We start from the raw sequence: 72,089 nt of genomic DNA, 5'->3' as shown, positions 1-72,089 counted from the left end.
GAGGTAAAAAATGCCATGAGAAGCTTTTTGAAGACAAGGGTAGCTTAGGCTATTCATTATGCCAGAAAGTGATGATGTAAATAGATTAAAAAAAAAAATTTTTTTTTTTTTTTTTTTTTTTAGGAAGGATCATATCTGTGGTAAACTGTGAAAGAGGATTTTCAAGTTTTGCAGATCACTGATCAAAACAAGACCCAGAAACTAACATTTATTGAGCATTTGATGGTGGTTAGGCCCTTGGATACGTGCTTTTGATAGTTTTTCATGTACTTTATTGAGGCTCCAATGCTCATTGTGCATACATTCAGGATATACATCAGAGAAAGGACTGCAAGTCCCTTGTTTTGTGATTCTAGAGTACACTTTGCTCCAGTCTCACTACTATTTTATGAAATTCTTCAATCGTATGGTACTTGGGTGAAATTGGATTTTCCAGAGCACCTTGGTCTCAGGAATTCTTCTTTTTTTTTTTCTTGTATATTTGGTTTTGCCTGCAGTAAGCAAAAAAGAGAAAAGAAGATCCTGGATGTATGGGGGGGGGGGGAGGAGGATAGACAGCTGGGAATGAAAGAACCACTGCTGATTTTTTCTTGTTGTGGTTCACCACGAATCTACCAAGAGAAACAAGAGGCGCTAATAGAAGAAACAATTTATATCATGTTTCTAATTTTTTTCAGCACAAAATATAAGCCAGACATTTTGAATTTATCTTTAATTTGATCTTATTTTCTCAAATGTGCTTGTAGCATGCAGTTTTTCGTGACTATAAGGGACTTTTTTTCTTACCAAGACTTGAGGAGCTATTTGAAACAATGAAGGTAAAAAAAAATTTTTTTTAATTTAATCTCAACATAAAGACTTACGGTAAGGTTCCAAAGCTATTGCTCTGTAAATGTATTTACATCAAATGAATGTTAGGTCATTTCATCTATGTACTCAATTGGTAGTTTCAGTATATGCCCATCCTATAGAGAAGCAAACTGAAGCTAAAGAGGTTTGGTTAACTTAGTTGACTCAGGTCAGACATCTAAGATCTCAGGTACAGAATTTAAATCCAGAACTTCCATATCTCAGTCATACTCTCTTTCAAATAAAATATACTTTCTGTGGTATGTTTACGTCTTTATATAAGAAATTTACTTTCAGTCCTAATGATTCAATTTGTCCTCCAGGAAAAATTACATCAACCTTATTGCAGATATTTTTCTCACGTAGCAATATTTTCCAGCAATAATGCTTCTTTATGCAGGTCATTCTACGTTACTATGTTGTTGTTGTTAGGTGCTGCCAAGTCAGCTCTGACTCATAGCTACCCTAAGTACCACAGAACGAAACACCACCCGGTCCTGCGCCTTCCTTACAACCGTTGTTATGCTTGAGCCCATGGTTGCAGCCACTGTGTTAATCCATATTGTTGAGGGTCTTTCTCTTTTCTGCTGACCCTCTACTTTACCAAGCATGATATGCTTCTCCAGGGACTGATACCTCTTGACAACATGTCCAAAGTATGTAAAATGCAGTCTCGCCATCCTTGCTTCTAAGGAGCATTCCGGTTGTACTTCTTCCAAGACAGATTTGTTTATTCTTTTGGCAGTCCATGGTATATTCAATATTCTTTGCCAACACCACAATTCAAAGGCATCAATTTTTCTTCGGTCTTCCTTATTCGCTGTCCAGTTTTCACGTACATATGATGTGATTGAAAATACCATGGGTTGGATCAGGCGCCCTTTAGTCTTCAAGGTGACTCCTTTGCTTTTCAACACTTTAAAGAGATTATTTGCAGCAAATTTACCCAAAGCAATGTGTCTTTTGATTTCCTGACAGCTGCTTCCATGGGTGTTGATTGTGAATCCAAGTAAAATGAAATCTTTGACAACTTCAAACTTTTCTTCTTCTACTTAAAGGAAGTGTGCAAATTTTATCCTAAAATGAATAAGATAAATCATATTTGGATCTTCTGTTTGTGGATACTTTGGTTTAATCAGTGAGAATATTAGTCATTATCTAATTGAGGGAAGTGAGCTAACCATTGCTGAAGGCCAATTATGAGGCGTACAATTTGTTAGGTTCTTTATATACTAAAACTCTCTTAATTCTAGTCACAAGTATTGTCAGAATGATTGTGAGGATGGCACAGGGTGAGGCAGTGTTTTGTTCTGCTGTACATAGGGTTGCTATGAGTCAGAACTAACTTGACAGCACCTAGCAATAACACATTAGTAGGCCTTTGCCCCATTTTCTAAAAGAAGAAAACAAGTCTCAATGAGGTTAAGCAACACTGTCAAATTTTTAGGCTATGTCTCCTTTATTCTTTTCACTTCACACAATGCCTCCTGGCATGATGCAAAAATATCAAAACACAGACCTGTTCCTTATAAAGTTTGTCCTTGAGGCTTTCATTCATTGTTTTTGAGGGAGCCACTTTCTTCCCTTCATCTGTTTCTTGACTTCAGCTTCCCAGGTTACTCACACTCTCTTGATTCCTGTGTTGGAGAAAATGATCTCATTCCCATAAATGTATTACCCTTCAAGAGAGTATGTGTACTTAAACAGTGGGATTCAATGGACTCAAGGAATGAATAAATAATTGAATTTAAAAGAAAGTGACCCATAAGTAAGAGAGAAGTTTGGAGGAAAAATAAGCAACTCAACCGTGCAGGTGAATTGATACTCTGCTTGGGCATGAAGGTAGAATCTTGAAGAGGTAAATATTGTTTAAGGGTTTTTCCCAGTGTTATTGCATACTGTGTTATATGCAATATATTACTTGAAAACTGGCTGTGCGGCCAATTAAGTTTAGGAAATTTTGGCTTATTTTTTTATCCAAAAAATATTGTTCAGTGCTTACAGTGTGCCAGACAGTTCCAAAGACTGGGCATATAGTGTAGAACACTATAGACAAGGGTCATGTTTGTGTGGAACTTAAATTCCAGTGAGGATTAGATGAGTAATAAACAAGTAAACAAATAAATGAACAATGTAAGTTGGTTAGAAATAAGTGTAATGAAGAAAATAGCTTTATTAAGGAGTGATGCAAAAGATAATAACTGGATGTAGATTTGTGTAGTTGTTTGAAGCATGTGTGTGCATATATAGCACAGAGATACATGAAGTACACAAATAGGTATACAGTATATCTGTGTGTGATAAGGAAAAGCAAGTCTCATTGTTGTTTGTTGCCACTGAGTTGATTCTGACTCATGATGACCCATGTGTATAAGAGTAGAACTGCCTCATAGGGTTTTCAAGGTTGTGACCTCTCAAAAGCAGAGCACCAGACCTGTTTTCCAAAGAACCTTTGGGTGGGTTCAAATGGCCAACTTTTCTGCTCATAGTTGAATGCTTAACCATCTGCACCACTCAGGGACCTTAAGAGGCTTCATTTATAAACCGTTAGATGAGAAGGTAGAGTAATTGTAGTAGATTAGCAAAGACGATCCAAATGCAGAGGTTGTCCATCATCTGGGAGGATAATATTTTGTAAAATTTCCTCTCAGGAGACTTGCAAAGTGTAAGGTCAAATATGTCAATGAACCAGTTGCAAATTCCCAAGTGCAAGGTCAAATATATGAATTACCCAGTTGTAAACTCCAATGAACAAGTTGCAAAAGTAGGATATTAGTATCTTTTTTTATTAATGAAGGCAGAAAAGAATAAAAGCTATAACCTCAAATATATCTAAATTGGAAACAAGTTATTTGAGAATACAATTTCTTATGAAGTAAGAGAGAGTTAATCCTTATTTTTCCTGGATGAGATACTTTTTTCAGTCCTTAATAGTGGAAACTATTTTTTTGTCTTTAACCAACTTTTTGTTGTCGTTGTTTGCTGTGGAGCTAGTTCCTATGGATGGCAACCTTACGCATAGCAGAATGAAATACCCAGTCTTGCACCACCTTTTTTATTTGCCCTTAAAATAATTGTTCACATTGTTTCTAGAGTAGGGGATGAATATATGACTCAATGAGTCTTACAATAAACATTCAAATATAAAACGAATAATCCAAGAACATCTTTCTTCAATCCAGCAGTGTACTGTCATTGAAGATTAGAAAGTTGTTGTATGAGATAATTATATATTCTGCCATAATTTTTTATGCAACTGAAGCATTATGTTAAAAATATCAAGGAAAAATTCTATCAAATGCTAAGTGATTATAGAAATGTGCCAGTAACCCAAGGCACAGAGGATCTTTTTTGACTTTGGAATTCACAAAATCAGATGTGATTTTAATGATAGTGTTACAAGATGAAAAGATCATCAGGCTAGGTGATGGAAAAATTCAGTCCTGGTCCTTGCTAGATGGCCAAGAATAAGTTGTATGCTTTTTTTATTTTTGGATCTGTATTATTAAGCAGAAAGATCGTTGTGGTCATTCTGTTCTGGAGTAAACAATTGAATGGTTAATACTAGGATCTGTATTTGTGCTTGTGAATCATCATCTTGGTCTGGTTCCAGTGATGCTCAGCCCCTGAGGGCTAGACGGGAATTCACTGCACGGTGATCAGCTCCTTAGTCAGTAGAGACCCAGCCTCAAAGAGATGCAATTGCAATGATGCAAGTTGGTGCATTTCCAGTTTTTGAAAATAGCTCTCTGTCCTCTGTTAGTACAGGTCCATCACCCAAAGGAAGGTATCTGATTAATGATGCTTCTTCTAAGATGTGGATTGGAAACTCCTTTCAAATTAAGCTCAAAGTACAGCCAGATGGCAGGCACAGTCCCTTGAATGATTTTGTAAATAGCTTTCCTGGCTGTCTTTTGGCAATCTTTCCTATTTAGAGAAAATTTAAATTACTCTGCCAACCACAAAGGTTGTTTCCTATATAAGTCCTTGTCACTTAGAGCACCAGTTTTAAATTTCTTTTGAAAATCATTAGACACTCTACCTGTTGCCATTGAGTTCTATCAAAATAATTCCCCATTAAGTAACAGGACTATTTGTTGGCTGTACAGGTCCTGAAAATTTTTTTTTTTTTTTTTACATTTGGAGCAACCAAGCTGAAACTTTCACATGTCTTAATTTCTTGCTGTTCTATAAAAGAAGCTTCATGTGAGTAAATCCTGGATGAAGTCAGACCTTTGGTTACTCTGACGTGATCCAAGAATATTTATCTCAACGGCCTTCTAACCTCTACCTGCCGAGATCATTGGGTAACTGGCTGGGTTCTCAGAAGCCAGAGATGACACCAGACTAAGCTTTGGAGATGATGGCCCTAAAAGCTTAAGTATTAAACATGTTCCTATTAATTTAAGTTGCTATTTTGAAATTGTTGAAATAATTGAATCATCTAAAAACACGCACAATTATACCTAAAATGTGTTAATAATTCACCTGTTTGTTTGATCTGTTTACACAAATTGTGATCTCAGGGTAAGAGCCTTGAGCTATCAACAATTTTTAGCTTCATTTACCTTAATAACTTTTGGCACATTATCAAAACAGAAATGTCATAATTTAATATTTGGGCCTTTATCCAGATATGGATATTAGCAAATAAAAGAGTGCGTATACATGCTTCAAAGATGTGCTTGTAGAAAGGAATGGGAACACTTGGTGTGATGAGGATAGTTTAAAATTTTTTTTTCTGTTTTCCTTCTATTCTCTCTCATATGTTTAGATATACTTACTACATTAAAATACATATATATATATTTATATATACATATAGCCCTGGTGGTGCAGTGGTTAAGCATTTGGCTGCTAACCAAAATGTTGGCAGTTCGACTCCATCAGCCGTTCCTTGGAAACCCTGTGGGGCAGTTCTACCCTGTCTTATAGGGTCACTATGTGTCGGAATCAAATCAACAGCAACGGTGTATATATGTACATAGTGATTGCCGTTGAGTCAATTTTGACTCATAGCAACCCTATAGGACAGAGTAGAACTGCCCTATGGGGTTTTCAAGGCTGCGATCTTTACAGAAGCAGACTGCAATATCTTTCTCTCACAGAGTGGTTGGTGGGTTTGAACTCCTGATCTTTTGGTTAGCACTTGAGCGCTTTAACCACTACACCACCAGGGTGCTCTCTCTCTCTATATATATATATCTATATATCTTGTTTCCTTTTGTACCAATTTCTCTAACCTTAATTTTTCTAGTAATAGCCTCTGAGAAAAAACTTACATGGTGTTTTTATTTTTTTCTCTTTTACTTAGTAAAACGATACTTCAGATCTCTGGTTTTCATTATCAATGTCATGGTGAGTTGAAATCTTTAAAATGTATCTCTCAATCAATATAAAAACTTACACACCTATTTGTGAGCACCTCTGTTGAAGAGGGTGGTGGTAATGTTGTGTTGGGAGTGATGCTGGTGATTTGCTTAGGAAGAGGGTGGAGAAGTTAAGAAAGAATAACCCTCCCTTTCTGCAGAAGAATTCCAAGTAAACATTAATTTTTGTATCTACAGTCATATAGTAACTTCCGTCCTACACAAAAGCACAACTGGAGATTATTCCGTCTTCGCTAACAAGTCCTCGACTCTCAAGAAAAGCAAGGTGTATTCAATAGTCTTTTTAAAGTCCTTATTGATGATGTATATGCTTGGGGCACATACCTTCCCAAGAAAGCAGGGCTGCTGATTGCTCATTAAAAATGATGACCCAGATGCACACACTGAGCACATTGTTAACCTGTTCTTGCTATCCAGGATTTCATGGGAGAAATTATCTCTGTGAGAAATTCAGGCAGAAGAAACATACATCGGCTATAAAGTTCATACAATGCAGCAATGAACATCACTTTACAAATGTCTTTGTTTACTAGTTTGAATATTTTTATTGGAGAAATTCCTAGAAACATCATCACTGAGACCAGAGGCGTATCTACAGAAAATACTGCCTAAGGCGATTAGTTTTAAGTAGCTGAATGATGTCTCACGACTAGAGATGTAAAGTGCAATGGTGAATAGATTCAAATCCAGACTTTGTCAATTAATAACTGTATGACCTTGAGCAGTTTGTTTGTTTTGCTTTTCCTCAGTCATAAAGTGTGCCTCATCATTGCCAGATGTGAGAATTAAATAAGATAATTATATCAAAAACTAGCCAAGTACAAAAATGCAGGTGCTTAACAATTTATTATTATTATTAGTTTGATATGGATAGTTGTATATAGACAGTATATCTCTATAAATTTGTTACATTGTATTTCACCCAGCTTTTTCTAGGTACCAATTTGTTACCTATGTCATCAATGAAATTCTTTGAATGAATGATTGAATGAATGCAAATTAAATGAGATATTATTTTTCACCCTATAATTTGTTGAATATAAGCAAGATTGATAATATCTAATGCTTTTTTTTAATGTTAGCAAGAATGCAGGGAAATGACTCTTTAATACACTACTGATGGGAATAAAACAGAATTTTGAGAGAGTAATGCTATAGAAAGGAACCCTTGTGGCACAGCGGTTAAGCACTCAGCTGCTAACCGAAAGGTTCATGGCTCAAACCCACCAGATGCTCTGAAGGAGAAAGATGTAACAGTCCACTTTTGTAATGATTACAGCCTTGAAAACCCTATGGGGCAGTTCCACTCTGCCCTGCAGGGTCACTACGTGTCTAAATTAACTCCAAGGCAAAGGGTTTTAATGGTACAGAATCCATCAGAGTTAAAAATGTGCATATTTTTAGAAGCACATCTAGGATAGAAGCATAACTAGGGTATGGCAGGTATGAGACAGGCCCTGGACACCACTTGAGGGGAGGAAAGGAAGGGCACCAAAGAGCAGTGTCTATTCACCATCACAGTTTACATCTCAAGTTGTGAGACATCATTCAGCAACTTAAAACTAATTGCCTTAGGCACTATTTTCCATAGATATGCCTCTGGTCTCAGTGATGATGTTTCTAGAACTTCTCTAATAAAAGTATTCAAACTAGTAAACAAAGACATTTGTAAAATGATGTTCATTGCTGCGTTGTATGAAAGGCAGACTATTAGAAACACCATAAATGTCAAGCAAAATGTTCATGAAGACACTGGTGAGTGGGGTATTAGGAGTGAGGCATGAAGGAGGGATGGTGATGGATTGGATGCCAGCCGAGGGCATGGGCAGAGGAAGCAGGAAGTAGTAACTTATATGAATGGAAAATAATCATGAATATTTGAACAGTGCACTCCAAAGAATCTCATGCTCTTTACTTCCTTTGACCTTCACTACAGTATTGTGAGGCAGGATATAAAATTCTTGGAAGGGTTGTAGAGCTGGTAGCCTGTGCTGTGAAGTCAATCAAGTACCTGCCAAAAGGCTTTAAGCAAGTTTCACAACTTCCTAAGCCTCATTCATTGCATCGGAAAGTCGGGTTGGAATTTCAAAAAATGATAAAAAATAGTTCGTATCTCATACAGTTTTCGTGGGAATTAAAAGACAAAATCATGTGCCCTCAAGTGGTAAGTACTTGACACATGTTGAATTTACTTATTATTGCATTCTTTTATTTTTTGCAGGATTTGAAGGTTAGGAAAGTTAATACTATGAAGTGAGTAAGCAGCCTGATGGAGTCCCTGGGTGGTGTAAACAGTTAACACTCTTAGTTGCTACCTGAAAAATTGGAGGTTCAAGTCCACCCAGAAGTGTCTTGGAAAAAGGCCTGGTGATCTACTTCCAAAAAATTAGCCACCAAAAACCCTATGGAGCACGGTTCTACACTGACACACATGGGGTCCCTTTGAGTTGGAATTGACTCAAGGGCAGCTGTTTTTTCCAGTGCCTGATTGGAATGGAAAACTAAGTCTGCTCACTGTGAATCCATGGCCTTTCCCAGGGTACAAAATAATTGGCTGAGGTGCGTGTTCTTGTAGCAGGAGATGGGTCTGACTGCAGTGGGAGGGAGAAGAACAAAAATAGCAGGTTGACTAGTGGGGGAGAGTGATAAATGTCAGGCTCTGTTTAGATGTGCACTAGTAGTCAAAGTCGAATAGTGATAAATTAATAGATTTCAACAGAGGAGCATTTTAATCTATTCCAGTGTGTGTTGTTTTAAAATATTTCAAGTGCTAAATTGGCTCAAAGGAAATTTTACTTGGAAGAGTAAACATTTAGTGAAGATGAGCTGAGCTGCTCTGTTTGAAAGGGATAGAGTCCTGAGAAGTATCCCTCGAACTCCTAGGATTCCACCATCTGCCAAAATCAAGTCACACTCCAGAGGAGGAAACTGAGGCCCAATGTGGTAAGCACCCTAACAAGGTATCCTAAGGCAGTAGAGAGACAGTGTGGAATAAAACTCAGCTATCCCGATTTCCAAGAATGTGTTCTTTCTATTTCATTAGAGCTATTCAAGAACTTTTGAATTATTTGAGCTCAAGGTGAAAGAAATTCGCGTTGGTCCATAGTGTAGATTTGAAAAGAGTCTTCTGGAAGTTGCTTACTTTGTTGAGTAAGAGGTAAGGGTGATGTTAAGAATGGGACTCTTAGTATTTAGAGGATATGTAGTTTATATCACCATTTAAAGCAACGCCCTTTGTACATTCCTGCCAAGGAAAAAACAGCCTGTTCTCGAGTACCCTTAGTAAAAGGGAGTTTGCTGCCTACTGAAACTGTGCTTTTACCATATCATTTGTTCTTTGCTACAGAAAAAAATTGCATCTAGCTATTAGAGGCTGCTGATCACTTCTTCAGTGGTAGAGTGTAACGGTGAAGCACTTGTGCTTTGAAATAAGATACTTGGATCCATAACCCACACTCATCATAGATGAGATAATGATTTTCAGCTTCAGTTTCCTTATCCTCAAGATGGGATTCATGATAGCACCCATTTCATGTGATATGGAAAAAAAAAAAAAAGAGATAATGCATAAAGCAGACCAAGCACATTGCTAGCATGTAATAAATTTAAAAAAATAAATAAATGAGTTGATTTATTGATACTTTGGTTCATCTTTAGATCCCTTTGTTCTATCTTAGAGTCCCCCTTCACAAAGGAAGAATGGAAGGAATGATATACACTATGCTTATGTGCAGAGATGGTGTCTATCACGTTGTGAACCTGGGTCTTCCTGGAACACAGAAAGAGAACTAAGTTTTAGTTTCTGTAAGCAGCACATCTGGGAAATTACTAGAAACAATTGGACAGTCAGTCAGTCATTGTAATTTATAGGTTCAGGACTAGATACTTAATGTATATAAGCAGAACATGTTCTTTACTGTAGACTTGTTGAATTTTCTGGTGAGTACGGGAAGAATATATCTATTTCACTGGATTATTAGGAAAGTGAAATTATATCATGAAACAGTGGTTCACACATGTTGTGCACTTGATACTAGAGTAAGAAAAAAAAAGAGTAAGAGATACCATATAATTTGTTAATGGAAATGATTTTAGAAGGAGAAGAATCTGGCTTCTGTGATTACTATTTATATGATGACCTTGATGTCATTTTTTCACCCCAAGAGCTATAGATGCTAACCAAAAGTTCAGCAGTTCAAATCCACCAGGCTCCTTGGAAACCCTATGGGGCAGTTCCACTGTGTCCTATAGAGTTGTAATGAGTTGGAATCAATTTGATAGCAATGAGTTGTTTTTTTTTTTTAAAGCTTCAGTATCTTAAGTCTAAAATGACAGAAATATCTCATAGGATACTCTACTGCCTGAGACATAGTAAAGACTCATTGAATATTATAAATACATAATGATATTAATAACAATGACAACACTAAGCCAATTTGAAAAGGAAGAAATGTAGACAGGAGGAGCAGAGGATAGGCCTTAATAAGTAGAGATTCCTTGGGATATGGCCTCTCTGTCTTGTAGGCTTTCCAAAAAGCACATTCTAGAGGCTCAATAAATATGTGAAATAAATGAATGAAAATTCACATGAAAATTCCCAAGTTCTTGGATGTCTAGTGATTAAAGGTCAGCATCCTAGCTTGTGCCCCAAGAAGAGGCTGAGAGAAGAGCTTGTATGTAGGTGGTTTATTCTGGGAAACAGGGTGGAGGAACTGGGAAGAGTGAAACAGGGAAGGAAAACAAGTTAACTCAAGGTTAAGTTAAGCTGGTTACCATTTATCTTCTGGCTCCTATATCCAAACGATCAAGAGTTTCCCTCTGGAATGTGAAATCCCTCATATTTGTAAGTGTGTGTTTGTGTGAGAATGATGTATCAGGGTCTCCAAAATATCTCAAGCAAGTGCATGAACAGAAAGCAACAGATGTGACTGTGAGAGGAGGTAGTGTTGGATCAATTTGAAGAATCAAACCACTGTTAGGCTATAATTGTGAATAGCTGGTTGCGAGAGCAATGGTTGGAAAGATAGGTCAAGAGGCTGTGAGATGGGGCACAAAAAATGCCTAACACCTGGTGATTATCAATTAAAAATAATATTTCTGTCATATTGTGAGGTTTGCAAATGTGTATAAATTTTTGAACGAGAAATTGACTTGAGATGTAAACTTTCACCTAAAGCAAAATAAAAAGAAATAATAATATTGCTTTTGCAAAGGACAAATGCTGTATGTCCTTTGACTAATATGAAACACCCAGAATAGGCAAATGCATAGAGATCAGAGTTTAACAGTAGCTACCAGGGGCAGGAGAGAGGATGAAAGGGGGAATCATTACTTAGGAAGCACTGAGTTTCTGTTAATGGAATGGAAAATTTGGCAACGAATATTGGTAATGGTTGCACAACACGATTGACGTAATTGCTATCAGTGAATTGTACATGTGAAAAATATTGAATTGACAAATGTTGCGTTTGTATTATTACATTTTTACAATAATTAAAAAAAATGCTCTTGCAGATTTTCCAGCTCATAGTTGTGTACTTCCATCAGCTGACAGTAAATGGAAAATCAAAATCAAAACAATGTAACTGAATTCATTCTTTTGGGTCTTACAAAGAACCCAGAGCTACAGAAAATATTCTCTGCTGTGTTTCTAATCATGTATGTGGCCACCGTGCTGGGAAACTTACTCATTATGGTAACTATGACTGCAAGTCAGAGTCTGAGGTCACCTATGTATTTTTTCCTTCCTTATTTTTCACTCATGGATGCCACCTATTCTTCTGTCATAGCTCCCAAGATGATTGTGGATTCCTTCTCTGAAAGTGCTACCATCTCCCTGGAAGGCTGCATGATCCAGCTCCTTGCAGAACATTTCTTTGGTGGGGTGTCAATCATCCTTCTCATCGTGATGGCCTATGATTGCTACGTGGCCATCTGTAAGCCCCTGCACTACATAACCATCATGAATTTTCGGGTGTGCTGCCTGCTGCTGGAGGGGCCTGGGTAGGCGGGTCCATGCATGCAACCATACAGCTTCTCTTCATGTACCAAATATCCTTCTGTGGTCCCAATGTCATTGATCACTTTATGTGTGATTTATTTCCATTGCTGACACTGGCCTGCATGGATACGTGCATGCTGGGCCTCTTGGTCATCCTCAACAGTGGGGTGATGTGTGTGACCATCTTCCTTATCCTCGTTGCCTCCTACGTGGTCATCCTCTGCTCCCTGAAGTCTTGCAGCTCTGAAGGGCGGCACAAAGCCCTCTCCCCCTGTGGCTTCCATCTCACAGTGATTGTCTTGTTCTTTGTGCCATGCATTTTCTTGTATGTAAGACCTGTGGCCACTTATCCCATAGACAAAGCAATAGCTGTGTCCTGGAAAAAAAAATCCTGGATTGTCACTAGCTTCCATGCCAAGAGCATATTTTTCCCTTAGGTACAGTGAGGTCTCATGCTCCTCATTCAATCAAATCTCTTGCATGTATAACACTAAGTGGCATCTTTTAAGCATACAAATCTGCTCAAGACACTGCAGTACTCTGCCTAATCACATTGCTGCCTACCTCTCTGGTACCTTTCTGCTTCATTATTTTCACAAGGCTCTAGCCCCCTTTGTCTTTCTTTTCTTCTTTTTTTTTTAACTGATTTTTGGAGAATCCGAGCTTTTCTCAGTTCATGGCTTTTGTTCTCACACTTCTGTCTGATGGCATCTCCTTCTCCAGATGCTTCATTTGGCTAAATCCTATATATATATATATATAATTTCATTTTCAGACGACCACCCACCTCCTCAAGAAGTCTTGTCTGTAGTAATTTCTTTCAGTTATTCTCTCTCTTTCCATCCCATTTACATCCTTACGATAAATAAGCAGAAACTGTACTTACTTTATAAGTAAGTGTGTTTTTATTTTCTCTGTGTTCTCCACAAAATTGTAATTGTTAGGGTAGGGGTGGTGTTTATTCATTCACGTTGTAAACCTAGTGGTGCATACACTTCCAGTTAGCTAACTAGTTGCCATGGAGTTGATTCTGACTCATGACAGCCCTATGTGTGTCGGAGTAGAACTGAAATCTGTAGGGTTTTCAACGGCTGATTTTTTTCTGAAGTTGATTGCCAGGACTTTTTTTTTCTGAGGCATCTCTGGGTGGACTCAAAATGTCAAACTTTTGGTTAGCAGCAGAGAGCATTAACCGTTTGTACCAATAAGGGACTCCTCTAGTCAACTAGCAGATGCGTAATAAATATTATCCAATAAATATCAGTCTAAAAGAGACTTAGTTGTTGATTTTTAATCTTTTTAAATCCTATGGTTGGGAAAAATTGAGAAAGATAAATACATATAAATGCCTAAGGAGTTAGAATTCTCCTTGTTTTTGTACTCCAAAGTGTCCTTTTTGAAGGCAAGCATAATCTCAGTTTAATGGTGTGCTATTTAATATGGAGGCCACTCCAAAAAAAAAAAAAAAAAACTGATTGTTGTCGAGTTTATTCCAACTCATAGCAACCCGACAGGAGAGAGTAGAGCTGCCCCATATGGTTAATTCTCCATTGCCTTTTGTTATCATTTACGGAAACAGACTAAGAGCCACTCATGCAGGAGTCAAGAAATTCTAGAATCTAGTGTCTTTGTCCGCTGCTATTCATAAGGTTTTCACCGGCTAATTCTTTTCAGAAGTAGACTGCCAGTCCTTCTTCCTAATCTGTCTTAGTCTGGAAGATCAACTGAAACCTGTCCTCCATGGGTGACCCTGCTGGTATCTGAGTACTGGTGGCATAGCTTCCAGCATCACAGCAACATGCAAGCGCCCACAGTACGATAAACTGACAGACACGTGGTAACTCTGCTGCAAAGGACCTCTTTAAAGTGTTGAAGAGCAAAGATGTCACCTTGAAGACTAAGGTGCGCCTGACCCAAGTCATGGTATTTTCAATCACATCATATGCATGTGAAAGCTGGACAATGAATAAGGAAGACCAAAGAAGAGATGACACCTTTGAATAGTGGTGTTGGCGAAGAATATTGACTATACCGTGGACTGCCAAAAGAACGAACAAATCTGTCTTAGAAGAAGTACAGCCAGAATGTTCCTTAGAAGCAAGGATGGCGAGACTGCATCTTACATACTTTGGAGATGTTGTCAGGAGGGATCAGTCCCTGGAGAAGGACATCATGCTTGGCAGAGTACAAGGTCAGTGGAAAAGAGGAAGACCCTCAACGAGGTAGATTGACACAGTGGCTGCGACGATGAGCTCAAGCATAACAACGATTGTGAGGATGGCTCAGGACCAGTTGGTGTTTCTTTCTGTTGTGCATAGGGTCACTATGAGTCAGAACTGATTTGATGGCACCTAACAACAACAAACAACAATGACAGTGACTGTGTCATGAAGTTATACATTCTTTATTGGACAAGAAAGAAGTCCTGATGGCACACTGCTTAAGTACTCACCTGCTAACTGAAAGGTTGATGGTTCAAATCCACCAGCTGCTCTGGGGAAGAAAGATGTGCAATCTGCTTCTATAAAGATTACAGCCTAGCAAATCTTATGGGACAGTTCTACTGTAAGCTTGCTGTCAGTCAGAATCAACTTGACAGCAACAGATATGGAACAAGAGAAATGATATTGACCTATTTTATTTTTAACTATGGGAGAATGATTACTGCTGTTACCTTCTAAATGTGGGTTTCTAAATACAAACGATGTTAATTTTCTCCCTGATCCTGTTGTGGAAAAGCTGTCACCACAGAGACACTGTTTCTTTTCTAAAAGCCTCCCCGGACTCGGTCTATGGGAAGTCAAAGGTCATAGCATGATTTTATATTGCTATCATTTTCTTATTAAGACAAATATATGTGATATATATGATGACAATAATTGTAATGATCAGTTATAGTATTTAAAACAAAGCACAGCATTTAGATCAATGTTTTTATTTTTAAGTACAAAATTTATATGTACAATAGTTATCTAGCTATAACAACCGCCAACAATTTTCCTTAAACACCAGGTTTATTCATTACTGAGGTATAATTGCTGAGTTTGTGCTGGGTATACAGTGGTCTATATGACAATCAGCTTTGCTTTCCTCTTGGAGCTTACATTCCAATAGAGGAGACAAAAATATACGTAAGATGATAATAAAGTCATATAGTGATAACAGACTCTTAGTAAATTATAATAGAGTGGTATATGTGTGACTGGATGGACATTCTATTTAGGTAGACACAGGTCTTTTTTGAGAGGTGGCTTCTAAATTAGGGTCTGAATGATGAGACAGAAGGAGCACAAAACAAATGAATGGGAAAAGAATCCCAGGCAAAAAAAAAAAAAGCTTATGCAGAAATCCTAAGGCAGCAACTAGCCTGAAGTTAAGATCTGGGTAATTGGTACACAGAGGGTAAGGGGGAATTTGGTACAGGATGAGATATGGGAACTAGGCAGGGCCTTGATAAGCAGGGTCCTATTATTTTTTAACCGATAAGTCCAAAATGAACACGGACATCAGCATGGCTCTATTGGAATAACAACTAAAAAAGAAATCTTTCGTGGTTTTTTTTGATGACTCTAGAAACTTAGTACTGCGACCTTTGCACATAGCTTCCATTTAACTTTTGTTATACCTGTAGTAGAATATAACATTTGCTGCCTGCTTACAATATTTTAGAATTAAATACCTGGATTCGTTTTATATTTATTCACCTTGCTCCATGTTGAAGAAGGAGAAAAAGTATGTGACAGCATAATAAGTCTGCCTGTGTAAGAACCTTATGATGATCATTTTCTTATTTCATTTATAGAATTTAATAACTGGAGGGACCAAAATGAGATTCCTAACCTTAAATATTTTTGATCTGTTGGGTAATTTTCCTAGTGTTAAAAGTAGGCTCAGATAGATAAACTAAATGTGTTACATACATAAGGCAGAGTATTACTCACCATAAAAAGAAAAAGTCCTGATACATGGATGAAGCTGGAAAACATTATGCTAATTGCAATAAGTGAGTTACAAAAGGAACAAATATTATGTGATCCCACTTATATGAAATATTTATGAAACAGGCAAGTGTATAAAGTATATTAGTGTTACCAGGGGCAGAAAGGAGGGGAAAATGAGAAGTCATTGCTTAGGGGGCACTGAGTTTCTGTTAAGGATGATGAAAATATTTAGAAATGGATAATAGTGATTGTTGTACAACACAAATATCACTGAACTGTAAGTGTAAAAATTGTTGACATGGCAAATGTTTTGTTATAAATATACTTGTCACAATTAAAAAAAAAAGAAAGAAAAAACAACTAAAGTAGGTGGAAAGCCAAATTTGGCCTTTAGGATATAGTTTGCCAATCTCTGGTCTAAGGCAATCATGGTGAGGCAGAGGTCTTATTGACTTAATTATCTGGTGCAGTTATAACAGAAATACCACAAGTGAACAGCTTTGACAAAGAGAAATTTATTTTGTCACAGTTTAGGATGGTAGAACTCTGAATTCAAGCTGCTGGCTATGGGGGGAGGCTTTCTCTTCTGGCTCTAGAGGGAGGTCTTTTTGTCTTTCAGCTTCTATTCCTTGGACATCTCATGTGGCATGGCTTTTATCTTCCCCCAACTCTATTTGCTTTGTTGCTTGCTCAATCTGTTCTTTTATATCTCAGAAGAAATTGATTTAAGACACACCCTGCGCTAATGCAAACTCTGATGGCTTAGTGGTTCAGAGCTACAACTGCTGACCAAAAGGTTGACGGTTTGAATCCACTGAGCACTCCTTGAAAACTCTATGGAGCAGTTCTACTTTGTCTTGTAGGGTCGCTAGAGTCAGAATCCTCTCGAGGGCAACAGGTTAATCAGGGTTAGAAAACGCTAATACAGCCTCAGTAACACAACAAAGAAAACCCATTCTCAAATTGGATTATAATCACATGCATTGCGGTTAGGATTTATAACACTTATTTCTGGGGACACAATTCAGTCCATAACACCTGTTCTTCTCTTCCCTTTTAGTAATAGAACTCCCATTTATAGTACTAGCTAGACACATAACTAAGGAGACCTGGTGGCACAATGGTTAAATGCTTGGCTATGAAGCAAAGCTGCTCCAAAGGAGAAAAATGTGGCAGTTGGCTTCCATAAAGACCACAACCCTGGAAACCGAAGGGGGAGTTCTACCCTGTCCTATAGGGTTCATATGTGTCAGAATCGACTGGATGGCAACAGATTTTGTTTTGTTTTCTCCTTTTTTTTTTTTTTTTTAAACATATTACTGCCTAGTTAAAAGACTACAATTCCCAACATCTCATGTATCTAGGTGTGGCCACATGACTAAGTTCTGGCCAATGAAATGTAAATGAAAGTCATAATATAAACGGTAATTCTGTGAATGTGGAATTTTGGTGGAAATTCAAGCAGCGATGGTGGACCATGAGGATGTGTGTTAAGGTTAGCAGAAAAGCAAAACAGAAGGAGCTTGTAATCCTGATGTTGTGGAGCTGCCATACCAGCCCCATACAACTTGTCCGAGGCTTCCTTTATGTAAGAGGAAAATACATTTCTGTCTCGTTTAAGTCGCTGTTAAAAAAAAATAAGTAGGCTCAGAATCTACATCTTGTATTGCATGAGTTGTTCTGACCATTCATGTAACATTACCTCTCGATTAGATCTCACAAATTTTTTTATCTGTTCTATGCACCCTCCAAGTTGTTGTTGTTGTTGTTGTTAGGTGCCCTCGAATCAGTTCCAGCTCATAGCAACCCTAAGCACAACAGAACGAAACACTGCCCGGTCCTGCGCCATCCTCAAAATCCTTATGCTTGAGTCCATTGTTGCAGCCACTGTCAATCCATCTGGTTGAGGGTCTTCTCTTTTTCACTGATCCTCTACTTTACTAAGCCTGGTGTCCTTCTCCAGGGACTGCTCCGTCCTAATAATATGTCCAAAGTATGTGAGACATAGTCTCACCATACTTGCTTCTGAGACTGCTACTTCCACGAGTGTTGATTGTGGATCCGAGTAAAATGAAATCCTCGACTTCAATCTTTTCTCCATTTATCATGATGCTGCTTATTGGTTCAGTTGTAAGGATTTTTGTTTTCTTTATGAAGAGGCACAATTCATACTGAAGGTTGTGGTCTTTGATATTCATCAGTAAGTGCTTCAAGTCTCCTTCATGCTAGCAGGCAAGGTTGTGTCTGCAAATTGTGGGTTGTTAATGAGTCTTCATCAATCCTGATGCCCCATTCTTCTTCGTATAGTCCAGCTTCTTGTTTCATTTGCTCAGCATACAGATTGAATAAGAATGGTGAAAAGATGCAACACTGAGGCACACCTTTCCTGACTTTAAAACAAGCAATATCCCCTTGTTCTATTCAAAGGACTGCCTCTTGATCTATGTACAGGTTCCTCATCAGCACAATTAAGTGTTCTGGAATTTTCATTCCTCGAAATGTTATCCATAATTTGGTATGATCCACACGGTCAAATTCCTTTGCATAGTCAATAAAACCCAGGTAAATATCTTTCTGATATTCTCTGCTTTTAGCCAAGATCCATCTGACATCAGCAATAATGTGCCTGGTTCCATGTTCTCTTCTAAATCCTGCTTGAATTTCTGGCTGTTCTGTGTCAATGTACTGCTGCAGCCGCTTTTGAATGCTCTCCAGCAAAACTTTACTTGTGTGTGATGATAATGATATTGTTCAATCAGTTCCGCATTCAGTTGGAGCAACTTTCTTTGGAATAGGCATAAATGTGGATCTATTCTAGTCACTTGGCCAGTTAACTGTCTTCCAGATTTCTTGGCATAGATGAATGAGCACTTCCAGCACTGCGTCCATTTGTTGAAACATCTCAATTGGTATTCCCTCAATTCCTGGACCCTTGATTTTACCAATGCCTTCAGTGCAGCTTGGACCTCTTCCTCCAGTACTATCTATTCCTGATCATATGCTACCTCCTGAAACAGTTGAACATAGACCAGTTCTTTTTGGTAGAGTGACTGTGTACTCTGTCCATCTTCATTTGATGCTTCCTGCACTGCTTACTATTTTCCCTGTAGAATCCTTCAATATTGCAACTCAAGGCTTGAAGTTTTTCTTCAGTCCTTTCAGCTTGAGAAATGCTGAGCATATTCTTCCTTTTTGGCTTTCTATGTCCAGCTCTTTGTGCATGTCATTATAATTCTTTACTTTGTCTTCTATAATGAACCTTTGAAGTCTTCTGTTCAGCTGTTTTACTTCATCATTTCTTCCTTTCCCTTTAGCTACTCAACATTCAAGAGCAACTTTTGGACTCCCTTCTGACATCCATTTTGGTCTTTTATTTCTTTTCTGTCTTTTTAATGACTTTTTGCTTTCTTTTGGTATGATGTCCTTGATGTCATTCCATACCTAGTCTGATATTCATTCATTATTGTTCAGTGAGTCAAATCTGTTCCTGAGATGATCTCTAAATTCAGGTGGGATATACTTAAGGTCGTACTTTGGCTCCCGTAGACTTGTTCTAATTTTCTTCAGCTTCAGCTTGAAATTGCATACCAGCAATTGATTGTCTGTTCCACAGTCGGCCCCTGGACTTCTTCTGACTGGTGATATTGAGCTTTTCCATTACCTCTTTCCACATCTGTAGTCGATTTGATGCCTGTGTATTTCACTGGTGAGATCCAAGTGTATAGTTACCGTTTATATTGTTGAAAAAAAGTTATTTACAATGAGTAAGTCATTTGTCTTAAAAATTCTATCACACTATCCCTGACTTTATTTCTATCACTGAGGCCATATTTTCCAACTACCGATCATTCTTCTTTGTTCCCAGCTTTCACATTCCAATCACCAGTATTTATCAATGCATGTTTGATCAATTTCAGCCTGCAGAAGATGGTAAAAATCTTTAACTTCTTCATCTTTGACCTTAGTGGTTTGTGGGTAAATTTGAAGAACAGTCGTATTAACTGGTCTGGTAGGTATATGAATATTATCCTATCACTGAGAGTGTTATAGTTCAGGATAGATCTTGAAATGCTCTTTTTGACAATAAATGCAACACCATTCTTCTTCCAGTTGTCATTCCCAGCATGGTAGACCATATGATTGTCCAATTCAAAATATAGCCAATACTAGTCCATTTCGGCTCACTAATGCCTAGGATATCAATGTTTTTGTGTTCCATTTAATTTTTGACAGTTTCTAATTTTCCTAGATCCATGTTTTGTACTTTCCATGTTTGGATTATTAATGGATGTTTGCAGCTGTTTCTTCCCATTCTGAGTCATGCCACATCATCAGATGAAGGTTTAGAAGGCTTGACTCCATCATTAAGGTTGACTCTGCTTTGAGGAGGCAGTTCTTCCCCAGTTGTATTTTGAGTGATTTCCAACCTGAGGGACTCATCTTCAGGCACTATATTAGACAATGTTCTGCTGCTATTCTTCTTCCTAGTTTGTCTTAGCCTGGAAGCTCAGCTGGAACCTGTCCACCATGCTTGACTCTGCTGGTATTTGAATACTGGTGGCATAACCTCCAGCATCAGAGCAACATGGAGGCCCCCACAATACTACAGACTGACGGGGGGAGGAAGGATTAGGGGCAGTTAGGTTAATAAGATAGGACTCAATCCAAAAGTTTAGATTGTATCTTTAGTGAATCTCTTTTGATATATAAGAGTGGGAATAGAGCAGAGAGGAAGAGAACCTCACACCACCAAGAATGAAGAATGAGGATTGGAGCATGTCCTTTGGACCTGGGGTTCCTGTGCTAAGAAACTGTTGGAAGCTGTTAGACCAGGAGGAGATTGATACCAAGGGTCTTCCCCCAGAACAGGCAGAGAGAGAAAGACTTACCCTGGAGCTGGTGCCCTGATTTCAGATTTCTTGTCTCCTAGACTGTGAGTTACAGAATTTCTGTTTACTAAAGCCATCCACTTGTGGTATTTCTGTAATAACAGCACTAGATAACTAAGACAGCAGCTAAATGCTTAACTACTGTGCCACCAGGATTCCTATAGGGATTTGGGTTTCCTAATCTTAGCTTGTAAAATACATGGTTATCTCTACATTAAAATTTGAAAAACTCACCGCAACTCATGATAAAAATGTTTAATAAAGTGGAAATAGAAAGATACTTTAATTTGAAAAAAGATATCCACCTAAAAAACTACCAGAAAAATCCATCTTAATTGGAAACATTACATGAATATTCTATTTCACTGAGATAATTTAAGCCATCAAAAGAAAACTTCGAGACTCGCACAACTGTATCTATCAGTCTACAAGCATTCGTTCACTTATATGCTGCCTTTTAACTGCTACTGTAAATGAAGTATCTGGGACCCTTGCCAAAGACAACCGGTCTTTCTATACTTTTACATGTGACTTTATCTCCTCGCTGCTTTCACAGGACTTTTGTCTAAGAATCTCCTTTGTCTATTATTTCACCCATATTTCCCTCTCTACATCATCAAAGAAGCAATCTGTTACTGCTGTCATTGATAAAAAATATTTTTTTGACTCCTCATGGATAGGTGTTGTGCCTTATTCCAGAACTCAGCTCTTGCATTTTGCAGGAACATAGGCGTTTCCACCCCAGCATACACATTGTTATATTCCTGAACATAAAGGGAAGTGAAAACATCTTCACATAGAATCTCAGGAAGAGATTAAAAAAAAAAATTCCCAATTCATTTGGGACATAGAAATTTGCCAATGCTTAAGTACTTCAAACCACATAAAAGTGTCTTGGATAATCATGCTGACTGAAACGTTTCAAACCCCCGGGAGGAAACTGAGAGGCAGTTAGTTCTACAGGTTCATGTCTTCTCAGGGAAACCTCTTTAAATTCCAGCTGGAAATAAAGGAGGAGACCCTTGCTTCTCTGTGTTTTGTTCCATGACACCAGATTGGAAACAGCACTTGAGAAGCAGTGAGGAACATTCTCTGCCTTGTGTGCCTGTGAGACTTTCTCTCTCTCTTAGATGTAGAAATAAGACTTGGAAATGGCATTCCCATTTTATCCAGCTGCTGAATGGACTTTTCTCAGTTAAAGAATAGGAGATTGCCATCACCAGAATTTTCAAAAAGGAACATGATATATGGTGAGATTTATAAAGCAAATTTTTGCATTTTCAGAATTATTTAATCATTAATATAAATTAGGATCAATTAATGTACAGACAACTTGATTTTCTTTGTATAAAGAAGCTCCCTGAAGTAGAAGTGGACTCATGTGGGTTTGAGAGCTACTAAAGGATTACAAAGGTCATTCAAATGTTCTATGCACTAAAAAAATTGGCATGCCTACACTGTGACCAAATAGAATAATATCCATTTTTAAATTAATAAAAGAACAAGGGAAAGAGCTTATCAGTAAAAGCACTTGTCAGCCCTGTTCATGATAAAGGGGGAATTAAATGTAAGTAAAAATGTTGACAATTCTCTCTGTCACTGGTCTGGGGGCTTGATCTCCTGTTGAATGTATTTATGTGTATTGTGTTATCTGATTCTATAAATAGGCATTCTTATTAGCTCACTTTCCAGAAGTGGAAAACAAGGATTTGAAGTAATTTGTTCCATGAGACATAACTAAATAGAAGAGCTTGGATTTGAATCCAAGCATATATGAGTCTGAAGTTGATGCTCTTACTTATTTCACTTCATTGTCTCTCTTACTTTTGCCCTATGCTAAACTGACCACTGTTGAATCCTATATCTGTTGTAGAGTGATAACTTTCACTAAAGCCTTCTGCAACAGAGTTTTTTATTGTAACATCAGAAAACAAAAGAGGGAAATTTGGTGTAAGCACTCAGGCTACAAACAAACCAAAATCCAAAGAAGGATAATCCATAAGTGCTTTTTATACAATTTTGAAAGGTGCTGATTCATCAAGAGTCAGGGTGTTTCAACCGGCTGTTTACAATCCTTGGAATAATTACCTATGAGTAAATGACTTACAGACTATCATGGGTTAATGGAAAGACAAAGAACTAAGATCATGATTGGGAGGCATTTTCTTGTTTCTCTTTTCTAACAATTTGGTCTGTTGGCTCAGGGGTCCTGGCTCTATCATATAATTGCTTTCTGTGGTGTGGGCTACCTGTGATATAGGGTAGATCTCCAACAAGCTTCCCGGGGTAAATTGTTACTTACTTTTGGTAAGCACTTCCTCAGTCCATTGAACAAGTTAGAGCACTCAGTCCTACCCCTTTGATACAATTTCTTAGTGTTTAAAGCCCTATGGATCCTGAGAAACAAATTGGCCTGTTGTGGTTATGGCCTTCTGTGGTTAGGTTAACCCTTTATTCTGCTGATAATCTTTATATTTTAATATATGGTTGTTGACAGACCCAATGACCCTTTTGGGGTTGTTTTATGCTTTGTTTTCTGGGTAACCGCTTGCAGCTAGATATGGAGCTATCTGTGCTGGCACAATTTAGGATTGCCCAGGTCCCTGGGAACATAAGGAAAATGGCTGTTTAAAAGCAAACAGATGACATTGACCTGTAAAATTGTTACTCATTAGTTTTATTTGTCAATTCTAAGTGGCATTCAACAAAATCAATTTACTGATCTAAGCCCCACAAGTATTTTATTCATCTCTTTAGCAAACATGTAATTACGTAAATGATTTAAGTGATAAATTTCTGTTATAGGTATAAAGGAGGACACACTCACCCTTCAAAGCTGTGTTTACCTATGGAAAATGAAGTCAGAAGTTGAATTAATTATCTGGTTGAGTCATGGAAATGCTTTCTATGGGGAAAGCAGCTGGTTTACTGAGTGAGGTAATAATAACCACAATCTGCAACACTTCTTTACCATAAGCAACGCTTTCACATTTTCAGAATTAGCCCTCATCGTAGTCTTATGAGATGCTTAGGTAAGCAATGCATGAACTATTTTACAATAATGTTATATAATTGTGAAAAAAATAAACTGTGAGGAGTGGCACTTGATCGTATTGAGTCACATTGTTTAAGCAATTGGTTAAGAATTAATAAAATCTTAATTAATTAAAGAATTAATAAAGACTGGCTTATGTTGAACATGTGGTTTCTATTCTTTACTTCTATGGTTGTTGCCCTTTGTGTATGTATTTGATGTGTATGTGTGTATATATATAGAGTCGGGCCAATACCCTCTGGTTATAAATCATGTGGAGTTTCTTTTTCCTGAGGTGTCTAATTTAAACATGAACAAATGAATCAGAAGGTTTTAACCTTGAGAGGTATGTGGAGACTGTAGAAAGGCCATCCTTTCTCTGAAGTTCTTCCTAGAAAAGAAACGTTCTCACCACTTTCTTTATGGATCCAGTGGAATGGACTTTGGCTGTGGCACCAGAAAATCCCAGATCTACCTTTTGTTAATTTCTTGAACTCTCAAACTATAACTTAGCTAATAGCAAAATAGGGATAATAAGACCTCACATGGACAGTATCCTAGACACTAGGCTCTGAGCAATTGCTTTTTTTCTTGCATTATTTCACTCAGTCATCAGCAGAACACTTTGAAGTGAGCTTTATTATTTTTGTCATCTTCTGTTTACATTTTAAAATGATGACTAAAACAAAAACAAAGACAACCCAAAACTTAATACATCCTTATTTTTGTTAAACATACAGTTAAGGAATTTTCTGTTGGTCTTTATTATTTTATTTATTTATTTGTTTATTTATTTATTTTAATTAACTTTTATTAAGCTTCAAGTGAACGTTTACAAATCCAACAGTCTGTCACATATAAGTTTACATACATCTTACTCTCTACTCCCACTTGCTCTCCCCCTATTGAGTCAGCCCTTTCAGTCTCTCCTTTCGTGACAATTTTGCCAGCTTCCCTCTCTCTCTATCCTCCCATCCCCCTCCAGACAAGAGTTGCCAACACACTCTCAAGTGTCCACCTGATTTAATTAGCTCACTCTTCATCAGCATCTCTCTCCCCCCCGCTGACCAGTCCCTTTCATGTCTGATGAGTTGTCTTCGGGGATGGTTCCTGTCCTGTGTCAACAGAAGGTCTGGGGAGCATGGCCGCCAGGATTCCTCTAGTCTCAGTCAGACCATTAAGTATGGTCTTTTTATGAGAATTTGGGGTCTGCATCCCACTGATCTCCTGCTCCCTCAGGAGTTCTCTGTTGTGCTCCCTGTCAGGGCAGTCATCGATTGTGGCCAGGCACCAACTAGTTCTTCTGGTCTCAGGATGATGTAGGTCTCTGGTTCATGTGGCCCTTTCTGTCTCTTGGGCTCTTAGTTGTCGTGTGACCTTGGTGTTCTTCATTTTCCTTTGCTCCAGGTGGGTTGAGACCAATTGATAAATCTTAGATGGCCGCTTGTTAGCATTTAAGACTCCAGACACCACATTTCAAAGTGGGATGCAGAATGTTTTCATAATAGAATTATTTTGCCAATTGACTTAGAAGTCCCCTCAAACCATGTTCCCCAGACCCCCGCCCCTGCTCCGCTGACCTTTGAAGCATTCATTTTATCCCGGAAACTTCTTTGCTTTTGGTCCAGTCCAATTGAGCTGACCTTCCATGTACTGAGTGTTGTCCTTCCCTTCACCCAAAGCAGTTCTTATCTACTGATTAATCAACAAAAGACCCTCTCCCTCCCTCCCTCCCTCTCTCCCCCCTTCGTAACCACAAAAGTATGTGTTCTTCTCAGTTTATACTATTTCTCAAGATCTTATAATAGTCGTCTTATACAATATTTGTCCTTTTGCCTCTGACTAATTTCACTCAGCATAATGCCTTCCGGTTCTTCCATGTTATGAAATGTTTCACAGATTCGTCGATGCGTAGTATTCTATTGTGTGAATATACCACAATTTATTTACCCATTCATCCATTGATGGAAACCTTCGTTGCTTCCAGCTTTTTGCTATTGTAAACAGAGCTGCAATAAACATGGGTGTGCATATATCTGTTTGTGTGAAGGCTCTTGTATCTCTAGGGTATATTCCGAGGAGTGGGATTTCTGGGTTGTATGGTAGTTCTATTTCTAACTGTTTAAGATAACGCCAGATAGATTTCCAAAGTGGTTGTACCATTTTACATTCCCACCAGCAGTGTATAAGAGTTCCAATCTCTCCGCGGCCTCTCCAACATTTATTATTTTGTGTTTTTTGGATTAATGCCAGCCTTGCTGGTGTGAGATGGAATCTCATCGTAGTTTTAATTTGCATTTCTCTAATGGCTAATGATCGAGAGCATTTTCTCATGTATCTGTGGTCTTTATTTTTGATAAGAAATGAATTAATTCATCTTAAAGGCCCAGTTCAGCTCAAATTTTTAAAGAAATATCTGGGGGAGTAGGCATGATTTCCAACTGCCTGTTAAAATGCATGTTAGCTGTTCTTTTATTTGTAGGTAAGGCAGTCTCCTGGAGAGAGATGCATTTCCCATTCAAGTCATCCTGGTTCCCATGCCATGACAAGGGGAGACATAACTAATACATTATAGTCCTCCTTTCCTCAGATCTTGGATGTGCTTCAGAATCCTCCTCGACATTGCACTCTAGGTAGCCACACCTAACAAGTCAAAGCTGGCACCCACTTTAAAAACTATTTGTCACCCCTACCACATGTGAAGGGTTCCCTTCCCCCATATTGAAACTCTGACTGTTTTAAAGAGTTTAACCTCAGTTCTGACTGATGCCTCAAGAAATTTCTAATTTTATATTCTTAACAACAACAGAAGCACTTAAAATAATTTTGATTATGGATGCACCAATACTTCGATGACTATACTGATAACTAATATCATAAACTGGTTTGAGACAAATATCTTTCTCATAATTTCAGATTCTACATGGTCACTGTGTTAGCTTCCACCTTTTCCTCCGAAATATGCAAAACCAAAGCTTTGTAACTGAGTTCATCCTCTTGAGTCTTTCATGGAATCCAAGTGTTCAAAAAATAGAATTTGTTCTATTTTTGTTCTGCTACATTGCAACTGTTGGGGCCAACTTGCTAGTTGTGGTGACCATTGTCAAAAGCCCGACACTCCTGGGATCCCCTGTGTACTTCTTTCTGGCCTTCCTGTCCTTCCTGGATGCCTGCTATTCCTCTGCATTTGCACCAAAGATGATTGTGAACTCTCTCTATGAGAAGAAAACCATCTCCTTCAAGGGCTGTATGACCCAGCTCTTTGCTGAGCACTTCTTTGCTGGAGTGGAGGTGATTATCTTCACCACCCTGGCCTACGACCGCTATGTGGCCATTTGCAAGCCATTGCACTACCCCTTTATCATGAACTGGAGGCTCTGTGGTATCCTGATGGGGGTAGCCTGGACAGGGGGCTTCCTGCATTCTGTGATACAAATTGTCTTTATTTTCCAGCTGCCCTTCTGTGGCCCCAATGTTATTGATCACTTCCTACATGATTTGTACCCATTATTGAAGCTTACCTGCACTGCCACTCACATCCTTGGCCTTTTTGTGGTTGCCAATAGTAGGTTTATCTGCACCATAATCTTCTCCTTGTTGCTCATCTCCTATTGTGTCATCTTGCTTTCGCTAAAAACTCATAGCTCTGGAGGACGGTGGAAAGCTCTCTCCACCTGTGGATCTCACATTGCTGTTGTGGTTTTATTCATTGTCCCATGCATAATTGTGTATGCCCGACCTCCGTCTGCTTTCTCCTTCGACAAGATGGTGGCCATAGTTTACACCTTCGTAACTCCCTTGCTCAATCCTTTGATTTATACTTTCAGGAAAAAGGAAGGGAAAAATGTGATGAGGAAATTATGGACCAGATTGCTGGGTGTCTGGTGAAAAATAAAACTTAAAAATTTAAATTTGAAGAGGAAAGAAATAAAATGCACTTAACCAAATACTTTATAGGGGCTGGAACTTGTAAGGCAGAACGTAATGTACTGCCACAGAAAAATTCTAACGAGTAGGTCAGGAAATGCTATTACCACCCTCAGATCACTCACATCTTGGAGTTGGCAGCTCAGTATCCTTATAGGTAATCAAAGGAGAATTGAATTTTATGTTTGTCTAGAATATAGTAATGAAAAGAAATCACTAAAAAAGAGGATTCAGGTTATCTATTAAACTTTTTGCCATTGACACCATACTTTGAAAAACCTTTATGGAAAGAAGAAAAAAAATCTTAGATATCATTAATAGGAACTTCCTGAAACTATTTTAACTAAAAAAAAGTTTACTTTACGGTCCTGATCCCAGTTAAGCAGCCCTGGTGGCATAGTAGGTAAGCCCTCAGCTGCTGACATAAAGTGTGATGGTTTGAAACCACCACCTGCTCTATAGCGGAAAGATGTGGCAGTCTCCTTTCCTTATAAAGATCAATAATCTGGAAGCCTTTTGAGTCCAAATTCAGGAGATGGCAATTGTTTTTTTTGTTTGTTTTTTGTTGCTGCTGTTGTTTTTTAAGAAATATTGCTTCCTAGCTAAAAGACATTTCCCGGCATCCAATGTAGTTAGGTGTGACCATGTGAACAAATTATGGCCAAAAAAATGTAAATGAAAGTGGTATATTAAATGGTAATTCTGTGAATGTGAAATTGTGGTGGGAATTCAGGCAGCCATCTTGGACTTTGAGGATGTGTGTTAAGGTTAGTGGAAAAGCAAGACTGAAGGATCCTAAAACCCTAATGTTGTAGAGTTGAAATAGCAGCCCCATACTACTTGGCTCAGACCTCCTATATGTAAGAGGTAAATAAATTTCCATGTTGTTTAAGTCACTGCTAAAAAAATAAAGTAATATCAAAATCTACGTCATCTATTACATTTATGAGCTAGCTGTTCTTTTCATTAATGCTGTAATAAAAAAAAAAAATAGTCCCTGTTAATTTGTTCTCACAAATTTCGTACAGTTGTATAAGGATCCCCAAATTAGTTCACATTAAATAGCCCATACCCGCTAAACATGTTTTTTAACAGCTCAATGTCTGACTTTTTTTTTTTTTTTTGACACCTTGGCATCTGAAACAAATCTTGTTCATACTGCTTTGTTATGGAGATTGGTTGTTACTAATACTAACTGGTAAATGATATGATTACCTCTGTATTAGAATTTGAAAAATTCTCACCTGTTCATGATTCTGAGGTTTAGCAAAGTAGGAATTGAAGGATACTTCAATTTGAGGAAAGGTATCTGCTTAAAAAATTACTACAAGCATCAAACTTAGTGGGAAGCATTGATGTACTTTCTCCCTATTTCAATGAAATAATTTAAACCATCAAAAGAGAATTTTCAGACTCCCACAACTGTATCTATCAATCTGCCAGCATCCATTCAGTTATATTCTGCCTTCTAACTGCTATTGTAAATGAAGTGTCTGTGACCCTTACCAAAGACAAGCAGTCTCTCTTTACTTTTACATGGTACTTCATCTCCTCACTGCTTACACAAGGAAGCTAGTCTATGAATCTCTTCTGATTCTTAATTCATCCATGTTTTCCTCTCTACTGGATGAGTTACATCATCAAAGAAGCAATCTGTTACCTCTCTCATCGTTAGAAATATTTTTTTGACTCTACTTCCTTTATATCTAATACCCCATTTCATTCTCCCTCCTTTGCAGCAAAACTAAGGGATCTCTATAATGTCCATCTCCCATTTCTCTTTAAACTCCTTTCAGTCACATGTCGATAATTAAAATTATTTGAAAATCCTCTCTTCAAGGTCACCACAGACCTCTGCATTGGTAAATTTAACAGCAGTTGTTCATTTCTCATCTTATTAAATCCATTAACATCATTTAAGCCAGTTGATCTGTTCCCTCTTTCTTTCCATAATCTCTTTACATGACCAAGGTTCCCAAATAATATTGCCAGCCCAGACCTTTTCCTTGAGGTTGAGATCTATACGTCCAACTGCTTCCATGGTATTTCCATCTAAATGACAAGTTGGTTTCTTAAACTGAATAACTCCAAAGCTGTATTTCTGGTTGTTCTGACCCAATCCCCAAGCAGTCTCCACTCACGTCATCCTCCATCTCTACCAATGGCTCATTTGGTTCATTTGTTTTTCTCCTTGCCCACATCCACTCTATCAGGAAATCCTGTCAGCTTTAACCTATACCTCAAATTCAAGAACTTCTTTTCATTTTGAGAACTGTCACTTAATTCCAAGCCACCATCCTCTTTCACCTCGATTATTGCAAGTCCCTCTTACTTAGCCTCCCTGCTTTACCTTGTATACAATACTCCAATTCTATCCTTAGCAAGAAAGTTAGAGTTATCCTTTAAACACATAAATCAGATCATATTATGACTCTACTCAACTGCACTGGTGCTCAGGATAAAAGCTAAAACCTTACAATTGCTAAAGATCAGGCAGCAGTCATCTTGCTACCCTCCCACCTCTCTGAAGTCCTCTCTCATGGCTGATCCCTCATTGATTCCCCAGTCCACGTGACCCCTTTCTGTTCTGCTTGGTGGCCAGGCATACTCTTGCCATAGAGCCTTCACATCCATAGGCTATTCCTTCTGTCTGGAATACTTTTCCTTCCCCTGAACTTTCTAAATGACTTACAATCTCATTTTACATTTACAGATTTGAAGAAGTGATATTTTATATAAAACTACCCTTGGACCTGGACAAGCAGAACCGTGCCCCTGCTTGCATGCTTTGAAGTGCCTGCTGCAAAATGTCCACCATTCTCCAGTGCCTGTGACTGGGAAGTCTGTAGTGCCTTCTGGGTAGAGCATCCCAACTTGGACATGATTCTATGGACCCCTGACTATTTCTACTTTTCATCTTGCTCTTCCATACTCTATTCCATCCATGGAGTCAACCAGAATCCTCCAGGAGCTCTTATTCAGCCCCAATCAAGTTATGACTGGTCCTGCGGCTGGGATCCCAGTTCCAGGTACATGGTCTGGCATCCAAATGGCTTCAGCAGGCTGGATCTTTATTTATTTATTTCCACAGGATTACAGTACTTTGGGTTACCAGAGTGGTGCTGACATGCACAGTTCGGGGGACACAAGTTCAGGGCTCAGCTGATCCTTGGCCTTGGGCCCTTTTTGTGGGGCCTTATCAAGCTCTCGTCTGTCTATGCTCTGACTGAGGGTGTTGAGAGTGAAGGAACCCATCCTTTACCCTGAGTATCCATCTTGACGGTGCCTAACGAGATCACCCAGTCTTTCCACAGATTCCAGGCCCTGTATCAGGCAGCTGTCTGTGGCTTTCTGTCCTTGAATCACAAGGAATGTGGTCCATGTCAGCCAGTTCTTCTGGTCAGAGTAAACCTCTAAAATTTTAATAAAAAGAAAGCAACCCTTGTTCTTTGTTCCCATAGGTGCTTGATGTGAAGGTGCCTCTGGGCCTTAACTTTTCTGATGAAGCACTTCAATTTTACATCTTTCTATGAATTGCCATAGAAGTAGGTAGAGTAAAATGTTTACATAGTGAATGGAGTAACAAAGTGTTTGGTTTGGCCCCTTTCTGAAGTGGCCTGATGGGGCATCTCCAGGTTTTCCTTCAAACTTCAATCGCAGTGCTACATTTCAACAGAGTAAACTGATCTGTCATTCATTGTTTTCATATAATATGGGAAGAGAAGGAAATATTAAACAAACAAACAAAACCCATTACTGTTGAGTTGATTCTGACTCATAAGGACCCCATGTGTTTCAGAGTAGAACAATGCCTCATAGGGCTTTCAAGTACTAATTTTTTGGAAGTAGATGGCCAGGACCTTGTTCTGAGGTGTCTCGAGGTAGACTTTTACATCCATCTTTTTGGTTAACAGGTGTGTGCTTTAACGATTTATACCACCCAGGGACGGATATCAGGCTTTTAGTTTTAAAGTCATGGAATATCAAGATCAGGTATGTAGAGAAAAAAATAACATTTGGATTAATCTATATAGTTTTGCATATTTGTATATGAAATATTTCTTAAGAAGCACTCATTGCTACCGCAGCCCAAGAACAGCACATGCTGTCCTCATGTATAGATGCTGTGCTTTATTACAGGACTGAACTCTTGCATTTAGTAAGAACATAGGCGTTTCTATTCCAGCATACACATGGTTATATTCCTGAACAGAAAGGGAAGTGAAAACATCTTCACATAGAATCTCAGGAGTAGGTATAAAAGAAGGAGATTAAAAAAAAAAAAATCACAATTAATTTGGGACCTCGCGATGCTGCCAATGCTTAAATACTTCAAACCACTTAAAAGTGCCTGGGATAATCATGCTGACTGAAATTTTTCAAACCCCCAGGGGCAACTGAGAGGCAGTTCTACAGGTTCATGTTGTCTCAGGGAAACCTTTTTAAATTCCAGTTGGAAATAAAGGAGGAGACCTTTGCTTCTCTGTGTTTTGTTCCATGACAGCAAATTAGAAACAGCAGTTGAGAAGCAATGGGGAACATTCTCTGCCTTGTGTGCCTGTGAGACATTCTCTCTCTCTTAGATGTAGAAATAAGACTCGGAAATGGCATTCCCATTTTATCCAGCCACTGAATGGACTTTTCTCCATAAAGAATAGGAGATTGGCAACACCAGAATTTTCAAAAAAAAACACGATATATGGTGCGATTTATAATTCACATTTTTGCATTTTCAGAATTATTTAATCATTAATATAATTTTTTTACAGAAAACTTGATTTTCTTTGTATAAAGAAGCTGCCTGAAGTAGGAGTGGATTCATGTGGGTTTCACAGGTACTAAGGGATTACAAAGGTTATTTAAAAGTGCTATGTAGTAAAAAAAAAAAAAAAAATTGGCATATCTACACTGTGACCAAATAAAATAATTTCCATTTTTAAAGTAATAAAAGAAAGAGTCAAAGAGTTTATCAGTAAAAGCACATGTCAGCCCTGTTCATGGTAAAAGGGGAATTAAGTGCAAGTAAAAATGTTGACAATTCTTCTCTGTGTCAGTGGTCTGGGGGCTTGATCTCCTGTTGAATGTATTTATCTGTATTGTGTTATCTGATTCTAACAACAGGCATTCTTATTAGCTCACTTTTCAGAGGTGGAAACCAAGGATTTGAAGTAACTTCTTCCATGAGCCATAACTAAATAGAAGAGCTTGGATTTGAACCCAAGCCTGTATGAGTCTGGAGTTGATGTTCTTACTTATTTCAGTGCATTGTCTCCCTTACTTTTGTCTTGGGCTAAACTGACCACTGTTGAATCCTACATCTGTTGTAGAGTGATATCCTCCACTAAAGCCTTCTGTGACAGAGTTTTTTTTGTTGTGACGTATCAGACAACAAAAAAGGGAAATTGGCTGCAAACACTCAGGCTACAAGCAAACCAAAATCCAAAGAAGGATAATCAATAAGTGCTTTTTATACAATTTTAACAGGTGCTGATTCATTATGAGCAATAGTGATTCAAGGGGTTCTTCACAGCCATTGGTATAATTGCCTACAAGAAAATTACTTAGATACTATCTTTGGTTTTAGGAAATACAAAGAACTAAGATCATGATTGGGTGAGCTTTTCTTGTTTATCTTTTCTAACAGTTTGGTCTATTGGCTCAGGGGTCCGGGGTCTGTCATATGATAATTGCTGTCTGTGATGTGGGCTATGTGTGATATTGGGTAGATCTCTAACTTGCTTCCTGAGGTAAATTGTCACTTAGTTTAGTTTTGGTAGGCACTTCCACAGTCCATCCAACAAGTTAAAGCACTCAGTCCTACCCCTTTGATACAGTTTCTTAGTGTTTGAATCCCTATGGATCCTGAGAAATAAATTGACCTGTTGTGGTTATGGCCTTCTGTGGTTAGGTTAACCCTTTATTCTATTGATAATCTTTATATTTTAATATATGTTTGTTGACAGACCCAATGACCCTTTTGGGTTGGTTTTATGTTTTTATTTTGTTTGTTTCTGGGTAACAGCTTGCAGCTAGATATGGAGTTAACAGTGCTGGCACAATTTAGGATTGCCTAGGTCCCTGGGAACATAAGGAAAATGGTTGTTTAAAAGCAAACAGAGGACATCGATCTGTAAAATTGTGTATTCATTAGTTTTATTTGTCAATTCTAAGTGGCATTCAACAAAATCAGTTTACTGATATAAGCCCCACAAGTATTTTATTCATCTCTTTTGCAAACATATAATTATGTAAATGATTTGAATGATAAATTTCTATTATAGGTACAAACAAGGACACGCTCATCCTTCAATGCTGTGTCTACCTATGGAAAATGAAGTCAGAAGTTGAAATAATTATCTGGTTGAAACGTGGAAATGCTTTCTATGGGGAAAGCAGCTGGTTTATTGAGTGAGATAATAATAACCACAGTTTGCAACAGTTCTTTGGGATAACCAACACTCTCACATTTACAAAATTGGCCCTTATCGTAGTCTTGGCAGATGCTTTGGGAAGCAATGTATTTACTATTTTACAATAACATTATATAATTTTGGAATGAATATACCTTGAGGAGTTGCGCTTGATCATGTTAGGTCACGTTGTATAAACAATTGGTTAAGAATTAGAAAAGTCTTAAGACTGGCTTATGTTGAATATATTGTTTCTATTCTTCACTTCCATGGTTGTTTCCCTTTGTACATGTATTTGATATTTATTTATATGGTAGGGCCATTACATTCTGATCATAAATCATGTGGAATTTCTTTTCCCTGAGGTGCCTAATTTAAACATGAACAAGTGAATCAGAAGGTTTTTAACCTTGAGATCTGTGCGGAGACTATACAAAGGCCATCCTTGCTCTGAAGTTCTCCCCGAAAAGAAACATTCTCACTGCTTGTTATTGATCCAGTGCAATGGACTTTGACTTTGGAGGCAGAAAATCCCAGATATACCTTTTGTTAATTTTTTAACTTAACCTCCCAAATTAAGGTTATTAAGGGTAATAAAATCTAATATGGACTGTATCCTAGAAACTAGGCACTGAGCAATTGCTTTCCTTGCGTTATTTCACTTAGTCAACAACACAACATTTTAAAGTAGGTATTATTATTTTTGTCAGTTTCAGTTTTCATTTTAAAATGCTGAATTAAAAAAAAACAATATATACTCATTTTCTTTAAGCATACAGTTAGGCACTTTTTCCATTGGTCTTTATTTTTTATACGGAATGAAGTACTTCATCTTAAAGGCCCCGTTCAGCTCAAACTTTTAAAGAAACTTTTGGGGGAGTGGGCATGGCTTCCAAATGTCTCTTAAAATACATGTTAGCTATTCTTTTATTTGTAGGTAAGGCAGTCTCCTGGAGAGACTGCAAGTCATCCTGGTTCCCATGCCCTGTCAATGGGAGGCATAACTAATACATTATAGTCCTCCTTTCCTCAGATCTTGGATGTGCTTCAGAATCCTCCTCAACATTTCACTCAAGGTAGCCACTCCTAACAAGTCAAAACTGGCACCCACTTTAAAAACTATTTGTCATCCCTACCACATATGAATGTTTCCATTCCCACATATTGAAACTCTGGCTGTTTTAAAGAGTTTAACCTCAGCTCTGGTTCATAGCTCAAGAAATTTCTTTTTTTGTATTTTTAACAGCAACAAAGGACTTAAAATAATTTTGCTTATGGATTCACCAATACTTTGATGACTATGCTAATATCATATACTCGTTTGAGACAAACATCTTTCTTATAATTTCAGATTCTACATGGTCACTGTTAGCTTCCACCTTTTCCTCTGAAATATGCAAAACCAAAGCTTTATAACTGAGTTCGTCCTCTTGGGTCTTTCATGGAATCCAAGTGTTCAAAAAATTGAATTTGTTGTATTTTTGTTTTGCTACATGGCAACTGTTGGGGCCAATTTGCTAGTTGTGGTGACCACTGTCAAAAGCCCGACACTCCTGGGATCCCCCATGTACTTCTTTCTGGCCTTCCTGTCCTTCCTGGATGCCTGCTATTCCTCTGCATTTGCACCAAAGATGATTGTGAACTCTCTCTATGAGAAGAAAACCATCTCCTTCAAGGGCTGTATGACCCAGCTCTTTGCTGAGCACTTCTTTGCTGGAGTGGAGGTGATTATCCTCACTGCCATGGCCTACGACCGCTATGTGGCCATTTGCAAGCCATTGCATTACCCCTCTATCATGAACTGGAGGCTCTGTGGTATCCTGATGGGGGTAGCCTGGACGGGTGGCTTCTTACGTTCTGTGATACAAATTGTCTTTATTTTCCAGCTGTCCTTCTGTGGCCCCAATGTTATCGATCACTTCCTATGTGATTTGTACCCATTATTGAAGCTTGTCTGTACTGACACTCACATCCTTAGCTTTTTGGTTGTTGGCAGTAGTGGGTTTATCTGCATCATAATCTTCTCCTTGTTGCTCATCTCCTATTGTGTCATCTTGCTCTTGCTAAGAACTCATAGCTCTGAAGGACGCCTGAAAGCTCTCTGCACCTGTGGATCTCACATTGCTGTCATGGTTTTATTCGTTGTCCCATGCATAATTGTGTATGCCCGACCTCCGTCTGCTTTCTCCTTCGACAAGATGGTGGCCATAGTTTACACCTTCGTAACTTCCTTGCTCAATCCTTTGATTTATACTTTCCGGAATAAGGAAGTGAAAAATGCCATGAGGAAATTGTGGACCAGATTGGTGGTGGTTTCTGATGAAAAATAAAACATTAAACTTAAAAAAATTAAATTTCAAGAGGAAAGAAATCAAAATGGGCTTGACCAAATACTTTATAGGGGCTGGAAACTGTATTGCTGACAGTAATGTAATGCAACAGAAAAATACTAATGGGTAGGTCAGGAAATGCTATTTGCACCCTCAGGTCACTCATATCTTGGAGTTGGCAGTTCAGTATCGTCTTAGGGAATCTGAGGAGAGTTGAATTTTATGTTTGTTTAGAATATAATAATGAAAAGAATTCACTAAAAGTCAGGAATCAGATTATTAAGCTTCTTGCCATTCAAACCATACTTTGAAAAACTTTTATGGAAAGAAGGAAAAAAATATCTTAGATATCAGGAATAGGAACTTCCTGAAGCTATTTTAACTGAAAAAAAAAGTTTACTTGTAGAGTACTGATCCTAGTTGAGCAGCCCTGGTGGCACTGTAAGTAAGCCCTCGGCTGCTGATGTAAGGAGTGTTTGTTCGAAACCATCTCCTGCTCTACAGCCGAAAGATGTGGCAGTCTGCTTTCCTTATAAAGATCACAAATCTGGAAACCTTTCCAGTCACAATTCAAGGGATGGCAATGTTTGTTTGTTTGTTTAAGGCGCATTTCTTCCTAGCTAAAAGACATTTCCCAGCATCCAGTGTAGTTAGGTGTGGCCACGTGACGAATTAAGGCCAATAAAATATAAATGAAGGTGGTATATTAAATGATAATTCTGTGAATGTGGAATCATTGTGGGAATTCAGGCAGCCATTTTGGACCATGAGGATGTGTGTTAAGGTTAGCGGAAAAGCAACACTGAAGGATTCCATATCCCTAACATAGAGTTGTAATACCAGCCCCATACTACTTGGCTCAAACTTCATTTATGTAAGAGAGAACTAAATTTTCAACTTGTTTAAGTCACTGCTAAAAAATAATATCAGAATCTATATCATCTATTACATTTATGAACTGTTCTGTTCTTTAATGCTGTGATATTCCCTGTTAATTAGTTCTCACAAATTTCGTATCATTCTGTGGGATCCCCAAATTAGTTCACGTTAAATAGACTTTACTCGTTAAGCATGTTATTTAACAGCTCAATGTCTGACTTTTTTTTTTTTTTTTTTTGGCATCTTGACATCTGAAACAAATCTTGGTCTTACTCTTTTATTATCGGGACTTCTTGTTACTAATACCAGCTGATAAGTTATATGATCACCTTTGTATTAGAATTGGAAAAATTCACAACTCTTCATGATACTAAGGTTTAGCAAAGAAAAGAATAGAAGGATACTTTAATTTCAAGAACGGTATCTGCCTAAAAAACTACCACAAGTGTCAAACTTAATGGGAAACATTGATGTACTTCCTTCATATTAAATTGAGATAATTTAAACCATCAAAAGAGAACTTCCAGACTCCTACAACTATATCTATCATTCTACCAGCCTCCATTCACTTATATGCTGCCTTCTTAACTGCTGTTTTAAACAAAGTGTCTGTGACCCTTACCAAAGGCAACCATTCTCTTTATTTTTGCATGGGATGTCATCTTCTCACTGCTTACACAAGGACACTTACTTGTCTAAGAATGTCTTCTGTCTTTTATTTCATCTATGTTTCCCTCTCTCTTGGAATAGTTACATTAACAAAGAAGCAATTCATTACCTCTCTCATCCTTAAAGAAACCTTTTTTTTTACTCCACTTCCTTTTTATGTAATACCTCATTTTCATTCTCCCTCTTTTGCAGCAGAACTCAAGGGATCACGATGATGCCTGTCTCCCATTTCTCTTCTTCCTTTCTCTTTAAACTCCTGTCAGTCACACTTTAATACCTAATACTATCTGAAAATCCTATTCTCAAGGACAACTCAGACCTCTGCAACATAAAATTTAACAGCAATTGCCAGTTTCTCATCTTATTAAATCTATAAGCAGCATTTAACCCAGTTGATGTAGTCCTCTGCCTTCACATACTCTTTACATGACCAAGGTTCCCAAATTAATATCTAAGTCCCAGAATCTTCCTTGAGTTTGAAATCTGGACATCCACCTGCTTTCATGGTATCTCCATCTAAATGACAAATAGATATCTCAAACTGAACAAATCCAAAGCTGTATTCCTGGTTCTGCTCCCATCCCCAGATTGATTCCACCCATATCATCCTTCATCTTGACTGTTGGCACATTTGATCTGTTTGTATTTTCTCATTCCCCACATCCACTCTATCCAGAAATCCTGTTGGCTTTAACTTTAACATGTATCCCAAATTCAAGAGCTTCTCATCATTTTGGGAGCTGTCACCTAATTCCAAGCCATCATTGTAATCACCTGGATTATTGCAATTACCTCCTACATAGTCTCCCTGCTTTTATCTTTGAACCCTCTGCCCCAATACTCTACCCTCAGCACAGAGAAATGATTTAAAACCATAAATAAGATCATATCATGACTGCAACTGCACTCCATGTCATTCAGGGTAAGTAAAAACATTACAGTTGCTGAGGATCAGACAGCAGTAATCTTGCTGCTCTCGTACCTCTCTGAACTCCTCTCTCATAGACAACCTCTGACTGATCTTCCAGTCCATGTGGCCCCTTTCTGTTCCTCTTAGTGACGAGTCATGTTCTTTCCATAGGGACTGTGCATTCATAAGCTATTCCCTCTGTCTGGAATAATTATCTTTCCCCTGACTCTATAAATTGCATCAATTGTCACTTTATGTTCATAGATTTAGAGATTTGATATTTTAGACAGCAGTATGGTATCAAAATAACAGCAATGTGTTACCCTTAGACCTGGGACAGCAGAACACTATCCTTGCTTCCACACTTTGGAGTGTCTTCTGAAAATTTTCTAAGCTCTCCAATGCCAAGTATTGGGAAGCTGGAGGTGCTTTCCAGACGAGGCTCCCCAACCTGGACTTGACTGCATGGGCCCCTTCCTATTTCTCCTTTTCAAGTTGCTGTTCCATACTCTAGCCCATCCATGGGGTCAACCAGCAGCCTCCATAAGCTCTTGTTCAGCCCCAACGATGTTATGCCAAGTCCTGTGGCTGGGACCCTAGCTCCAGTTGGGTCATCTGGCAAGGAAATGATTATTGCAGGTTGGGTATTTATTTTTTTTCACAGGATTGCACCACACTGAGTTACCAGAGTGGTGTTGACATGCTAAGTTTGGGCGACATAGCACATGTTCAGGGCTCTGGGATAAAAATGGTCCCCTGCTACTCCTTGGCCTTGTGCTGTGTGTGTGGGCCCTTATCAGCTCTCACCTCTCCATGCTCTGACTGAGGGTGTTGAGAGTGGGGAAGACATTCTTTACCTTGAGTGCCCCTCTTGCTGCTACCTAGCGAGATCACCCAGACCTTCCACAGGCTCCATGCCGTGACTCAGGCAGTTCCCTGGGGATTTCTGTCTGTATCACAGTATGTGTGGTCCATATTGGCCAGTTCTTCTGGTTGAGGCAGACATCTAATATTTTAATAAAAAGAAAACAACACACATTCTTTAATCCCATAGGCAACTGATGTGAAGGTGCTTCTAGGCCTTGACTTTTCTGATGAATCACTTCAATTTTGCATCTTTTGTGGGGTACGAATAGCCATATAAATAGGTAAAGTAAAATGTTTAAAGATTACATGGAGCAACAAACTGTTCTGACCCCTTTCTGAAGTGGCCTTATGGGTCAAATCCAGGCTTCCCCTCAAACTTCTATGGATCTGTCATTCATTCTTTTCCAATTAAAGGAAAAGAGAAAAAATTCTTAGAAAACAAAAACAAAAACAGTTGCTATCAAGTCTAATCTGCCTCACGGGGAACCCGTATGTGTCAGAGAAGAACTGTACATCATAGGGTTTTCAAGAACTGATTTTGTGGAAGTAGATGGCCAGGCCTTTCTTCTGAGGTGCCTAGATGTGGATTGAACTTCAAAGTTTTGGGTTAGTAGCTAAGTGTGTTAACCATTTGTTCCACTCAGAGTCAGAAACCAGGCTCTTGGTTTCAAAGTCATGGAAAATAGGGATCAGTTATTGAGAAAAAGAGATAATATTTGTATTAATCTATAACCCTGGTAGCAAGGTGGTTAAGTGCTATGGCTGCTAACCAAAGAGTTGGCAGTTCGAATCTGCCAGGTGCTCCTTGGAAACTCTATGGGGCAGTTCTACCCTGTCCTCTAGAGTCGCTATGAGTCGGAATCGACTCAATGGCACTGGGTTTGGTTTGGTTGGTTTTTATACATTTTTGCATATTTATACACGAAATGTATTATTCTTTAATAAGCATTCATTGGTCCCCAAACCTGAGAACTAGATATGCTATCCTCATGGATTGATGCTGTGCCTTATCCCAGAACTCAGCTCTTGCTTTTAATAAGAACATAGGCATTTCCATCCCAGCATACACAGTGTTCTCTTCCTGAACATAAAGAGAAATGTAAGCACCTTCAAATAGAAACTCAAGAACAGCTAAAAAAAAAAAAAGCAGGAGAAAAAAAAAAAAAAACCCTGATTACTCAGGGACATAAAAGTTTTGCAAACAGTTAAGCAAGTCAGACCACATAAAACCATGTCTTGCAGACTCATATTGTCGGGAAATTTTCAAACCCCAGGGGGCAACTGAGAGACAGTACTATAGGTTCATGTCCTCTCTGGGAAACTTCTTTAAATTCTAGCTGCAACTAAAGTAGAAAACTTTTGAATCTTTATTTTTTGTTCCCTGAGACCACGTTGAAGGCAGCACTTCAGAAGCTGTGGGGAATATTCTCCACCTTGTGTGCCTGTGAAGCTCTTTCTCTTTCAGGTGTAGAAAAAAGGCTTGGGAACAACCTGCACCTTTTATCCAGCCACTGAATGGACTTTTCTCGATGAGGAATATGAGATTGCCATCACCAGAGTTTTCAAGGAACTGATACATGGTGAGATTTATAATTCACAATTTTGCATTTTCTGAGGGAGTTTCAAAGTGTAATGTAGCACTTAAAGTATGAGTGTAGCATTCAGGCTACCAAGTATAATACATGGGTTTATCAATGACGTGCACACTTGGGCTAGTTACATCATCTCTCTGGTTCTCAGGCACCTCATTTATAAAGGGGATAATGGTATTAGCAAAGTTTGTGGAAACATAAGAAGTAATGCATAACTAATGCTGCACAAATAACAGCTAAAGTAATAGAAACCTTTTTTTGGGTTGACAGTACCAATTACTTAAAATCTAATGAAACTAGATCTGTCTTCAGCTTGTCATTTTCAAGTTAAATCCAAATAACTTAAAAGTGCAAGAAGTTCATATTTTTTCCTAGCTCTCGATATGGCATTTTATTTATGCTTTCTGAATATATTCTCATTTATCATTTCTCCCCTAATACTCTTCCCATCCTGGAGTTTTAGGCTGAAAAGTGGGATTTGTCTGAGATTTTAAAGTATACTGTTATAGGAGCCTGGTATCTTGAGTGCTGCTTTTTCATTTACGCAGCTCCTATATATAATATCTCCTTTAATGTTTCCAGAAATATTTCGGGGCAGGGCATTGACAGTAAGGAAATATGATTTATTCAAATCACAGAGCAGAGCCTTGACTTTGAAATTTTTCCTAAGTGTGTTTGATGTCATAGGTAGCACTAGGTTTCTGTCTCAAAATTGTTCAAAAATGTCTAAATGACTGAAGCTCTGAACTGCTGTGGTGCTAGTTGGGGCACCTTGCGTCTCTCTCCTAAAATAAACTAAACTACTAAGAGAGAACAAATAAGGCTCAGACATCCATCAGGAAGTATACAGGCGGAGAGAGGGGTTAGTATTTTTTTTAAGTCCAGGAATAGAGTATAAGATGAGATGTTTAGAGAAACCAGTGGAGCAACACTGAAAGAGAGAAAAGCGTCTGCAAAGTGAAGAGAAGAGATTTCCCAGGTTATTAGGGAAGGGAATACGCTTAGGTAGACAGACAACGTATAATTATTGCTGAAATAAGTGATAATAATAATCTGGATCAAAAACACAGTGGACTAAGGCTCCCGGGAAGATAAGGAAATGGCTGTTTAAAGAAAGCGAACAGAAGACATTAACCTATACTATTGAATATTTGTTAATTTTATTCTTTAATCTAAGTGACATTCATCAAAATCAGTTCATTGGTAATTCTCACAATAAGCCCCACTATTCTTTTATTCATCTTTGTTGTTGTTAGGTGTCACCAAGTCAGTTCCTACTCATAGTGAACATTTTGGACACTTCCAAAATTTTATTTTTAGAAATGTCACTGCATCACTTTTTGTTGTAAAACTTCCCCCACCTGATTTCACTTTTAGAATAAAAGTGTACATTCATCTATGTGCATCAAACATAATTATGTAAACTGTTTGACTGATAAACTTCTACTCTGTGTACAGGTGAGGAGGACACAGTCATCCTTCAAAGCTGTGTCTACCTATGGGAAATGAAGTCAGGAGTTGATGGAATTGTCTGGTTGACTCATAGTTGCTGTCAATTTATATATGTATATTATGTGTATGGTTAAGAGCTCAGTTGATAACCCAAAGGTCAGCGTTTTGAATTCACCAGACACTCTTTGGAAATCCAGTGGGGGCAGCTCTACTCTGTCCTAGAGTGTTGCTTTAAGTCAGAATTGATTCCTCAGCAGCTTTTTTTTTGGTTTTATGATGAGTATGTATAGATCTCCAGCTCTTTGCACATGTCATTATAATACTTTATTTTGTCTTCTTGAGAGGCCCTTTGAAATTTTCTGTTCAGTTCTCTTACTTCACCAATTCTTCCTTTTGCTTTAGCTGCTCGACGCTCAAGAGCAAGTTTCAGGTTCTCCTCTGACATCCACTTTGGTCTTTTCTTTCTTTCCTGTCTTTTCAGTAACCTCTTGCTTTCTTCATGGATGATGTCCTTGATGTCATTCCACAACTCGTCTGGTCTTCATTCACTAGTGTTCAATGCATCAAATCTATTCTTCAGATGGTCTCTAAATTCAGGTGGGATATACTCAAGGTCATATTTTGGCTCTCGTGGACTTGTTCTGATTTTCTTCGGTTTCAGCTTGAACTTGCATATGAGCAGTTGATGGTCTGTTCCACAGTTGGCCCCTGGCCTTGTTCTGACTGATGATATTGACCTTTTCCATCGTCTCTTTCCACAGATGTAGTCAATTTGATTTCTGTGTGTTCCATCTGGCGAGGTGCATGTGTATAGTCTCTGTTTATGTTGGTGAAAGAAGGCAATTGCAATGAAGAAGTAGTTAATCTTGCAAAATTCTATCATTGGATCTCTGGCATTATTTCTATCCCCAAGGCCATATTTTCCAACTACTGATCCTTCTTCTTTGTTTCCAACTTTTGCATTCCAATCACCAGCAATTATCATGTGCAATTTATATGTGCAAAGAGCTGGAGATGGAAAACCAAAAGGGAAGAACATGATCAGCGTTTCTCAAACTGAAAGAACTGAAGAAAATATTCAAGCCTCGAGTTGCAATAGTGAAGGATTCCATGGGGAAAATATTAAATGATGCAGGAAGCATCAAAAGAAGATGGAAGGAATACCCAGAGTCATTATACCAAAAAGAATTAGTCGATATTCAACCATTTCAAGAGGTGTCGTATGATCAAGAACTGATGGTACTGAAGGAAGAAGTCCAAGCTGCTCTGAAGGCATTGGCAAAAAACGAGGCTCCAGGAATTGATGGAATATCAACTGAGATGTTTCAACAACGAGATGCAACACTGGAGGTGCTCAGTCATCTATGCCAAGAAATATGGAAGACAGCTTCCTGGTCAACTGACTGGAAGAGATCCATATTTATGCCTATTCCCAAGAAAGGTGATCCAAATGAATGTGGAAATTACAGAACAATATCGTTAATATCACATGCAAGCAAAATTCTGCTGAAGATCATTCAAAAATGGCTGCAGCAGTATATCGGCAGGGAACTGCCAGAAATTCAGGCCAGTTTCAGAAGAGGACATGGAACCCGGGGTATCATTGCTGATGTCAGGTGGATCCTGGCTGAAAGCAGAGAATACCAGAAGGATGTTTACCTGTGTTTTATTGACTATGCAAAGACATTCGACTGTGTGGATCTTAACAAACTATGGATAACACTGCGAAGAATGGGAATTCCAGAACACTTAATTGTGCTTATGAGGAACCTTTACAAGGATCAAGAGGCAGTTGTTCAGACAGAACAAGGGGATAGTGATTGGTTTAAAGTCAGGAAAGCTGTGTGTCAGGATTGTATTCTTTCACCATACCTATTTAATCTGTATGCTGAACAAATAGTGCAAGAAGCTGGACTATATGAAGAAGAACAGGGCATCAGGATTAGAGGAAGACTCATTAACAACCTGCATTAGGCAGATGACACAACCTTGCTTGCTGGAAGTGAAGAGGACTTGAAGCACTTACTAATGAAGATCAAAGACCACAGACTTCAGTATGGATTACACCTCAACATAAAGAAAACAAAAATCCTCACAACTGGACCAATGAGCTACATCATGATAAACAGAGAAAAGATTGAAGTTGTCAAGGATTTCATTTTACTTGGATCCACAATCAACAGCCATGGAAGGAGCAGTCAAGAAATCAAAAGACACATTGCATTGAGCAAATCTGCTGCAAAAGACCTCTTCAAAGTGTTGAAGAGCAAGGATGTCACCCTGAAGACTAAGGTGCATCTGACCCAAGCCATGGTATTTTCGATTGCATCATATGCACTTGAAAGTTGGACAATGAATAAGGAAGACTGAAGAAGAGTTGACGCCTTTGAATTGTGGTGTTGGCTAAGAATATTGAATATACTGTGGACTGCCAAAAAAACAAACAAATCTGTCTTGGAAGATATACAACCAGAATACTCCTCAGAAGCAAGGATGGCGAGGCTGCGTTTTACCTACTTTGGACATGTTGTCAGGACGGATGAGTCCCTGGAGAAGGACATCATGCTTGGCAGAGTACAGGGTCAGCAGAAAAGAGGAAGATCCTCAACAAGTTGGATTGACACAGTGGCTGCAACAATGAGCTCAAGCATAACAACGATTGTAAGGATGGCACAGGACCGGGCAGTGTTTTGTTCTGTTGTGCATAGGGTTGCTATGAGTCCAAACCACTCGACCACACCTAACAACAACAACAACAATGTATATGATAAGGCCATTACCCTCTGATTATAAATCATTTGCAGTTTCTTTGCCTTTAGGTGACTCATTTATGCATGAACAAAGGAATCAGAAGATTTTAACCTTCAGAGGTGAATGGAGACTGTAAAAAGGCCATCCTTGCTCTGAAGTTCTCCCTAAAAAAAAAAATTCTCATCCCTCTCCATATTAAGGAAACCATGGTGGCGTAGTGGTTAAGTGCTACAGCTCCTAACAAAAGGGTCGGCAGTTCGAATCCACCAGGCACTCCTTGGAAACTCTATGGGGCAGTTCTACTCTGTCCTATAGGGTCGCTGTGAGTCGGAATCGACTCGATGGCACTGGGTTTGGTTTTGGTTTTTTGGTTTTCCATATTAATTCAGCGGAACCAACTTGGGCTTTGGAGCCAGAAAATCCAAATCTACCTCTGTTATTCTTTTGAATATAACCTCTCAAACGATGAGTTTGTTACCAGTAACACATGGATAATAAGACTTAACATGGACTGTATCCTAAACACTAAAAAAAAAAAAAAAAACACTAGGCACTCAGAAATTGCTTTCTTTCCATTGCCTTACTTAGTCATCAGCACAACATTTTGAAGTAGGTATTTTTTTTTTTTTATCAGTTTCTGTTTTCATTTTAAAATGATGAATTAAAAGATCAACCCAGCACTTAACTTATTACTTGCTAAGCATACAGCTAGGCACTTTTCCACAGGCCTTTATTTTTTATAAGGAATTAATTAATTCATCATAAATGTCCAGTTCAGCTCAGACTTATAAAGAAATATTTGAGAGAATAGGTATGATTTCCAAGTGCCTCTTAAACTGCAAGTTATCTCTTCTTCTATTTGTAGGTAAGGCAATCTTCAGGTGAGAGATGCATTTCCCTTGCAAGTCATGCTTGTTCCCTTGCCATGCCAATAACAGGCAAGAGTAAGACATTACGGTCCTCCTTTCTTCAGAGCTTCGATGTGTTTCAGACTCCTTGTCAACAAGTCACTTTTGGTAGCCAATATGGACTAATCAGAGTCAGCACCTAGATTAAAAAAATTTTTTTTTCATCCCTACCACATATGAGTGTTTCCCTTCCCTCATACTGAAGCTCTATTTTAAAGTATTTAAGCTCAATCCTGCCTGATGTCTCACTACCACCTTCAAGAAATTTCTAATTTCATATTCTCAACAAAAATAGAAGCACTTAAAATAACTTTGCTTATGGATGCACCAACCTGTTGATGACTAGTTAATACCATATATTATTCTGAGACAAATATCTCTTTCTCATAATTTCAGATTCTTCAAGGTCACTGTGGTAGCTTCCGCCTTTTCCTCTGACATCATGCAAAATCAAAGCTTTGTAACTGAGTTTGTCCTCTTGGGGCTTTCACAGAATCCAAATGTTCAAAAAATAGGATTTGTTATATTTTTGTTCTCCTACATTGCAACTGTTGGGGGCAATTTGCTGATTGTGGTGACCATTATCAGCAGCCCAGCACTCCTGGGCTCCCCCATGGACGTCTTTCTGGCCTTTCTGGCCTTCCTGGATGTGTGCTATTCCTCTGCATTCGCCCCAAAGATGATTGTAGACTCACTCCACGAGAGGAAAACCATCTCCTTCGAGGGTTGCATGACCCAGCTCTTTGCTGAATATTTATTTGCTGGTGCTGAAATAATTATTCTCTCTGCCATGGCCTATGACCACTATGTTACCATTTGCAAGCCATTGCGCTACCTCTCTCTCATGAACGGGAGGCTCTGTGGTATCCTGATGGGGGTAGCCTGGACAGGAGGCTTCTTGCATTCTGTGATACAAATTCTCTTTACTTTCCAGCTGCCCTTCCGTGGCCCCAATGTCAGCAATCACTTCCTACGTGATTTGTACCCATTACTGGAGCTTGCCTGCACTGATACTCACATACTTGGCCTTTTGGTGGTTGGCAGTAGTGGGTTTATTTGCATCATAAAGTTCTCATTGTTGCTTATCTCTTATTGTGTCATCTTGTTCTCGCGAAGAACACATAGCTCTGAAGGCCGGAGGAAAGCTCTTGCCAACTATGGATCTCACATTTCTGTTGTGGTTTTATTCTTTGTCCCATGCATATCTCTATATGCCCGACCTCCATCTGCTTTTTCCTTCGATAAGATGGTGGCCATATTTTACACCATTGTAACTCCCCTGCTCAATCCTGTGATTTACACTTTCAGGAATAAGGAAGTGAAAAATGCCATAAGGAAGTTGTGGACCAAATTGCTGGCGGTTTTTAATTAAAAATAAAACACTAAACATAACAAATTAAACCTTCCAGAAGAAAGAAATCAAAATGGGCTCAGACAAGAACTTTGTAGGGAATGGACCTTGTAAGACAGAAGGAAATGTAATACAACACAAAAACACTGATGTGGAGGTCTGGAAATGCTCTTTGCATCCTCAGATTACTCATCATCTCAGAGTTGGCAGCTCAGTATCCTTTTATGTAAACTAAGGAGAGTTGATTTTTTTTTTTGCAGTTTTTTTTAGTTAATTTTTATTGTACTTTAAGTGAAAGTTTAAAAATCAAGTCAGTCTCTCACACAAAAACCCATATACACCTTGCTACACACTCCCAATTACTCTCCCTCTAGTGAGACAGCCCATGCTCTCCCTCCACTCTCTCTTTTCGTGTCCATTTCCCCAGCTTCTAATTCCCTCCACCCTCTCATCTCCCCTCCATGCAGGAGATGCCAACATAGTCTCAAGGGTCCACCTGATCCAAGAAGCTCACTCCTCATCAGCATCCCTCTCCAACCCATTGTCCAGTCCAATCCATGTCTGAAGAGTTGGCTTCAGGAATGGTTCCTGTTCTGGGCCAACAGGTCTGGGGGCCATGACCACCAGAGTCTTTCTAGTCTCAGTCAGACCATTAAGTTTGGTCTTATGACAGTTTGAGGTCTGCATCCCACTGCTCTCCTGCTCTCTCAGAGTTTTTCTGTTGTGTTCCCTGTCAGGGCAGTCATCAGTTGTAGCTGGGCACCATCTAGTTCTTCTGGTCTCAGGATGATGTATTCACCAGTTCATGTGGCCGTTTCTGTCTCTTGGGCTCATAATCACCTTGTGTCCTTGGTGTTCTTCATTCTCCTTTGATCCAGGTGGGTTGAGACCAATTGATGCATCTTAGATGGCTGCTTGCTAGCGTTTAAGACCCCAGACGCCACTCTTCAAAATGGGGTGAAGAATGTTTTCTTAATAGATTTTATTATGCCAATTGACTTAGATGTTCCCTGAAACCATGGTCCCCAGAACCCTGCCCCTGTTACACTGGCCTTCAAAGCATTCAGTTTATTCAGGAAACTTCTTTGCTTTTGGTTTAATCCAATTGTACTGACCTCCCCTGTATTGAGTGCTGTCATTCCCTTCACCTAAAGTAGTTCTTATCTTCTATCTAATTAGTGAATACCCGTCTCCCACCCTCCCTCCCTCCCCCCTCTGGTAACCACAAAAGAACGTGTTCTTCTCAGTTTAAACTATTTGACACGTTCTTATAATAGTGGTCTTATACAATATTTGTCCTTTTGCAACTGACTCATTTCACTCAGCATAATGCCTTACAGGTCCCTCCATGTTATGAAATGTTTCACAGATTCGTCACTGTTCTTTATCGATGCGTAGTATTCCACTGTGTGAATATACCACAATTTATTTATCCATTCATCTGTTGATGGGCACCTTGGTTGCTTCGATCTTTTTGCTATTGTAAACAGTGCTGCAATAAACATGGATGTGCATATATCTGTTCGTGTAAAGGCTCTTATTTCTCTAGGATATATTCCAAGGAGTAGGATTGCTGGATCGTATGGTAGTTCTATTAATAGCTTTTTAAGGAAGTGCCAAATCAATTTCCAAAGTGGTTGTACCATTTTACGTTCCCACCAGCAGTATAGAAGTGTTCCAATCTTTCCACAGCCTCTCCAACATTTATTATTTTGTGTTTTTTGGATTAATGCCAGCCTTGTTGGAGTGAGATGAAATCTCATTTTAGTTTTGATCTGCATTTCTCTAATGGCTAATGATCGTGAATATTTCCTCATATATTTGTTAGCTACCTGAATGTCTTCTTTAGTGAAGTGTCTATTCATATCTTTTATCCATTTTTTAATTGGGTTACTTGTCTTTTTGTAGCTGAGTTTTCCAGTATCATGTAGATTTTAGAGATCAGATGCTGATCAGGAATGTCATAGCTAAAAACTTTTTTGCAGTCTGTACATAGTCTTTTTACTCTTTTGGCGAAGTCTTTGGATGAGCATAAGTGTTTGATTTTTAGGAGCTCCCAGTTATCTAGTTTTTCTTCTACATTCTTTATAATGTTTTGTATACTGTTTATGCCTTAGTGTTTGATGCATACATTTGAATAATAGTTGTATAAACTGGTCTTCCTTGTAGGTTTATAGGTATTATCCTATCACTGACAACATTGTACTTCAGGATAGATATTGAAGTGTTCTTTTTGGTAATGAATGCAAAGCCATTCCTCTTCAAGTTGTCCTTCCCGGCATAGTAGACCATATGATTGTTTGCTTCAAAATGTCCAATACCTGTCCATTTCAGCTCACTCATGTTTAGGATGTTGATGTTTATGTTTTTCATTTCATTTTTGACAATTCCCAGTTTTTCTAGATTCATACTTCATACATTCCACACTCCAATTATTAATGGATATTTGCAGCTGTTTTTTTTCTCATTTTGAGTCAGGCTGCATCAGCAAATTAAGGTCCCAAAGGCTTGACTCCATCCACATCATTATGGCCGACTCTACTTTGAGGGAGCAGTTGTTCCCCAGTCGTATTTTGAGTGCCTTCCAATCTGGGGGGCTCATCTACAGGCACTATATCAGAAAATGTTTCACTGCTATTCATAAGGTTTTCACTGGCTAAATCTTTTCAGAAGTAGACTGCTTTGTCCTTGTTCCTATTCTGTCTTAGTCTGGAAGCTCAGCTGAAACCTGTCAGCCATGAGTGACCCTGCTGGTATTCGAATACTGGTGGAATAGCTTTCAGCAACAGAGCAACAGGCAAGCCCCCACAGTATGACAAATGACAGACACATGGAGTACATGCATATGAATAGATTGAAAATAGAATGGCTTGATTCAAATGCACCTTAGTCATCAAAGTGACGTTTCGCTTTTTAAACTTTAAAGAGGTTATTTTGTCACAGATTTTCCCAATGCAATACATCATTTCATGTCTTGAGTGCTGCTTCCATGGGTGTTGATTGTTGGTGTGTTAGTATTACTAAACTCCATACTGTGTTTAAATCTCACAAGTTTTCCTATCAGTGTCCTCTCTCTGTTTCATGATCTAATTCAGTGTATCACATGGCATTTAGCTATAGTCTCTCCAGTGTCATCTGGTCTGTGACAGTTTCTAACTTTTTTCTCATTTTTCTTGACTTTGAAAATCTTAAAGAGCACTGGCTAGATATCTTATAGAATGTCCCCAAATCTAAGTTTGCCTGATGGCTTTCTGTGATTAAGTTGGGATTTTGAGTTTTGAGGAAGACTTTCACACAGGAGAAGTGCCTTTATCATCACATCATATCAGGGAGTGCATGATATGCCCATGGCATCACTCATAATGGTAACCTTCATCATTTGGTTAAGGTAGTTTTGCACATTTCTCCACTATAAACTTAAATGTAGAATTTCAAATGCAATACAGTTAATAGCAGCTATTTATTTTTTATATGTTCTTTTTTCAAACTCTGTAGTTCATGTTTTCTTCAAGAAATATGAATTCTTTTAATAATTTAATTTCTAAAAGAAGACTAATGGAATAGATTCAGTAATTACCCTTAATGATTTTAAAGAAAATACATCCACCGCAATGACACAAGAGAGAATTTCAACTAATTGCTTGGTTAGTGGCTCACTGAGTAATGTTTTAGTTATGATTCTCTGGGGTCTATATCTCCACGGTCATGGCAACCCAAACCCTCCGTGCCATCGAGTCGATTCCGACTCATAGCGACTCACGGTCATGGCAGCGGATATAAATCCCAGAGACTGGGAAGTTTTGGACTGTGGATTTGGGTTCAGTTTTTTTTTTTTTTTCTTTTTAATCTCTGATATTTCTTATATCTGGGAAATAAAATGCCATTTTCCTGGCACACTCATTTAAATGTACTGTCACTTGTATTACAAACCTCAGGTCTGTTAGTTTTTTAAAGAATGTTTAATTACTGAGAAGAAAAATGCCTGGAATTCATTAATCTTAAAAGGAAATCCTCATTAAATTAATTAATCAAAAACTCCTGGTTTCAGGTCAGTTCAGTTCTCTTCTGGTATTTTTCTGTTAAGGTAGAAAACATGGAACACCAGCTCATACGGATTAAAAAATGTAATAGATCCCTTTTTATGGTTGGACCTGTTTGAATTTTCACTAACAGGGCATGAAATGATCCTGAGAATTATACCGTGTGTTGCAGAAACTGGCAGTGGTGACACTATTGAGAATTAATAGAGAAAAGTGGCAGAAGACTTTGGAGATGTTTGCTGATTTTGAACTCCCCTCGTCCTAGCTTCCATTTGAATAAAATCCTAATTCTAATCCATAGGTTTTCAACACGTTTATTTTAAATTGCTAGGGCACAATGTCAAAGTTTTCTCTGTGTATCTTTTTGTTATGGACCTAATAAGTGTTTTAAGTAGTAGCAGGGATAGTAGCCATCTCCCTAACTTGCCAGGGTTTTGCCTAGTTAAAATAGGGTATATGTTCAAATGTTGAGGGAGAGCTTAATTATTAAAATAGCGTGAACAATAATGGATGTTTAAAATGTATCTACCCAGTCCCTTTTGTTATTGGGAAGAATATGCTCACGACAAATACTCTGTGTCGGGGCTACTTGTAGTACATGTAAAGTAGGCACTCCTGGGGCTGAGTCCAGGCAAAGCTATAAAGTTGAGACAGATCACTGATGTGTTTTAGCTCCAGCCTCATGTCTATATCCTGGGGACAGTCATTTTGTGTGTTACTATTCTCATTGCCAAGTTTATCTCATCATAAAAGAGGGCTTGCTTCGTATTGGTTAAGAAAATATATAATTTGCAGTGTAGAATTTTTTTTAATGGAATTATTGTTGGTGAATATAAGATAGATATGCTTTCTTGAAACTATATATATATATGTGTGTGTATACACACATATGCATAAGAAAGAAATTAATTTTTACTACTTATAAAATTTTAATTAATTAAATTTAATTAATAATAAAAGTTAAGCACAACAATCAATAGAAACCCCATAAAATATTCAGGAGTCAGTGTACCACTGATGGAGGTTTTGATGACAGAGACTACACGAGCATCTCAGGGATAAGGTTATGTGTAGAAATCTGAACTATTAAGTGAAAAGTTGGGCTAGATACATTTTAAGGTATATTTCAACTCAAAAATTCTGTAAGTATTTAATTCCATGCTATGCCTAGACAAGGTGGAAAATTTTAAAGTAAATAATTCTAAAATTTTTAAAGGTTTTTTGTGCTTTTATTGTACCACCCTGGATTCTGGTCTCTTTAATTTCTTTTATGCCCTATATGTATATGTTAGTTTCATATTAATAATACTAACAAAGACTAGCATTTAAATAGTTATATGTATATGTAATGTATATAAAAAAAACAAGAGTAATATATTAAAGACCCACTGCTGTCAAGTCAATTCCAACTCATAGTGACCCTATAGGACAGAGTAGAACCGCCCCATAGAGCTTCCAAGGAGCACATGGTGGATTCGAACTGCCTACCTCTTGGTTAGCAGCTGTAGCACTTAACCACTACACCACCAGTACTTCCAAAGTTTTATAGAGAGAGAGAGAGAGAGAGAGCCCTGTCGTTGTAGTGGAAACTTTGGTGGTCTAATGGTTGACCTTAGAAACTCTCCTTGGAAACTCTATGGGCAGTTCTACTCTGTCCTATAGGTTCAGTATGAGTTGGACTCTATTTGATGGCAAAGGGTTTGGTTTTGGATTTCGTTGGTGTAGTGGTTGAGAGATCGGCTGCAAAACCCTAAGGGGCAGTTCTACTCTGTCCTATATTGTCTCTATGAATCTGAATCAACTTAATGGCAACAGGTTTTCTTCATTTATATATTTTTCACACCAGTGTTTTTCACACTTTAGCATGCAACAAAATCACCTGGAGGCCTGATTTCACCCCAAATTATGAGCCTCATCTCAGAGTTTTTATTTAGGAGGTTGGCAGTAGGGCTGAAGAATTTGCACTCCTAATAAGTTCCCAAATGATTCTGATGTTGCTGATTTGGGGGCCATACTTTGAGACTCACTGTTTCATATCACTCTCCACAGAACCACATGAAACCTCTTTCCTCTCTCTGCTTCTTCCTAGTCAACTTGTGTTTTTTCTCCAACAGGAATCATGTTATCCGAAGGAAATCAAAGTATCATACCCACTTTTATAATGTTGGGTTTTTCAGAATACCCAGGACTCCAGGTTCCACTCTTCCTGACTTTCTTGTCCACCTACACAGTCACCGCGGTGGGGAATCTAGACATGATAATAATTATCAGGATCAATCCAAAACTCCACACGATTATGTACTTTTTCCTCAGTCACTTACTTGTCTTTTGTGGATTTCTGTTATTCCACTGTAGTTACACCCAAACTGCTGGAGAACTTGATTGTGGAAGGCAGAACTATCTCTTTCTCTGGTTGCATCATGCAGTTTTGTCTTGCTTGCATATTTGGAGTGGCAGAAACATTCATGTTAACGGCGATGGCTTATGACCGTTTTGTGGGAGTTTGTAACCCCTTGCTGTATACCACTACTATGTCATAGAAGCTTTGTGTTCTGCTGGTGGCTGGGTCCTACACATGGGGTGTAGTGTGCTCTCTGACACTCACATACTTTCTTCTCACAATAACTTATCGTGAGTCTAGCATTATAAATAATTTTGTCTGTGACCACTCTGTAATTGTTTCCGTCTCCTGCTTGGACTCCTACATCAGTGAGATGCTGTGTTTTATTGTCACCATAATCAATGAGGTGAGCAACCTGATGATCATCTTTACTTCCTATGTATTCGTTTTTATCACTGTCATGAAGATGCCTTCTACAAGTGGACGCCATAAAACCTTCTCTACCTGTGCCTCCCACCTGACCACCATCACCATCTTCCATGGGACCATCCTTTTCCTCTACTGTATCCCTAACCCCCAAACTTCCTGGCTCATAATTGAAGTGGATTCTGTGTTTTATACTGTAGTGATTCCCACATTGAATCCGTTAATCTACAGCCTTAGGAACAAGGATGTGACGGACACATTCAGAAAATTAGTTAAAACAAAACTCCTTTTTCAATCACCATGATATTGTTAGGTTCAGTATTTTACATTCCAAAAATAATTTGATTCATTATGTTAAAGATTGTTCAACTCGCATAGTATAATTTATTATTCAGATTATTTTACCCAGTAGCCTGTGAGTTAATACATCTACAGTAGTAGCATATGTATGATTTTATGATGACTGATGTTTCCATACATCAATGTTTAGTGAAATAGCTCTAAAGCACATGTAAACCAAAAATTTAAAAAATAAAATAAAATTCTCAACTTGTTGCAATATATGTGAATTATTTTAAAATACTTTACCACATATGGTGTAATTTTTTATGTGTGTTCCCAAAGTAAATCAAATTCCTAGTTTATCAAATATGCACAAATCCAGCATATTCCCCTAGAATTCTAAACAGAAATTCTGTCCTCTAGAGGTGGCTTTAACAAGTGCTTCAGCTTATGGTGTCTTGTACACAAGGCAACCTTTTGATAGTTATTACACTGAATAGCAGAATTCATCTGTTAAATAAAAAATATGGCCTGCTCACTAGGAAACCCAATTTAATTAAAGTATTGTTTTACCAGCCTCATATTCATTTTATCATTTTTTTCTAAAGAAAGTATTTGAATAATTAAAATAATAGGCTAATGGAGTAAGGAGATACCTATAGATCAATGGAATAGAATAGTGTCCAAATATACTCATACATTTTTTCTCATTTAAATTTCAACAGAGAAAGGATACTTTTTCAACAAAATAATTTGGGAACAATGAGATACTCCTATTGAAAAAATAACCTTAGGTCTTACCTCACACCATACACAAATATTAATTTGAGTTGAAAGTTAAAACTTAACAGAAATTAAAAAATGGCAGAAACATAGGAAAATTTTTGAACACTTGGCTTAAGGACTTTTTTTACATAGAACAAAAAGAATGAATTAAAAATTGATAAAATGAATTTTATCAACATGAAAAATGACTGCTCTTCAAAGACACCATAAAGAAAAAGGAAAGGGCAGCCACAAACTGTGAGAAAATACTTGCAATATACACGCCTGACAATTGATGTATATGTAGAACATATACAGAAATTATCCAACCAGCCGATGAGCACTTGAAAAGCCACTCGGCATCATTAGTCATCAGTGCAACGTGTATTAAATATAAAATGAGACACCACTACTTACCCAATGGAATGGCTAAAGTTAAAAAGATAGAAATGTCAAATATTCCTGTGAACACGGATGAGGTGGAATATTCATGTACCTCAAATGGAAAAGTAGCAGGTAAAATGTACTTGAAAAACAGTTTAGTGGTATCTTATGAACTTACACAGGAACTTTATATAAAATTGAGCAGTTTCTTCCTTAAGTGCTTATTTACCCAAGAGAAATGAAATCAAATATTTTAACTTAGGAGAAAATGGTTCTTGTTAATGTGTGCAACTATATATATATATATATAAAATTATATAGTGGAGGAAAAAAATACAGTGGTGTGTGTTTGTGGGTGTGTGTGTGTGTGTGTTCCTTTTATGAATACTTTTTGCTCTTTTCTTAAGTGATATTTCAACAAGAGGTACATTTTCTTTCATGATGAGTTATCAAGCATAAACAGGAGAAGGCAGGAAGAATAGAACAACCTGTCGTCATTTTAATCCAGGGAAAATGAAATATAGTGACTGGACAGCACACAACAACAATGCCTCCAAAACCAAAAAAACAAACCCCGCTGCCCTAGAGTCAATTCCAACTCACAGCGACTCTGCAGGACAGAGTAGAACTGCCCCGTAGCGTTTCCAAGGAGCACCTGGTGGATTCAAACTGCTGACCTCTTGGTTAGCAGCCGTAGTACTTAACCACTATTGCACCAGGGTTTCCACACACATAAATAAAATATATGTCTATAATAGGTAAATCTGCACCTGAGTTGTGCCTTTGCTGACCTTGATCTTCTCATAATTCAAATTCATCTAAGTTAAGAAGTTTTGGGAACTGGACTGATGAGGTATAATTCCCCTCTGATATAAGTATCTTGTCGAGATCAAAGGTGGAGTTGTGGTTTGTCTAAAAAGGGATGGCTTTTCAACTGCAATTACTTCTGATATAGGACAGAACACCTATATAACTCAATGTTTGGATCAGGACAAGAAAAACAATTCTTGCTTTTAAACAGGCAGAATTTAGAACAGCAATTGCTCTTAAAAGTATTACAAGGTCCACTGGAGTAAAAAAGATGCCTGAAAAGAAGAGAAAAAAAATCAGATAGTTCATTTTTGTGGTGATACCAGTTTCTTCTGACCCACTTTTTCTTCTGACCCTAACCACTCAGAGTTAGGTCAGGTCTCAAAGATAAAGAGCACAATCCTCCAGAGTCCATGTCTCCTCAAGACCTCAGATATCAGCTGCAAGCTAGGGGGTCTGCAGCCCCCTCACATCTGACCTGTTAACTCCCACAGCTCCCTGAGGTTTGAGAATTTGCTAAAATGACACACAGGAATCAATTCCAATTTCATTACGGCAAAAAAGGATCAAAATGAAGAGACATATAAGGAAAGATCTGGACATGTCATTGACTGCTAACCTAAGGGATGCCAGTTTAAACCCACCTAGCAGCTCCTGGAAGAAAGGCCTGGCAAACTGCTTCCATAAACATCACAGTCAACAAAACCATGTGGAGTAGTTTTACTCCGTAAGACATGGAGTTGCCATGAGTTAGAGTCAAATGGACGGTTTTTTGAGGGGAGGTTCAAAACTCAGTTTGTCTACATGGTCACTGTGGTGGGGAACCTGGGCATGATTGTGATCATCAGGATCAACCCCAAACGCCACACCCCCATGTTCTTTTTCCTCAGTCACTTGTCTTTTGTTGATTTCTGCTACTCCACTATAGTTACACCCAAACTATTAGAAAACTTGGTTGTGGGAGACAGAACCATCTCCTTCACAGAGTGCATCATGCAGTTCTTCTTGGCTTGTGTATTTGCAGTTGCAGAAACATTCATGTTGGCAGTGATGGCCTATGACTGTTTTGTGGCAGTTTGTAACCCCCTGCTTTACACCGTCGTCATGTCCCAAAAGCTCTGGGCATCATTAGTCGGTGGGCCCTATGCATGGGGTGTAGTTGCTTCCCTGACACTCACTTATTTTCTCCTGACATTATCCTTTTGTGGCTCTACCATCATAAATAACTTTGTCTGTGAGCACTCGGTTATTGTTTCTGTCTCCTGCTCTGATCCCTGTATCATCCAGGTGCTTTGTTTTCTCTTTGCCATATTCAATGAGGTCAGCAACCTGGTGATTATCTTCGCTACACTTTTCATTTCTGTAACTGTCATAAAAATGCCTTCCAATGGGGGGCGCCAAAAAATCTTCTCCACCTATGCCTCCCACTTGACCGCCATCGCCATTTTCCATGAGACTGTCCTGTTCCTGTATTGTGTACCCCACTCCAAAACCTCATGGCTCATAGTCAAAGTAGAATCTGTGTTTTATACAGTGGTCATCCCCATGCCAAACCCCCTGATCTACAAACAAAGATGTGAAGGAAACTGTCAGAAAGTTCATGAGCCACCTAACACAATCTTGAAGATTTATGTATTTTTCTGGAAAGAGTTTGCTTTATGATGTTAAAAATCATTCAATGTTTCTAGAAGAGATGGTAATTCAAATTATTTAGTCAATTTACCCATCTGATTTTTTAAATCTATTGCAGCATACCAGTTATCTAATAATTTGATTTTTAGTCATTTCAATCTTTACTAAAATAGGTTTGAATCATACGTGAAGTGAATCAAGCATAGTGGATTGAATAGCATCTCCCCCCAAAATACTCATACCCACCTAGAACTTCAGAATATAACCTTTTTGGAGACAGATTCTTTGCAGACGTAGTTAAGGATTAACATAAATTCATATTTTCTTAACACTAAAACCCATTGCCTCAGAATTAATTTCCACTCAAAGAGACCTTGTAGGACAGAGTAGAGCTACCCCATAGGAATTCCAAGGCTGTAATCTTTATGGAAGCTGACTGCCACATCTTTTTCCTGTGGAGCAGCTGGTGGGTTTGAACAGCCACCTTTAGGTTAGCAGCCAAATTCTTAACCACTGTGCCACCAGGACTCCTACATGCTCTCTTAGGGCAGGCTATGAATCCAGTAAGTCTCATTATGAGAACCAGACAAGGACACAGAGTCACACAGAGAAGAAAGCCATGTAGAGATGAAGGCAGGACTTGGAGTTACGCTACTACAAGCCCAGGAATACAAGGACCGATGGGAAGCTGGAAGAGTCAAGGAAGGATTTCCTTCTAGGGTCTTTAGAGGGACCATGTCCCTGCCATTACCTTCATTTCAAACATTTGGCCTCCAGAACTGTAAGCAAATAAATTTCTGTTCTTTTAAGCCACCAAGTTTGTGGTAATTTCTTGTGGTAGCCCTAAGAATCTAATATTTAACAAGTAAACATTGAATCATAAAACTCAAATTGTTTGACACACATATTAGCATGGTACATGATTAAAAAACAAACAGCAACAACAACAGCAGCAAAATTCTTCAATCCTCTTTAAACAATGTGCATGTCAAAGTTACAGAAAATTCTGAAAAATTATAGCTGACTAGGATTTTGGAGCCCTGGTGACACAGTGGTTAAGAGCTACAGCTGCTAACCTAAAGGTCAGCAGTTTGCATCCACCAACCGCTCCTTGGAGACCCTACGGGGCAGTTTTACTCTGTCCTATAGGGCTGCTGAGTCAGAATCAACTTGACACCAATGGTTTGGTTTGGTTTATGGAGGAGTATGCATGTAGGAGAATTACCACTAAGAGCCTGGAGGCACTATCTCTAAACTCCAACCAAGTTCTTTCTTTCTTTCTTCCTAAGGCCTCATATATGTTTGTTATTGTACAGGAAGTGATGGTAAACATGATACCACCAAGTGTGAAGAAAAAATGTTGATTTCTATGTGAAGGTCCTGATGGGTAACCAAGGTAACAAAAGTGAAAAAAAAGTCATAGTTAAGAATCTCACAAATCTCAGCCTGTTACGTCAAACACTCTCCTTCCTCATGCCAATAGCCTCTTAGTAACAACATTTTAGAGAAAATAATCTGCGGCTAAACAACAAGGGGTCTTACGTTGATATCAATCTTCCGTGTATCATACCAAGGAGCACATAGAAAGAGACAGAAGAGCAGAAAACGGACAGGTAGAAGCAAACATAAAATGATCAGCATGATAGACGCTAAAAAATGTGTTGAATTAATGGATGAATGAGTTCAATCTACTATTCTATTCTCATTTCTAGCATCCTGTTAAGTATACAGAAGACAGGGGAAAAAAAAAATACTGGATCTTACCATCTTACCAACATGATTTTAGCACTTAGCAGTGGTTTTTACACTTTAAAGTTCCTATGTGTCACCCAAGTTCCTTCTTAAATGTGGATACTGTTGAGTCCCATTCCTAGGAATTCTGATCTCAGAAGTTTTGGGGGCCTAGAAGACTAGAATCCTAGGCAATTTTATTACAGATGTGGTAAGAACCTTTGATGTGAGAAATCCTGCTTTAGCTTAAAAAACAACCAAAACCCAGTGCTGTCGAGTCCTAATTCCATAGGACATTTAGTAATGTGCAAATAAAGGCTGGTAGTCAACTTCGTGCTACAACTTTTCTATGTGATTACAAGGAAATTCCAGTCTTTGACGATGGTACAAAGAACCTGGCTCTTGTCTTAGTTAATTGGCTTGAGGCATAGTTGCTAGTGATTCCCCAGAGTTGGAGTCCCAACGGCTGTAGAGGTAGATGTAATCGCTGCGGTGTTCCCAAAATACTCAGCTTACAGTGGTGGCCTGTTTCTCTGCAGCAGGTGAGTTGCCTCAGGTTTTTTGTTTTTTTGTTTTTTTTTTTAATGAAATAGTGAAAATATTATTTCCCTGATATGATAATAGGACGTCCTTTGATTTTTTTTCCAATGTTAAGTCACTAAAACTGTTAAGTCTATGCCCAATCATATTAAGGAAAGAACTTAATAATCATGGACATATTTGGCTTTATTATCCATTGACAGGCATTTCACAAAGAATAGAATAAATTTTTTACTTGAAAATGGATATTTTCCCATATCCTCTTTATATGCACCTTAAATTGGTATGTAAACTTTTTAGAAGAAAGAATTGACTAAGCAAGCTGCAATTCATATGCAAACATAACTTTCTGGTTAGTCCTGTTGTAACTCTAATTTGATAAATCTTGGAACCTCTAAAATATATACATATACACATGTACACATGTGTGCATATGTGCATGTATGCATGTGTGTATTATGAATGCATATGCATACTTACACATCTATGTGTCTGTTGTCATCAAGTCGATTGCAACTCTTAGCGACCATATGGTAGAGAGCAGAACTCCCCATATGGTTTCCAAAGTTGTAAATCCTTATGGAAGCTGACTACAACACCTTTCTCCCTCCAGAAGCTGGGGGTTTGAACTGCCAGCCTTTCAGCTTTAACCACCACTCCACCCAAACCAAAACCAAACCCGTTCGCATCAAGTTGGTTTGGACTAATATTGACCCAATAGGACAGAGTAGAACTGTCCCATAGGTTTCTAAGGAGTAGCTACTGGGTTTGTACTGCTGATCTTTTTGGTTAGCAGCCAAACTCCTAACCACTACTCCACCAAGGCTCCTCATGTATGTATAATGCCTGGGCTATGATAGAAGCTAAGCTTTAACTGATAAATTAAGCCATAAACCCTAATAGAGTGGGTATACCTCTCAGGTCAAAAGGAAGTCATTGCCCTCTTTAGCCTCAACCACTGGGCAACTAAGCAATTCAACAGAAGTAGTAGCCCTCACGGATTAAAAAGTGCTAATGAGATCTCGACGGCAGTGGGTTTTGGTTTTGGAATGAGATCACTCTGCTTTCTTCTTAGGTTGTCTGGTATCTTATTTTAAACTTAGAAGTATATTCCTTTAAATATTTTATTTAATTTGAGTATATAGGCAAAAAAACGCAGCAGCATATTTTGTTTCTCGAGGCAAAAATTTTACATTTTTTTCACAGAATCTCACTAGCTTATGTGCTGTAGGTATGTGAAAAAGTTTGCTCAGTACCAGTTATGTGTGTTTGATGCTACTATCTAATGTGCGCATCCAAGGATAAAGTTAACTCGTGTGTCAGTATAACTCCTATACACTCAATATCATAAGTACTTATAGGAAACCCATATTCCAATATCCCAAAAGACAATGGAAATGCTTTGACATTTTAGACATCAGCTTGGTTTGGTATACACATTGCAGTTATTTGGGTGAGGCATTTTCTACATGGAGAGAACTAGTTCCAATAACTGTTTCTTCATGTTATCTTTTCTCTACCAGAACAAATCATAACACATTTGTCATTCACTCCCCACATCTTCTCTTTTGGCAGGAACAACTCTCTCTTCTCATCTCTTTCCATTGAAAGGAAGTGTGACAATGGCTGAAAGAAACCTGAGTGTGGAGACAACCTTTGCCCTCTTGGGATTCACAGATTACCCAGAGCTTTTCAGATCCCTCTCTTCCTTGTGTTTCTGATCACATACATTGTCACCGTGGTAGGGAATCTTGGGATGATAGTGATCATCAAGATTAACCCCAAATCTCACACCCCCATGTACTTTTTCTTTAGTCACCTTTCTTTTGTTGATTTTTGTTACTCCTCTATCGTTACTCCAAAGCTACTTGAAAACTTGGTCATGGCAGACAAAAGCATCTTCTACTTTAGCTGTATGCTCCAGTTCTTCTTGTCCTGTACTGCAGTGGTGACTGAGTCCTTCCTGCTGGCAGTGATGGCCTATGACCACTTAGTGGCCATCTGCAATCCTCTGCTCTATACAGTGGCCATGTCACAAAGACTCTGTGCCCTGCTGGTGGCTGGCTCATATCTGTGGGGGATGTTTGGCCCGTTGGTACTCCTTTGCTATGCTCTCCTTCTAGACTTTTCTGGTCACAATGTAATCAACCACTTTTTCTGTGAGTATACTGCTCTCATAGCTGTCTCTAGTTCTGATATACACATTCCCCAAAGTCTGCTTTTTGGGTTTGCCACCTTCAATGAGGTGAGTACACTACTAATCATTCTTACTTCGTATGTTTTTATTTTTGTGACTGTACTAAAAATCCAATCTGCCAGTGGACGTCGCAAAGCCTTCTTTCTCCACCTGTGCCTCCCACCTGACTGCCATCACCATCTTCCACGGGACCATCCTTTCCCTCTACTGTGTGCCTAACTCCAAAAACTCTCAGCAGACAAAGTGGCCTCTGTATTCTACACAGTGGTTAACCCCATGCTGAACCCCCTCATCTATAGCCTGAGGAACAAAGATGTGAAGGTTGCCTTCTGGAAATTAATGGACACAAAAGTCCTCTTTCGCTGACCCAATCACAAAACATGAACTTTGGTATGATACAGCAAGTGGGTATGACTAGTCCCAATCTCTGAACAAAGTGTTTCAAGAAGTAGCCTACTCGGTGAGCTACTTTTTATAAAATTAACAATTTTACTGCATGTTTTAACACACCCATGAGTTTCTGTAGAATTTCTCTGGATCCCAAAGCTCCTTCATGCTTAGAACAATGATTCCACATAGCATCATTATTAGTAGATTGTAACAGTTATTTAATGACTGTGCTATGTTTTCCAATTCTGTATGCTCTTCCTTCACTTGTGATTCCTTTGCAGGTTTTCCAGATTAATTTATATTGACCAACAATGCAGGTTTCTAATTCCGTAAAAATATCTAAGCAACTTGAGTGTGAAGTTAAATTTAAACAACACAAAAAGTCGTCCATCAAATCATCTTGCCATGCATGTCTGACATAAATTAAAAGTGTTCTGCCGCTTTCAGTATCAGTGTTTCTTACATTGAATTCTCAAGATGTGCCCAATGTCCATGGCTGTCAATATTGAGTCTGATTTTCAAAATCCATAGGTGGTTTAAGATGTTGTTGTTGTTAGGTGCCGTCGAGTGGGTTGAACTCATAGCAAAGCTGTGCACAACAGAACAAAGCACTGCCCAGTCCTGCACCACCCTTACAGTCTTTGTTATGCTTGAGCCCACTGTTGCACCCACTGTGTCAATCCACCTCGTTGACGGTGTTCCTCTTTTCCACTGACCCTGTACTTTACCAAGCATGATGTCCTTCTCCAGAGATTGATCCCTCCTGGCAACATGTCCAAAGTGTGTAAGACCCAGTCTCTCCATCCTTGCTTCTAAGGAGCATTCTGGTTTTACTACTTCCAAGATAGATTTGTTCATTCTTTTGGCAGTCCATGGTATATTCAATATTCTTCCCCAACAACACAATTCCAAGGCTTTAATTTTTCTCCCATCTTCCTTATTCATTATCCAGCTTTCACATGCATATGATGAAAATACCATGGCTTGGGTCAGACACACCTTAATCTTTGAGGGGAGGTCTTTGCTTTTCAACATTTTTAAGAAGTCCTTTGCAGCAGATTTGCCCAGTGCAATATAACTTTTGATTTTTTGACTGCTGCTTCCATGGGTGTTGATTGTGGATCCAAGTAAAATGAAATCCTTGACAACTTCAATATTTTCTCTATCATGATGTTGTTTTTTGGTTTAGTTGTGAGGATTTTTGTTTTCTTTATGTTGAGGTGCAATCCATACTGAAGGCTGTGGTCTTTGATCTTCCTCAGTAAGTGCTTCCAGTCCTGTTCACTTTCAGCAAACAAGGTTGTGTCATTTGCGTAAGGCAGGTTGTTAATGAGTCTTCCTGCAATCCTGATGCCTTGTTCTTCTTCCTATAGTCCAATTTTTCAGATTATTTGCTCAGCATACAGATTAAGTAGGTATGGTGATAGGATACAACCCTGACACACACCTTTTCTGACTTTAAACCACACAGTATCCCCTTGTTCTTTCGGAACAACTGCCTCTTGATCTATGTTCAGGTTCCTCATGGGCACAATTAAGTGTTCTGGAATTCCCATGGTTTGCAATGTTGTCCATAATTTGTTATGATCCACACAGTCGAATGCCTTTGCATAATCAATAAAACACAGGTAAACATCCTTCTGGTATTCTCTGCTTTCAGCCAGAATTCTTCTGACATCAGCAATGATATCCCTCGTTCCATGTCCTCTTCTGAATCCGGCCTGAATTTCTGGAGGTTCCCTGTCAATATACTGCTGCAGCCAGTTTTGAATGATTGTCAGGAAAATTTTGCTTGCATGTGAGATTCATGGTATTGTTCTATAATTTCTGCATTCAGTTGGGTCACCTTTCTTGGGAATAGGCATAAATATGGATCTCCTCCAGTCAGTTGGCCAGGAAATTGTCTTCCATATTTCTTGGCATAGACGAGTGAGCACTTCCAGTGCTGCATCTGTTTGTTGAAACATCTCAATTGATATTCCATCAATTTTTGGAGCCTTGTTTGTCACCAATGCCTTCAGAGCAGCTTGGACTTCTTCCTTCAGCACCATCAGTTCCTGATTTTATGCTACCTCTTGTAATGGTTGAACATCATTGACTAATTCTCTTTGTTATAGTGACTCTATATTCCTTCCATCTTCTTTTGATGCTTCCTGTGTTGTCTAATATTCTCCCCATAGAATCCTTCACTATTGCAACTCCAGGCTTCAATTTTTTCTTCAGTTCTTTCAGCTTGAGAAATGCCAAGCATGTTCTCTCATTTTGGTTTTCTATCTCCAGTTCTTTTCACGTGTTTTTATAATACTTTGTCTTCTTGAGCCTTCCTTTGAAATCTTCCATGCGATTCTTTTAATTCATCGTTTTCCTTTTGCTTTAGCTGCTTGACATTCGAGAGCAAGTTTCAGAGTCTCCTCTGACATCCATCTTGGTCTTTTCTTTCTTTTGTGTCTTTTCAATGACCTCTTGCTTCTTTCATGTATGATGTCCTTCCACAACTCGTCTGATTTTTGGTCATTAGTGTTCAACACGTCTACTCTATTTTTTAGATGGTCTCTGAACTCAGGTGGAATATACTCAAGGTCATATTTTGGCTCTTGTGGACTTGCTCTGATTCTCTACTATTTCAGCTTGAACTTGCACATAAGTCATTGATGTTCTGTTCCATGGTCGGCCCCTGGCCTTGTTCTGACTGATGATATTGAGCCATTTCCATAGTCTCTTTCCACAGATATAGTCGATTTGATTCCTGTGTGTTCCATCTTGAGAGGTCCGCGTGTATAGTCACTGTTTATGTTGGTGATAATTGCAATGAAGAAGTCGTTGGTGTTGCAAAATTCTATCATTTGACCTCCGGCATTGTTTCTATCACCAAGGCCATTTTCCCAACTACCGATCCTTCATCTTTGTTTCATATTCCAATCACCAGTAAATATCAATGCATCCTGATTGCATGTTCAATTTCAGACTGCAGAAACTGATAAAAACCTTCAGTTTCTTCATCTTTGGCCTTAGTGGTTGGTGTGTAAAATTTGAATAATAATCATATTAACTGGTTTTCCTTGTAGGCATATGGATATTATCCTATCACTGACAGCGTTATACTTCAAGATAGATCTTGAAAATTTCTTTTTGACAATGAATGCAACACCATTCTTCATGTTGTCATTCCTGGCATAGTAGCCTATATGATTGTCCAATTCAAAATGGCCAATACCAGTCCATTTTAGCTCATTAATGCCTAGGATATTGATGTTTATGCATTCCTTTTCTTTTTTGACCATTTCCAATTTTCCTAGATTCATACTTCCTACATTTCAGGTTCTGATTATTAATGGATGTTTGCAGCTGTTTCTTCTCATTTGGAGTCATGTCACTTCAGAAAATGAAGGTCCTGAAAGCTTTATTCCATCCATGTCATTAAGGTCAATTCTACTTTGAGGAGGTAGCTCTTCTCCAGTCACCTTTCCAGTGACTTGCAAACCCGGAGGGCTCATCTTCCAGCACTATATCAGACAATGTTCCACTGCTATTCATAAGGCTTTCACTGGCTCATTCTTTTCAGAAGTAGACTGCCAGTTCCTTTTTCCTAGTCTGTCTTAGTCCGGAAGCTCAGCTGAAACCTGTCTGTCATGGGTAACCCTGCTGGTATCTGAATACTGGTGCACAGCTTCCAGCATCACAGCAATGCACAAGCCCCCACAGTATGGCAAACTGACATGTGTGTGGGAGTGGTTTAGGATATTACATACTTAACACGTTTTTTTTATAATGAGTGTAAAAGCTATAGGACACAGTCTGATATATAATAGATATTCATCTTCATGATTTTTTAGAATTATGGTTTAGGATATCACATACTTTGCCCATAATTCTAAAATATCATGAAGATGAATATCTATTATATGTCAGACTGTGTCCTATATTTTTTGCACTCACTATAAAAAAAAATTACTTCCATTCTACTAATTGAAATTTTATATTATTAACCATCTCATTTTACTGATGAGGAAGTCAAGGCTCAGAAATATTTAAAGTTTTCCAAGATTATCTGGGTTAATAAATAACGACATAACCCAAAACCTCTTACTTTCCAGTCATTTCAGGCTCATGGGAAAGCTGTGTTACAGAGTAGAACATCTCCAGAGGGATTTATTGGCTGTAATCTTTATAGAAGCAGACCGCTAAACTTTTCTTCATCAGCCCCTCCGTGTGGGTTCGAACCACCAACCTTATGTTTAGTAGTCGAGTGCAAACTGCTTGTGCCACCCAGAGACCTAATAAATAACAATGATGTGACTTTTTAAAAATAATTGTACCATCAGTATTCTATCCTGCCATGCTTGCTTCTTTAGGTTATTGGCTATACTCTTTCTCAAAAACAGTAAATATGATTTTTTAAAAATAATTCTTTCTCTAAATTATAGACTTTTAAGACAGTTATTTCCTGTTTTGTCGGAGTAATTTAGAAGCTAGTGATTAAGTGAAACAATTGAATCACCAGTAAATTTCCCATGTCTAATTCACTACTTTCAATGTCATTACAAAAATTATTATGATAAGCAACAAAATAACTATCATTATCAACATTGTCGTGGGTTGAGTTTTGTCCCCCAAAATATGTGTCAACTTAGTTAGGCCATGATTCCCAGTATTGTGTGGTTGTCCTCCATTTTGTGTTAGTAATTTTCCTGTGTGTTGTAAATCCTAATCTCTGCCTGTGGTTAATGAGGCAAGATTAGATTATGTTGAAGAGGATAAGGGTAGGATTGTAACACCATTACTAAGATCACCTTCCTGATCCAAGGTCAAAGGAGTTTCCCTGGGGCATGGCCTGCACCACCTTTTGTTTTACATAAGATAAAAGGAAAGGGAAGAAGCAGGGAGTGGGATTTTATACCACCAAGAAAGCAGAGTCCAGATTGAAGCTCTTAACACAGGGAAAGATTGCGGACCAGGGCCTCCTTCCAGAGCCAACAGAGAGAGAATGCCTTCCCCTGGAGCTGATGTCCTGAATTTGGACTTGCAGCCTACTACACTGTGAGAGAATAAATTTTTGTGTTAAAGCCATCCACTTGTGGTATTTCTGTTATAAGCAGCACTAGATAACAAAGACAGACATCATGTGTTTGTTTTTTTTTTTCCAATTATTTTCTATATACATTATGTAGGTGATAAATTTTTTATATACCCATTTTTTTAAACTATTAAACATACAAATAGGAAAGGAAAGCATTTATATTACAGTAAAATGGTCCTTACTCAGTAACTGATATTTTGAATCCCAGAGATCATGGTGGAATGATATAAGTGGTTGGAAAGAAGTAGGAGATGTGTCAGAAACCATATGGGGATTGGCAAATGGGTGATGAGGGAGGTCTCAAGCATTTCTGGGCTTCAGTGAACAACTAACTTCATAGATATAAAGGGTATAATGAGATTAATCTTTATGAACCTAACATTATTGAGAAGAGTCTGTGAATATTGAGAGGAAGATGGGTTTGAGGGTTGTTATTAGATTCGGGAATATTCTGGAGACCCCTTGTCTCTTCCTATCCTGGGCTTTAGGAGTAGAAGCCTCCTCTGAGTAGTCAGGCACTCACTTGAATTCTGTTCTACTGCAACCTGCAGGAGTTTCTCATACTCCACGTCTATTTAGGTATGGCCCAACTTTATATGAGTAGACATTTGAACCTCACTTAAAGAGAAAAGTATTGAATAAACACTGTGAAAAACAGGGACTACCTGAAATTGCCCTGGATATGAAAATCAATTTCTCATGCCTGTTGTGTTGGCGTCAAGGAATGTTATGGTGTCCTGTTTGAGATGTATCTTAAACATTTGTTCTCAGAAAAGCTGGAAATTTGATTCAGGAGGGCAAATTCTATTTATCAAAATGGCTTACTTATTAAAACTGTCATTTTTTTGCTACTTGTATGAAGACATATGAGTGATTTTTGTATATTTATGTATCAAGTAATTTTGCAAAACTATCAATTTTTTTATCAATTTAGTATACATATTCTTTTGTAATATATATATTTTTTTCTTTTCAAGGCATATAGTATTAAACATTGCACATTTCTGTTTCTATTTACTATAATTATTTGCTTGTTTATTTATATATTTGTTCATGTTGCATAGTTACTTGCTACTCCACTATGCTAGGTAAAAGTTACAGTTCAGTGACTGACAAAAATAAGGACTGCCTGCAATACTATGTTTTTTGTGATTTCTAAGATATATATTTGTCTATATCTACATGATTTTTTTGATATTAAAATCACATATCTTTGTCAAATGCCTCTTTAATTCTATCAATTACGTTCACTGGGTTGACTTTTTTTTTAAGATTTAATTGTGTTTTAGGTGAAAGTTTTTAGGGCAAATTAGTTTTTCATTCAAAAATTTATACACAATTTGTTTTGTGACATTGGTTGCAATTGCTCAATGTGTCAGCACTCTCCCCCTTTCCCTGTCCACCTTAGGCTCTTGGTGTCCATTCGTCCAGTTTTCATGCCCATCCTGCCTTCCCATCTTTGCTTTGGGCAGGTGTTGCCCATTTTATCTTGTATACTTGATTGAACTAAGAAGCACATTCCTCACAAGAGATATTGTGTGTGCGGAGGTTAAGAGCCTGGCTGCTAAAAGATTGGTAGTTCTAATCCACCAGCCTCTCCTCAGAAACCCTGTGGGGGCAGCTCTACTCTGTCCTATAGGGCCACTATGAGTCAGAATCAAACTGATGGCAGTGGTTTTAATCTTTGGCTGCAACGATGGGCTCAAGCATAACAACGATTGTGAGGATGGCACAGGACTCTGCAATGTCTTGTTCTGTTGTATACAGAGTCGCTATGAGTTGGAACTAACTTAACATCAGCTATCAACAACAACGATAATCTTTGGCTGAAGGGTAGACTTCGGGAGTGGCTTCAGTTCTGAGTTAGCAGGGTGTCTGTGGGCCACAGTCTCAGTGGTTCCTCCACTCTCTGTCAGGCCAGTAAGTATGGTCTTTTTTTGTGAATTTGAATTGTGTTCTACTTTTTTTTCCTGCTGTAAGGGACCCTGTGTTGTGATTCCTATCAGAGCAGTCAATGTTGGTAATAGGGTACCATCTAGTTCTTCAAGGCTCATGCTGATGGAGGCTGTGGTTCATGTGGTCCATTAGTCCTTTGGACTAATATTTTATTTGTGTTTTTGGTTTTCCTCCTTCTTTTTTGCTCCAAAAGTGATGAGACTAATGGACGTACCTTAGATGGCTACTTGCAAGCTTTTAAGATCCCAGATGCTACTCACCAAAGTAGGATGTAGAACATTTTATTCATGAACTATGTTATGTCAGTTGACTTAGATGTCCCATGAGACCATGGTCTTCAGTCTCCAGCCCAAGTAACTTGGTCCCTCCAGGTGTCTGGATGTGTCAAGGAAACTTCTATGACTTTGCCTTGGTCAAGTTGTGTTGAATTTCCCTATATTGCATATTCTCTTTCCCTTCACCAAAATTACCTTGTCTATTTAGTTAGTGATTTACCCTCCCCACTCCAATCCTCCCTAGTAACCACCAAAGGCAGTTTTTTTTTTTCTGTGTGTAAACCTTTTTTTGGGTTTGAGAATGTAGTCTCATACGATATTTTTCCTTTTGCTGAGCATCAGAATATTTAAGAACTCTCCACTATATAATAATGTAAAGAATCTTGTATTCAAATGGAAATACACTGTATCACAAAATAATCACAAGGCTGATATTTATGAAAATAGCAGCAAATATGGATTACCATTAAACATAGAAGTGTTACCACTTAAACCCTTAAAACCATGACTGTGACTCAGACCTTGAATAAAAACTGATAAACTGCATTTTAACAAGTTTCTGTCACCTAATCTTCCAAATTATGATCATGCTACATATTTCTGTTTATTTAATTTACTTTAATTTTTGTAGTAAAAGTTTTATATATATATATTTTTTTTCTGCACAAGTCTCGGACATCTTGCACATCCTTCGATACTCGATATTTTTTGGGTTATATTTTTTCATGTCATTTGCAAAATGTGTGTTGCTTTTAGACTAGAATACAATTTAATTTTACATTAATTTTCCTTCTTGTCACTCTAAGATATCCTTAAAGCTTTACACTTTACTTGTAGATTATTTTAGATTTTCCACATGCATATAATTAAATATTTTGGGTTAAATATATTGTGATTTTCTTGTTTCCAATCTTATCTTTTAATTGTTTTTTCTTGCATTATTTGACGTCGGTATAATTCAGCAACATCACGGATAATGAAGAAAAGACTGAAATTGTCAAGGATTTCATTTTACTTGGATCTTGAATCAATACCTATGGGAGCAGCACTCAAGAAATCAATGCATTGCATTAGGCAAATCAGCTGCAAAAGG

At 38.3% G+C, this 72,089-nt stretch overlaps 4 protein-coding genes and 3 pseudogenes across 4 annotated transcripts; all 7 read left to right on the top strand.

The window, feature by feature from the left end:
- LOC100655615 (olfactory receptor 4C3D-like) overlaps positions 1-48 on the top strand; it is a 1,980-nt pseudogene extending 1,932 nt beyond the window's left edge.
- Positions 49-26,812: 26,764 nt separating this feature from the next.
- LOC135229138 (olfactory receptor 4C15-like) lies at positions 26,813-28,481 on the top strand. The gene has a single exon (XM_064278920.1). The coding sequence runs from the start codon at positions 27,066-27,068 to the stop codon at positions 27,990-27,992; it is 927 nt and encodes a 308-aa protein (XP_064134990.1). The 5' UTR covers positions 26,813-27,065; the 3' UTR covers positions 27,993-28,481.
- A 7,354-nt stretch (positions 28,482-35,835) lies between these two features.
- LOC100656261 (olfactory receptor 4C15-like) lies at positions 35,836-36,913 on the top strand. The gene has a single exon (XM_010601646.3). It carries the CDS (start codon positions 35,836-35,838, stop codon positions 36,769-36,771), a length of 936 nt encoding a protein of 311 aa, XP_010599948.2. The 3' UTR covers positions 36,772-36,913.
- Positions 36,914-47,049: 10,136 nt separating this feature from the next.
- LOC135229134 (olfactory receptor 4C15-like) lies at positions 47,050-49,333 on the top strand. Its single transcript, XM_064278916.1, has one exon. The coding sequence runs from the start codon at positions 47,242-47,244 to the stop codon at positions 48,169-48,171; it is 930 nt and encodes a 309-aa protein (XP_064134986.1). The 5' UTR covers positions 47,050-47,241; the 3' UTR covers positions 48,172-49,333.
- Positions 49,334-53,178: 3,845 nt separating this feature from the next.
- Positions 53,179-55,409, top strand: LOC135229133 (olfactory receptor 5D13-like; annotated as a pseudogene).
- Positions 55,410-58,002: 2,593 nt separating this feature from the next.
- Positions 58,003-58,860, top strand: LOC135229126 (olfactory receptor 5D13-like). Its single transcript, XM_064278909.1, has one exon. The coding sequence runs from the start codon at positions 58,003-58,005 to the stop codon at positions 58,858-58,860; it is 858 nt and encodes a 285-aa protein (XP_064134979.1).
- A 3,806-nt stretch (positions 58,861-62,666) lies between these two features.
- Positions 62,667-64,732, top strand: LOC135229125 (olfactory receptor 5D14-like; annotated as a pseudogene).
- Positions 64,733-72,089: the final 7,357 nt, after the last annotated feature.

This window comes from Loxodonta africana, unplaced genomic scaffold (assembly GCF_030014295.1).
Source record: "Loxodonta africana isolate mLoxAfr1 unplaced genomic scaffold, mLoxAfr1.hap2 scaffold_100, whole genome shotgun sequence".
Taxonomy (NCBI): domain Eukaryota; kingdom Metazoa; phylum Chordata; class Mammalia; order Proboscidea; family Elephantidae; genus Loxodonta; species Loxodonta africana.
This window is presented reverse-complemented; position numbering and strand designations above follow the sequence as displayed.

Bases quoted from the DNA above. Each gene is read 5' to 3' on its own strand.
- LOC135229126 (XM_064278909.1), top strand. From the start codon at position 58,003: ATGGTCACTGTGGTGGGGAACCTGGGCATGATTGTGATCATCAGGATC.
- LOC135229138 (XM_064278920.1), top strand. From the start codon at position 27,066: ATGCAAAACCAAAGCTTTGTAACTGAGTTCATCCTCTTGAGTCTTTCA.
- LOC135229134 (XM_064278916.1), top strand. From the start codon at position 47,242: ATGCAAAATCAAAGCTTTGTAACTGAGTTTGTCCTCTTGGGGCTTTCA.
- LOC100656261 (XM_010601646.3), top strand. From the start codon at position 35,836: ATGCAAAACCAAAGCTTTATAACTGAGTTCGTCCTCTTGGGTCTTTCA.